This window comes from Erigeron canadensis, chromosome 3 (genome assembly GCF_010389155.1).
Source record: "Erigeron canadensis isolate Cc75 chromosome 3, C_canadensis_v1, whole genome shotgun sequence".
Classification (NCBI taxonomy): domain Eukaryota; kingdom Viridiplantae; phylum Streptophyta; class Magnoliopsida; order Asterales; family Asteraceae; genus Erigeron; species Erigeron canadensis.
In genome coordinates, this window is record NC_057763.1 from 7,385,901 (window position 1) to 7,457,989 (window position 72,089).

At 35.1% G+C, this 72,089-nt stretch overlaps 6 protein-coding genes across 6 annotated transcripts; 3 read left to right on the forward strand and 3 right to left on the reverse strand.

The window, feature by feature from the left end:
* Positions 1–985: 985 nt before the first annotated feature.
* Positions 986–2,749, reverse strand: LOC122592375 (probable xyloglucan endotransglucosylase/hydrolase protein 23). Its single transcript, XM_043764585.1, has 3 exons — positions 2,405–2,749; positions 2,097–2,290; positions 986–1,555 (listed from the first exon to the last, which is right to left on the reverse strand). Exons 1-3 carry the CDS (start codon positions 2,681–2,683, stop codon positions 1,168–1,170), a joined length of 861 nt encoding a protein of 286 aa, XP_043620520.1. The 5' UTR covers positions 2,684–2,749; the 3' UTR covers positions 986–1,167.
* A 19,463-nt stretch (positions 2,750–22,212) lies between these two features.
* Positions 22,213–24,927, forward strand: LOC122591447 (G-type lectin S-receptor-like serine/threonine-protein kinase At2g19130). Its single transcript, XM_043763716.1, has 2 exons — positions 22,213–24,613; positions 24,721–24,927. Exon 1 carries the CDS (start codon positions 22,213–22,215, stop codon positions 24,610–24,612), a length of 2,400 nt encoding a protein of 799 aa, XP_043619651.1. The 3' UTR covers position 24,613; positions 24,721–24,927.
* A 1,406-nt stretch (positions 24,928–26,333) lies between these two features.
* LOC122591367 (probable xyloglucan endotransglucosylase/hydrolase protein 23) lies at positions 26,334–27,534 on the reverse strand. The gene is made up of 3 exons (XM_043763635.1): positions 27,226–27,534; positions 26,936–27,129; positions 26,334–26,839 (listed from the first exon to the last, which is right to left on the reverse strand). The coding sequence occupies exons 1-3, from the start codon at positions 27,481–27,483 to the stop codon at positions 26,440–26,442; spliced, it is 852 nt and encodes a 283-aa protein (XP_043619570.1). The 5' UTR covers positions 27,484–27,534; the 3' UTR covers positions 26,334–26,439.
* A 3,831-nt stretch (positions 27,535–31,365) lies between these two features.
* LOC122591366 (probable xyloglucan endotransglucosylase/hydrolase protein 23) lies at positions 31,366–32,539 on the forward strand. The gene is made up of 3 exons (XM_043763634.1): positions 31,366–31,661; positions 31,768–31,961; positions 32,042–32,539. Exons 1-3 carry the CDS (start codon positions 31,398–31,400, stop codon positions 32,439–32,441), a joined length of 858 nt encoding a protein of 285 aa, XP_043619569.1. The 5' UTR covers positions 31,366–31,397; the 3' UTR covers positions 32,442–32,539.
* Positions 32,540–33,030: 491 nt separating this feature from the next.
* Positions 33,031–36,888, reverse strand: LOC122591364 (WD repeat-containing protein 76-like). The gene is made up of 5 exons (XM_043763633.1): positions 36,700–36,888; positions 35,742–36,279; positions 34,921–35,327; positions 33,844–33,942; positions 33,031–33,483 (listed from the first exon to the last, which is right to left on the reverse strand). Exons 1-5 carry the CDS (start codon positions 36,840–36,842, stop codon positions 33,273–33,275), a joined length of 1,398 nt encoding a protein of 465 aa, XP_043619568.1. The 5' UTR covers positions 36,843–36,888; the 3' UTR covers positions 33,031–33,272.
* Positions 36,889–41,622: 4,734 nt separating this feature from the next.
* On the forward strand, positions 41,623–49,712 carry LOC122591176 (calmodulin-binding protein 60 B-like). Its single transcript, XM_043763396.1, has 9 exons — positions 41,623–41,744; positions 41,989–42,135; positions 44,377–44,452; positions 45,596–45,657; positions 45,809–46,302; positions 46,381–46,541; positions 46,626–46,829; positions 46,918–47,155; positions 48,857–49,712. Exons 2-9 carry the CDS (start codon positions 42,023–42,025, stop codon positions 49,441–49,443), a joined length of 1,935 nt encoding a protein of 644 aa, XP_043619331.1. The 5' UTR covers positions 41,623–41,744; positions 41,989–42,022; the 3' UTR covers positions 49,444–49,712.
* The last annotated feature ends 22,377 nt before the right edge of the window (positions 49,713–72,089 follow it).

The following is a 72,089-nucleotide window of genomic DNA, read 5'->3' on the forward strand; positions in this document are numbered from 1 at the left end:
AATAATTAAAATCGCGATAACTTTGTTGTTTCTTCGAATTAAGACTTGAAACTACTACCAATCGACTCAAAATTTGATACCACACAAACCCGAGCCAAAAGATGTTGAAAACAAAGTTCACCGGAAAAAATGGTGATTCGCCGGAAAAATTAAAATCGTGATAACTTTGTTGTTTCTTCGAATTAAGACTTGAAACCACCACCAATTGACTCAAAAATTCATCCCACACAAACCTAAGCCAAAAGATGTTGAAAATAAAGTTCGCCGAAAAAAATGGTGATTTGCCGGAACTAATGGTGATTTGACGGAAAAAATGGTGATGAATGATGACTTGTTTGTTGTTTGATGTTCATGTTGATGATGACGGCTAGAATATGGAAACAAAGATGGAAGTTTTTTTAATAAAAAAGGAATAAAATTGAAAGTGGTAACCTGCAACTTGTTTCTTAGCCGGTTGCCTACATTGCATAACCCAAAAATAAAGTTGGTTACCCTAGATAGCAAGTCGAGTAGATGGGTATATTACATAGCCTTTTGGTCAAAGTTGTAAAAAATTGACTTTGAAAATCTAAATGTGGACACATTTGGTGGGATGAAGGGAGTATTTTTTTTATTTAAATGAAAAAGCCGATCGACATTTTTTACTCCACTACACCCACTATTTTGGCAACTTTTGGTTAAATTTGGTTTATTTTTTGTTTGGCCACATGTCAAGCTTTGATTGGATGTAACTTTGCCAAAAATTTGGCAAATCGGGACTACACCTTTACCCCTAAGAATATTTATGCGACATAGCAAATGAGGCGTAAAAAAATAAGAATAACCGGACACATATGCCGGTTGTAGGTTAATTACCTGGACCTACAAAAGTTGTTATTGCCAGAGTCGTCACAAAAGACGTGTTTTTTTACGTCCCTGCTTCTGTAAAGGTATATTTTGGACACTTTTCTATCTCTCTCTCTCGAATATTATCATTAACTATATATGCAAGAAAAAAGGATGTAGTACTTTGTATATTGTATTTATTGAACGTTAATAACAACAATCTTATAGTAGTAAAATGATCTGATTCGATCATCTGGTACTTAACATATTAGACTTAGATACACAAAAAGAATATGTAATATTGCTCGTATCTGTATATATAAACGATTTAATAATCACGCATTATGGCATTTTGCACTCGGGTGGAAAACCTTGAGGAAATCTCTTGGAATCCGAGCAATAGTTGTAGATCATGTAATTCTTTTGCGCCCATTTCAACCTCTCCTGTTTTGAATTATCCAACTGTTCCGATAACCACGCAGGAGACGACGCGGAGCCACTGCAAGACGATTTTCCAGAAGACACGACACAAGCATCGGCCTTAAAGTTTCTGTAGGAAGCAGTGAAAGGAGCTTTAGTCCAATCGGTTTTCACAAGCCCACCCCTGGTTGCCCAATCATCAGCATTCCATAAGCTAGAGTGTATCCTCATTGGCTGATCTTTTGGATATGGTACCCCAATTGATTCTGCATTTTTAAACTCTCTAATAGGTGTTCCATCAACTGAAAATCTGTAAAATGATCAATGCTAGAAAATTAGTCAAATGAGATGATTCATTAAGAAATCGACCCTTTTTTTAAACGACAATTTCTACTCCTGCTCTTAAATTATATAAAATAATCGTAAATTCACTCATGCCAATTAAGACAAGAACCTCTACCGTACCAAGTGAGTTAATCATATCCCAAAATGGCAAGGAATCGACCTAGCTATTGAATTGGATTATATATACTACGGATAAGTACCTAGGAATGTAATGAACTATGCACAAATGTTTATGTTGTGTAATGAACTACATAGATGTTTATTGTATGTAATGAACTTTTAAATCTAGGTTATTGGATGTATTCGACCAATCAAAAGCGTACAAGTGGTAGCTTAGATAGTTGTCACATATACCCGGGTACATTCAATAACCGAGATTTGAAAGTTCATTACATACAATAAACATATAGGTAGTTCATTACATAACATAAACATTCGTGCATAGTTTATTACATTACCAGGTACTTATCCTTATATACTAAGCTTAATAGTGTAATAGTACTTACATTATGCTTTTAGGGTTCCAAAGGATGGAATAGGTGTGGAAATCAGCAGTTGGGTCGAACCACAAGTAGAATTGTTGTTCTCTATTGCCTTTGCCTTGGCTAAACACGTTTGTATGTAATATGTACGGATCACCACTCAAGTTACCCAAGAACTCGTAGTCGATCTCATCCCAGTTGTCACCCTTTGAAGACAACTGCAATATAATTAATCATATTTAGCATATACTCCATACCTTTAATTTTTTCCTATTAATCGATCGTAATTACCGAATCTAGCTAAGGTAATATAATTGAAACAATATACTTACATAGTACGCGGTGACGGTGCCAGCAGAGTTTCCAGGTACAAGCTTCAGCTGCATATCGATTTTGCCGTACATGTACTCATTTCTTGATTCAAATCCAGAGCCAGAAGATTTATCAAGAGTGAGCGTCAAGAGGTCTCCATTGATTATTTTACCGCGGCCATCGCCCCAAGTGATATCAAACTCATTGTAGAAATCAGCCGAGACAATTGAGGTACCTACTAAAAATAAGACAACCATGTACAAACTTGGAAACCCATTTGAAAAAAATGAAAACCTCATCTAGAAATGTTATAAGTTGGTTTCTTGTGTATCAATTTATATGTATATGTTTAAGTGTGAAGATACAAGGCATGAAAGGTGGTATATATATAGGATGTGTTGAAGGTAATGAGAAGGTGAAGAGGAAGATGCATGAAATTAGAAATTAAGTACGTAATTAGTCATGTCAAGTTGTTGAGAAGATTTTGGTAGTGAAATACAGCTGTAATATGTGGCAAATTATATATCTAGAAGTAGTAGTGAGATGGTGCACTTTCTTTAGTATGAACTGATCTCAAATAGATGCAGTATATTATTATTTTGTGACAGAATATGTGGGTCTATTCAACCCCAATTTCCCATCAATAATATTAAGGAATGTCATCATGATAACGCGGTTTCGTTTGAAATTTCGGGTGCTTTTGGGCCGGGGAACAATCTTTTTCAATTTGTTTTAAAAAAAATTAAATTATTACCCGCATAATACGCGAGAAATATATATAAGAAATGGCATATTAAAAATTTTATAATTAATGTCAATATATCATAACTTGACAAATATTTAACCATGTAAAAATTAAACCACTAAAAAACATGAAGTTACATTAGTGGTCGTTTAAATTCCGGTTGACACCGACCAGACAGTTGAAAAATGGATAAATCATCTATTAGAGGTCTCGCTAAGTAAGGTTTTCGTTTATTTAGATGTCTTACATTCATCCAGATATATCTGCATTGTTATTGTATATATGTTTTAATGTTTTGTTAGAATAATGTAGCTATACACTAAAATTATTAAGCAACTTAATTATCAATATATATATATATATATATATATCGCATGTTGGGTTAATATGAGTTAATTTTATACATAATATCATTCCAATTTTCATACAATTATTATTCTGATATATAATTGTGATAACTTATTATAGACTCCATATTTATTTTTTAGTCCAAAACATTAATTTAATAAAAATGTTATATGATAAAAATTTTATACAAAAATATAACCAAATTTTATTCGTTATGTGATAAAAATCCTATACAAAAATACAAATTACTAAGCAACTTAATTATCAATCTATATATCGCATGTTATGTTAATCTAAGTTAAATTTATGCATAATATCATTGCAATTTTCATACAATTATTTTTCTGATATATAATTGTGATAGCTTATTATAAACTTTATATTTTTTTTATTAGTCAAAAACATTGATTTAATAAAAATGTTATATGATAAAAATCTTATACAAAAATATAACCAAATTTTATTCGTTATATGATAAAATTCCTATACAAAAATATAAATTACTAAGCAGCTTAATTATCAATCTATATATCGCATGTTATATTAATCTAAGTTAAATTTATGCATAATATCATTGCAATTTTCATACAATTATTTTTTTGATATATAACTGTGATAGCTTATTATAGACTTCATATTTTTTTATTAGTCCAAAACATTGATTTAACAAAAATGTTATATGATAAAAATCTTATACAAAAATATAACCAAATTTTATTCGTTATATGATAAAATTCCTATATAAAAATATAATTTAATAAAAACGTATTACATTAAAAAAGAAATAAGTTTTATTATTAGAAATTAAAGATTAAAAATAATGTAAAATATAAAAATATTAGTTTCCATAATTATATCATTAAAAACATTAATTATTAATATCTACAAACTTAAATAAGGAATAAATAATAATTTGAATTTATTAATAAAATATTAAATCTAAAAAAAGTTAAATAATGTATATAACATTATCATTTGATCTAATGGTTATAATTAAAAGTTGAATATCTAAGGGTTTATATTTTATTAATTATGAATTAAGGTTTCTCTTTTATATATATTTTACTACTTAATTCTTAAAAGATTTGCAAAGTATACGTAACGTGCGCGTATACATACAAGATCAGTATCGAACTTTTTTACGCTACGTACACTCAGTTAATTTGTATATATAAGAGAGAATTGAACTCCCAATGGTGAAATTAATCAATGTGTTCATTCGTGTCTGTCCTCTCTCACCAATGGCATAACCTCACAACACCAACGTTATTGGCAGAGATGAAGCCAAAAATTTATTTCAAAGAAACAAAATTTAGAATGTTAGTCCGATTTGAATTTATTTTGTATATTTATTTTTTTAAAATGAGAAAGTTACAATTATATCTTTAAAATAATTATAAAAAAAAAGCTACATTGTCTTAAAATTGGACTAGGACAGTTGCCCACACTATCATCATAATTTGTCGTCCTTTTTAAAATCAGTTTGCTTCATCAATTAACTGACGAATCAACTACGACCTTATGGGCCTCCTAAGAGGGGAGGGAGTCGAAAACGAGATGAGGAGGGAGATGGGGAGCTTCGGATGTCAGAGTCGCGAGCTCGCAGCGAGATGCGTCGAGCGAGCTATAAGCTCACAGGGAGATGAAGGCGACAGGGATTGGAGATGTAAATTGGGGTGTACCGTTGGGGGACCTGTAGTATAAAGTTAGACGCGTCAGGGGTGTAAAGTGACAAGTCTGCCAAACTGCTCTGTTTTTATTTTTTTTGTTTTGTTTTTTTCTCCAACCTTTTAGCTTCTTAATTTTTCAGCAAAGTGAAATTTTAGCATAAGTTATTTTTTTTCCCAACATTTTTTTTTGGCATAATATGAACTTTTTTTTTAATTATGTAATGTTTTACTTTTAATATGTAATGTGTTTTAAGTATTATGTAATGTGTTTTGTTATTAATAAAACATATAAATATAAAAAAGGGTTAGTTATGTAAAGTTTATAAATGTTAATGATGAAGCATTAAAATGTAAAGAAAAGGTTAGGAGTGATTGTTGCCACTAAGAAAAGGTTGAAAAAAAAGTTAGAGGGTTGAAATAAGGTGGGTAATTTAATTGGATAATTGCAGGGAGATAAGAGGGATGAGAGTGATGACTCCCTCCCCCCTTATATATTTGTGTTATTTATGTCATATTTTTATTATTAGTGTATACAGAAATTAATAAAAGTATCGAGTGTCAACTAGGACCTTATGGGTTCCTTCTTATTTTTTTATTAAAGGTGTATTTCGACTCAGACATGGCTGGAAGCAATTTTAACCAACTATCATTGGACTTCGCGAGATGCTGAGCATAAGCTGCAGTCTCTCAATCCCCCTCCTTGTAGAAAATTCTTAGATGGGAAACCCAAGGATTGTGTCAGCCGAGACTCGAACCCACAACCTTAGAAAAAAACCCACCGGAGCCCCACATAGTAGGAAATGTAAAGGGTCCCCTCTTATATATCTGCGTTATTTATGTCATAATTTTATTATTAGTGTATACAGAAATTAATAAAAGTATCGAGTGATAAAGTATTGTTTACGGTGGTTTGTAATAGCAAATAAAATTAATGTGACAAAATTGATAGTTTTAAGTGTAAATAAACAATTATGCATGCAAGTTTTGTATTGACTTTTAAATGGAAATAAATGCAGGAAACATGGTCATGATCAATATATCCTCACCACATGCATATGCACCACAAAACACAAAATTTATTTGTAAAGACAAGCATTGAAAAGTTCGGAGGGTTCATCGACCACATATACACTAATCGTGTATATTTTTAAATAAGAACGGTCATCCACATAGTCCATGTTGTAAATAATGGATTCGATCTAGAAATGCAAATCTGTTAACCACTCTAATGGTGGGTTAAAAAAATGTCTTAAAAATCTTTAGATATCCTTACATATGAAGTATATTTTTCATGAAAAAAATATGGACTTATAAAGATATATTTATAACGCACCATTCTATATATATATATATATATATTAAAAGAGTCGCTCGGTTTCCGTGCTGCTCTCTTTTTCTGTAATTTTAGTCCCTGCTGTTAAAATTTTTGCAATAACGGTCCCATCAGCTAATGATTGTTAAGTTATATTGCTTTCATTTTCTGCAACTTTAGTCCCTGCCGTTTAAAGTTTGGCAATAACAGTCCCGTTAGCTAATGATCGTTAAGTTCCATTAAGGTGTTTAACAGAAGTTACAAAAAATGTTGCAAATCAAGTCTTTTTTCTAACAGGTTAGCCCTAAAGCTTATATATTTTTTACTAAAATGATTTATTTGGTACTTTCCATTTCTTTTTGTATTTTCATATAATATCATACTTTTAGTATGTTTTCATCACTTTTTTTTCTACGTTTTGTCACATTTTTCGAATCATTAATAATACATAGTTGATACATTATTAACATTCATTTTTCTCCCCTTCAACTATTCAATGACTAATATAACTTATGTTTTTACACAAAAACATATTTTCAAACACACATTAGATACGAAATAAACGAATATATCTTCCACATGTATAGACTTTTTGAAAGCAATGTTATGTCTCTTGGGGCAACGCCCGGGTTACATAACTAGTTAGAGATGGTATGACATCCTTAAGCATCCATATATGTATACTAAGTATTTTATGTTTCTTTGTAAATAACATATGTGTAATGATGTGAGCGATGTGAACATATAACTATGCGTAAATATATTAACATGGTTATAGATAACTTAGGGAGTGAGGGACAAATAAAGATATAATATGGCTGATGATCAAGGATCATGAAGGATGAGATAGATCATGGATGGACTTATGATAATAAATGTTGTACACGTGCATTTATATAATCTACAGTCAGTAAACATCTTGTCTGTGTATTTTCTTGGAAACCTGGGCTTACTCGGCCAAGAAAGTTTGGCCCAATTGGCCATCTTGACAATAGTTCAATATTAATGGGCTTCATTTAAGATTATTTTTTTAACTTCACATTTCAAATGGGTTGTTAATAGATATATGGCTCCATATATCACTGAATTGCACGTCACGGGTCTAATCTTCAAAAAAGATTGAATTAAATGATAAATATCATCCACTAACTTTTTATTTTATTTTATTATTTTCTATACTATCTAATAAAAAAATTACTTTTAATTTTTTAAACTTCCAGCATTTTAAAAAACCATAAGTACTATTCTCTTTTATTCACTAATTTAAACTCTCTACATAATATACTTATAATACCCTTAATAGAATAATTTAGAGTTAATAACATAATTGTCCCTGTCGTGAACCTCCACTAGCAACTTTAGTCCCTAAGTTTAATAAATTACATTTTTAGTCCAAAAAATTTGTTCCGTCAACACTTTTGGTCCTGGCCATAAACATCTGTTAAAAAGGAGGTCATGTGTTTGGCACGTGATGGGTAATCTCGTAATTTGGCTTAGAATTAATTACTGAAATCGTCTCTATCGTGAACCACAACTTTCAACTTTGGTCCCTAGCTTTTCATTAAAAATTAACTTTAAACCAAATTAGTTAAACTAAAACAAAAAAAAAAACAAAATCTTATCAACATATATGAAAGTAAATCTTATATACAAACTTCTTGAAATAATATATACAAACTTTTAATAAATATTACAAACTGCTCATCAGCCACGGCAAATGAAAAGGAAATGAGATGTGACTATGTGAATGCTACTATAAATACATGTGTGCGTTAGGAAACTAGGAAAACATGAAACAAACTGAAGCTCGCATCTCCTAATAACTTTGAAATTGGATTCAAGTGAGTGATGGGGTATTATGGAAGCTTTGATAGATTCCAGTGACTCACAACCACCGCCATATCAGGTAGCTCCAAACACGGTACCTCCCCCATCCCCTTCAAACATGGTAACTCAGATCTTGGCGGTAGTTACCGTCAAGATCAGAGTTACCAGGTCTAAGTTATAGGGTTTGGAGGAGAGGGAGGAGGTACCGGGTTTGAAGTCACCGGAGATGTCGATGGGTGATTCACCGAATTTGCATATAAGATTTACTTTAATATATGTTGATAAGATTTTGGGTTTTTAGATTTAGTTTAATTAATTTGGTTTAAAAATAATTATTAATTAAAAGCTAGGACCAAAACTGAAAGTGATGGTTCATGATAGGGGCGATTTTTGTAATTAACTCTAAGTCCAATTACGAGATTACCCATCACGTGCCAGACACGTAACCTCCTTTTTAATAGACGCTTATGGTCAACACCAAAAGTGTTGACGACGGAAAGTTTTTTGGACTAAAATTATAATTTATTAAACTTAAGGACGAAAGCTACAAATGAAGGTCTACAACAGGGACAATTTCTGTAATAAACTCAATCCTTAAAATAACTACACTACAATCTTTAACATCAATTACTTTTACATTCACCACCATCGCCACCCCGACCACCGTCCCCTCTGTAGCCACACCACCGTCACCACCTGTCGCCTCATCACTATCTCACGCCGCCACATTGCGTGAGCAAGTCAAGTATTTTATCAAGTGTTACGGTTAAGTTTTAAAAGATTATTAGACTAATATTTTATTAAAAGTGTACTGATATTACCCTTTTTAATATGGAAAATGGTAAATCTTCCTAACCAATTCTCCTAAAATACCTCCTAATATATCCACTTGTTAACACATGGAATCCACTAATTCTCTTTCCTAATCTCACCCCTTGATTTTCCACATGTCACAATCCTATTAAGTAGGAGGATTTTTAGGCTAATAATTTAGGGAGATTGATCATTACCCTTTTCATATATATAAACTAGTGGTTAGGCCCGTCCAATGGACGGGTAGTCTCAAAATATATTAATAAAAGCTAAAAAATTGGATTTCAAATATATTAAATAGATATACCGAAATCAACTTGAAAATTTGCTAGCTGAATAGCCACTCCATCGGTCAAAATACTCCAAAAATTATCCGTCCAACGAAGAAACATACGAAAATTAACTTTATATAAATATTGATTTCAGTTTACCCTTTTTTTTAAACTTTAGTTAAATAAAAAATTTACAGTTTCTTATATTCTAAAAGTGTAAACTATATATATAAAAATATAATTAAATATAAATTAGGTTAAAGTGTAACTTTGTAATGGAAAATCAAAAAGTGTAAGTTAATTATTTTAAATTGGGTTAAAGTGTAAATTGTTGATGAAAAACTAAAAGGTGTAAATTAATTGTTTTAGATTGGGGTTAAAGTGTAAATTGGTGATGGAAAACCAAAAAGTGTAAATTACTTTAGATTAATATTTAAAAAATTAGAGGATTAATAAGGAGGGAGGATTAGACTCAAGGAGGTGGATTAGGGGTGACAAGTGTACCCCCAACTCCCTCTTTTAGTTATATTATAGATACCTTTTTGAAACTCCTAACAATTTTTTAAAGGACTTTCTTGTCCTTTTCCTATCACGTGATTGTGCATTATAGATTATATAAATCCTGTATTTATTTAATAGATTAGATAAATCTTATATTTTTAAAGATAAATCTTGTACTTATTTTATGGTTATCAATAGTAGAGAGTCTTTTGTATATGGATATTATGATTAACGAGAGATAGTGTTCGCGCATTGCGACAGTGAGATGGTGGGGGTGATATGTCAAGTCATAAAGTATGATAGCCAAAAGCCTTAGCCGTATGGGCTCCGCCCTCGGATTTAAAAATTCGTTGAAAGTATATCGAGTGACATCTCTAATTAAAGAGCATGAAATTTTTAGAACACACATACAACTTTTATAATTTATCGATATATAGTTTTTGAGATAAAAGATTTTGAATGAAATAGATAAATAAAATGATTTATGGACGAGGGGAAAAAAATGAGTTGTTGAGATTTGAGGAGAGATAAAAAAAATGAGTGGTTGTGATTTAAGGTTATTCTAGGTATATTAGGTAGAGGTGTTTAAATTAGTTAATAAAGAATACGGGTATTTTGGGTAGTTCAAACCATCTTTTCTTAAAAAAAAAAGGGGGGGGAATGTTTTAAAAGAGAGTATTAGATATAAGATGAAAAGGTTGTTGAACCAAATTATTTTTACTTTTAGAGATACATAGATGAATATATACTCGTGTAAATATATATATATATATAGAAACGTGGGTATGAGGCTGTTATGCACCCAACTTAGGTGAAAAACCCCTCACATACAAATAATTTGTTAGGACCAGTTTCGACTGAAACTGGCCAGTCTCCAATCGCATATGAACACCAGAAGATTTGTCCAGAAATATATTGAAGTCCAGTTGCTATGTACAGTTAATGCAACTGAAGACTTCCTCCAGTTGAGATCTGATCAAACCTAAAGACGTTCCAATTGAAGTCGAAGACAACAAATGGAAGATAGAGAATGACAATGGCAGCGAAGCCCAGTTGACATTCTATTCAGATAGAAACTGGAGAGCATCAGTTTAAAGCCTTTACAATGCTTTACACTGGTTACGAGGAAGATCTTTTTGCTTTATGCAGCTTTAAGTAGACAATATCATTTGTCTATGATTAAAGTGCAAAAGTGCATAAAGCAGGTTGGATAAAGTAACATCTTAACTTACCTTATCAAGCATTTCAAAGGAATTCAACTAGTTTCCTAAAATGCTGTCAACCATACTTATACGACAAAGTTGGAATCCCAATACCAACTTTGTTTATAAATAGAGGTCTTTACACAACAAGAATACAACTTTGCATATTCAGACTTTTGCATATTCAGACTTTTGCAATATTCTTGGTGAACTTTTGCAATATTCTTGATGAACTTGCACAACAAGAATACAACTTTGTCATTTACTTATTTTCACCAGTTACGTAATCTAACCAAGGACTTAGTATACATTCACTGTAACTGGTCGTCTCCGGTTCAGTGTTTATATTGCAAAGAAATCTCACCATCGACATAGAGGTGTCTTCAGTTAGTACCATCTCTTGAGTTGGGACTTATAAGTGGTATCAGAGCAGAAGGCTAATATAATTGCCTAGATCTGCTAGGATGTCTACTACTGAAGGTGAGAACGGTTCTGATCATGATGAAAACACTAATGTTAACAATACTGTACCTAATCAAAATGTTAATTAAATTGTTAATACCAATCCTCCTCCTCCACCTCCTCCTAATGCCCCCAACCACGTCCATGTCCATTACTCAAATACTCTTGTTCCCAAGTTTGATGGGAATGGTGAAACGTCTGGGACATGGAAGGCCAGAATGCTGCTGCATTTTGGTGGGATAGAGAGGTATAAGTTAAAAATCCTTAAGTATGGACCATATATACCCATGTCTCTTGGGGTAAGTCCTCTTCTTGATCCAACTGGAAGAAGAGGCTCTAGAGAAAAGTCAGAAGACCACTGGTCAGATGAGGATCGTAGACTGGTAAACTTGGATACCAGACTGAAAAACATGATCCTCGCTGTTGTCCCAGAAGACTTAATTCCAACACTTGTGTTGTTTCCCAGTGCCAAGGCAATGTGGGATAAATTAGTTATTCAGTTTGAAGGAGGTGATGACACCATTGTCACCAGGAAAGTTACCTTAAGCAAGAAGTATGAATCCTTCTTTGCTCTACCAAATGAGAGTTTGACTGGTACTTACCAGATTTACTAGCCTCATTAATCAGTTAAGAGGTTTGGGTATTGAAAAAGACAAGGACATTCTTCTTGAGAAATTCTGTGATATTCTTCCATCTAAATGGGAAAATATGATTCTTTTCTTCAGACAAGATAAAACCCTGCACAGTCACACTCTTGCATCCCTTTATGGAGCTTTTAGATTCACTGAGGATAACAATGCAGCAAGACTTGTGGCTGAGTAGGATGCCATGAACCATCCCAGGGTTCCAAGGTGACCAGTTTCACTGGACAACCTTGTGCTGCTTTAATATCTGCTGAGAATGTCCAGTTACATTCTATGAAGGAGATGTTAAGCAATTTGTTGAACTCTGGTTTGACCACTGAAATTAGTATTGGTTGTGATGAAACTGACGATGATGATCTGGTAGCCATGATTGCTAAAACATTTAATAGGTTCAAGCATAAATCTAATAGATTTAGTGGTTCCAACAATACTTCCAGCTCCAACTCTCTGGACAAGGCTAATCTTACATGCTATAAGTGTGGCAAGAAAGGTCATTTTATGAAGGAATGCAGATCTAGTTAGATGAACAATCAAGCTGGTCCCCCTGTCCCAACTTATAATGTGCCTGATGATAAATATAAAGCTAAATATAAGAAGCTTAAGGCACAAATTGCCCTCATGTCTATTGAGAAAGAAAAGGAAAAGAACAAATACATGATGGCAAATACTGAAGGGAAGTGGGAACTCTCTGATGATTCATCAGATGATGAGGAAGAGATTAGGGATATGTGTTTCATGGCACTAGAAGATCAACAACAACATCTGGTGAAAGATGATGTCATTGCAGTGAGATGGGTAGACATCATTTTGAAAAAGGTATGTGATTATAACAACCAGGATGACCCAGAACTAAAACTGGATATTGCTGAATCACTCAATGGTGATTTATTATTTGTTGAAACTGTTAGAACTGACTGTGAAAGATATCTGGAGACAGTTCTAACTGAATTAAATAATTTGAAACCCCGATTGAATGATTTACAAAGCATCCAGTTGGCTCTTAAGGAGTCTGTTTTGAAAAATGAGGTTTTTGAACTTGAAAACCAAAAATTAAAATCTGATCTTGAAAAGGAACAAATGGTTATCAAGTCGTGGGTAAAAGCATCTGGAAAGAATTATAATGCATTTTCTAGAACTATTGATGCCCAGAAAAATGCATGGACATCTGGAGATGTACAAATGACTGCACTCATACCAGATCTTCATGCATTACCTTCAAGTCTTAGAATTGAAACACCTTATGACCAACCTAAGACTGTCAAATCTGAATCTATTGAGACCACCACTGTTGAGGTCAAAACTGGAGCCAAACAGGCTAAAGCTCCAGCTAATAAGGTTGTTGGTGAAAAGCCTTTACCTCAAAAGTCGAAGGAGCCCAAGAATCCTAAGAAACAAACTGAACCTAAGTCCAAGGTTCAGGTGTCTGTTGAAAATGATATTTTGTTGAAACTGGACAGTCAACTCCAACTTTTGTCTAGGCAGGTTCAGAGTTGTACTGCCAGAATAAAAAATCTAGAAGGAGCCTCGTCTTCTTCAGTTGAAAAACAAAGTGTCAAAACCCCTTCCAAATCAAAACAAAAACAAAAGGTTCCAACTGGAACCAAAACTGAAAATAAAAAGGGGAACAAATATCATGTACCAATTGTCTTTACTCCTGGATCTGAAGCTGTTGAACAGGCTCCAGATTCAGCCTCCAGTTCCACCCCTCATCAATCAAATGAGGCTTCTCAGGTGAAGTCCAGTGAACCCATCAAGAAAAGATGGGTTCACAAAAATAACTAATGATTTTGTGGGTATGCAGGGCGATCAAAAGAAGCATATCTGGTATCTGGACAGCACAACTAGCTGGACCATGACCGGATGTAAGCCCATGCTGGAAAAGTTCACTGTCCAAGATGGACTGACAGTGACATTTGGTAATGATGGTAGTGGAAAAACTGAAGGATATGGTGTGCTTAATAATGAACAAGTCAAATTCACTAAAGTTGCATTTGTAAATGGTTTGAAATATAACCTGATCAGTGTAAGTCAACTGTGTGATGATGGCTTCAGAGTTTTGTTCGATATTGCACAAGGCACCATATTTAACAAGGATTGGCAAGTGGTAATGATTGCACCAAGAAAGAGAAATGTGTACATAATGGACATGGCTATTCAGATATTCGCAAAGCCTTTAGAGTTTATAATTATAGACTCCAAAAGGTTCATGAATCAATTCATGTCACATTTGATGAATCAAATGAATTAATCAATAGAAGGCCAAACCTTGATATTTCTCCAGTTGTTCCAGTTGATTTTGGTGTATCTGGCCCTGTTCATCAGTCAGTTGCTACATCAAAAGATGTTTCCAGTCACAAAGACTTAGAACCAGTTGTTAAGAAGACCACCAGTGATACTCCATTTTGTCATTCTATTAGTTTTAATTTATGACAAAAACTGGTGATTAGATTTGATGTTCGTGCCACTCCAGTATCAGAACCAGTTCAGACTCAAAGTTCTCCAGTTGTTCAAGAAATGCCTTCAACTGAAGAATTCCACGATGCAAATCGTGACCGCATTGACTCTGATGAGGATGTTGAAGAAGTCTGGACTGATCCTTCTCCAGTTGCAACAATTGTGGAGGTTCCTCAGGTTACTTGCACTGATATTGTTGTACATCAACCTAGTCAATACACTAAATGGACACAAGCACATCCAATTGAGCAGATAATTGGAGATCCAAGTAGTGGGGTACAGACTAGAAGAACCACAAGTGAACAATGCTTGAACGTCACCTTCTTATCACTGATTGAACCGAAGAAGATTGACGAGGCTATGGCAGACCCAAGATGGGTAGAAGCAATGCAAGAAGAGCTTATCCAGTTCGAAAGGAACAATGTTTTGGAACTTGTTCCTTCTCCACCAGAGTTGAAGAAAGAACCCATTGATACAAGATGGGTCTACCGAAATAAAATGGATAAAGATGGCAATGTTGTTAGAAACAAAGCCAGATTGGTAGCCAAGGGTTATTGTCAAGCAGAGGGTGTTGACTTTGATGAGACTTTTGCTCCAGTTGCTAGACTTGAAGCCATAAGAATCTTCTTGGCTTATGCAGCCCATCTGTAGTTCAAGGTCTACCAGATGGATGTCAAAAGTGCTTTCCTAAATGGAACATTGGAAGAGGTGCAATAGATAATACCTTATTCATTCTGAAAGAAAAAGGTAATATCTTATTGGTACAAATTTATGTTAATGACATTATATTTGGATCAACTGATGATGTAATGTGTAAAAAGTTTTCAAAAATCATGTCAACTGAGTATGAAATGAGTTTAATGGGTGAATTAACATTTTTCTTGGGTCTTCAAGTTAAACAAACCAAAGATGGTATTTTTATTAACCAAAAAAAATATGTCAGAGATTTGTTAAGAAAATACAAATATGATTCAATCCCTTCGAAAACTACACCAATTGCAGCACCATTGAATTTGGACTCTGACCCAAATGGCAAATCAGTGGACCAAAAAGAATATCGTGGAATGGTTGGTTCACTGATGTATTTAACTGCCAGTCAACCAGATATAATGTTTGCAACATGTTTGTGTGCCAGATTTCAGGCTAACTCAAAAGAATCACATTTGTACGTTGTAAGCGCATCTTCAGATACCTGAAAGGGTGTCATATCCTTGGTCTTTGGTATCCCAAAGGCTCAGGGTTAGATCTAATGGGTTATTCAGATTCAGATCATGCAGGTTGTAAGATTGATCGAAAATCAACAACCGGTGGTTGTCATTTCCTTGGAAGAAAACTGGTGAGTTGGACCAGTAAGAAATAGACTTCAGTCTCTATGTCCACTGCTGAAGCAGAGTACATTTCTGCGGGCAGTTGCTGTGCCCAGATTCTCTAGATCAAGAACCAGTTATTAGATTACGATCTAAAATACAAAAGAACACCAATCTTTTGTGACAACACCAGTGTAATTGCTATTTCTCACAACCCAGTGATGCACTCCAGAACAAAGCATATTGACATTAGGTATCATTTTATTTGTGATCATGTTATAAAAGGAGACATTGAAATTCATTTTATCCCTACTGACAAACAATTAGCTGATGTTTTTACAAAACCTCTCGATGAGAAAATCTTTAAACATCTTATCAGTGAAATGGGAATGCTAAATCCTTGAAACTGGAGAATTTGTTATGAACGCACTAGTGACACTGATGAAGTTCTCCAGCTAAGGAGGACCAAATGATCTTTGCTTACCAGGCTATCGAATACCTTTGTGATACTATCCTGGCACTAATTAACATCTGGGTGATTCTAGGGGAAAAGACTCAAAATATTTTTCTGACTAAAATTGTTTTTGTTTGAAAAATTGCAACTGGAGAGTTCTCCAGTTGAAACTGGCACTGGACTAATCTTCCAATGTATATGTTTGGTCTTGTCTTAGAACTGGAGGTTAACTAGATTTTCATAATGGTAAGAATACTTGGTCAATTTTTGTGACACGTGATGGTACTCGAGTGTTTTAACTCACTTACAACTGTCACATGATGTGTCACCACCATGTTGTAAAAAGATGCACTTTTTTATTGGGATTGTGGTAAGATAGTGGGCGAGTGGGTATATAAGTCGTCGTAGCATTTAATGCTGACACGGAGAATTAAATGTTTTATTTCAAAATTCGAATTCATTTTTAACAAAATATCTTAAAAATTGATTTTTGGCAATAAAATATTTTGGTACTTCATTGGGATTGTGATTACAGCCTATATATACCCCCTATTTACTCCGAAACTCATTTACTTCTTTTCAGATTCCTTCATTCAATTCCAATCATCAACAATTGCTTCATTTCTTTCTCTTTTCAATAAATCAAAAACCCTAATTCCTAAATTCAATTCAGTTTCAATTTTATCTTATAATAAAATGGCTCCTAAATCATCCCGCAACAGAGATATAAATCTGCTTTCTGATCTATATGCTCCAACACCAGATGTTAAACAAGCATCTGGTGCCCCCATCAAACCCTAATTCAATCAAACTAAATCCAAATAATCCTTTGGCAAGTTTGGTGGGAACCCAGGGGAGCAATACACTGATTGGGGGAATCTGAAAATTCTTAAAAGATTCTTCTATTGGCCCATCCTTCTCTGCTAATTCACGCAAGATGTTTCATGATTACTTGTGTGAATTTTGGTACACGGCCAAACTCAATGGAGACTGTTCTGCTAACACTTTCACACTTAAAAGTGGAACAGTTGAGTGTACCATATCCGCGGAAACATTGAGGGACACATTTAATTTGAACTACTTAAGACCTGGAGAATCACCAGTAGTTGTCCCTCAAAATGTCAACTTTAGACAAACCCTCCTTGAAATGGGTCATAAGGAGTGTCTGGAAAATGGTGTCCTTAATACAAAAGGTGCCATGACAATGAAGGGCCTCACACCATCCTGGAGGTACTTCTTTATTCATTTAGTGGCAAGTATGGGCGGGAGTTCTGGTGGACTTGACCAGATAAACTTCACAAGCAGAAATGGCCTACTGCTTCTTGAACGGATTGAGAGTAGACTTTGCTGACATCCTGTTCAGAAGTCTGGTGCAGAAACTGAAGGGCACCAGGGGATTATGCATCCCATTCTCCAGGTATCTCTCTCTTTGCTTCAAACTTATCTTGGGCAGTGACCAATACAAAAACACTACTTCACCCTTCACTGTCCCAGATTTGTTGAGGAATCTTGATTCACTTCAATCTGAAGCCAGTGAGGTCGAGATTCCTAAAAGAATGCGGCTGGCATTCGTTAAAACTGATGCACCAATACCAAGTGAGTCAAAAAGACAACTGGGCGGGCCTCAAAACAATGAGGGACCCACCGGTTTGTCTGCTGGAAATGTGACAATTTCCGAACCTGGGCAACAGTCTAACCCCTCCAGCTCCAGCTTGTCAGTTCCTTCCACTATCACTGGAGACCTCCCAACAGATCTCCAGGTAGCCAAAAAGGCAAAACGTACACAACGTCTTAGGAAAAGGTCAACACTTGCCACTGGCAGTAGAGACCCTGCCAGCCCTCCAGTTTCCTCTCAACAGGAAACTGGAGATAGTCAAATGGGAACACCGCAAGCAACCACCCTCAAAATTTCTGTAGCAGAGGGTGGTGAAGAGATTACTGGGTCAACCCAACCCAGATTAGAGTCCGTGTCAGCACTTCCCTTGCAGTGCCAAATTTCTGACACTTCTATTGCACGAACTGACGACGTCTCTGGCCAGTCACTACTGGAGATTGAGGTTCAAATCTCTTCGGCCAATGTTATTTTGGTTGAGGATAGAGCAACCACTACTGAGGCAACCCCAGTGACCTCAATCCAAGGTGAAGTTGTTTCGACAACTGAACCACAAACTGGTGAAACCTTTCATGAAACTGAAGAAGATCATCAGGAGTCTGGACCACACGTCCAGCCATCTCAGTCATTCATGGATTTGGGCATGAATGTTGATGAATTCCAGTTGGAGTCTTCGGACTCTGAAGGGACTGCCTCTGATCAAAAGATGGTTGATTTCTCTGTACAAGATCAACCCTCTTCATCTCTTGATCTGCCCCTAGAACCACAAGTTTCAGTTTCCTCCACTCAACAAAGAGCTATTGAAATGCCACCGCCACCACCTCGCCAAAGATCATTGATCTCTTCACTTTTCGTGCCTAGAAATAGGCACACTCCTCAACCGCCGCCGTTGTCCACACCTGAGCATTCTCAACATGGACAACAAAATGATCTCTCTATTCCTTCTTTTTTACAACTCCTTCTATTTCAACTTCTGCTATTGCTGGTCAGTCATCTGGGGAGGCTTCTTTTACCTTGCCTCCTCCAGTTGCCCTAGTAGCATTTGTTGCTGGTCCAGTGACCCCCTCTCCTGCATCACTGGATAGTCAATTTGCCACCTTTCAAGCCGACATCCAAAACCTTATCCAAAGGATGGAGGATGTTCACAAGGCAATTGACAAAAACACTAAGTCCTTCTCCAGATACAACAAGGACAAAGTCACAAATTCTAAGGTTGTTGATCTGGGGATCAACAAATTTGCAATCAATGAAGACTTGGTGTTCAAAAAGCTCAATGAGTTGGTCACTGGCTATAACAATCTGGCCATCTCTCTCAAGGAAGCCTTTGACCTTACTCAATCCAAAGTCACAACATCTATCTCCAACTTGCTGGGAAATACTGTCAGATCCTCAGAAGTGGATCTAAAGGAGATAGAGCAGTAGGTCAAGGACTTATTTGATCGACCTGGCCTCAATATGGAAGAGCTTGGACAACAAATGGCGACTTCAGTTAGCCAGAAGATTGAAGATACTTTAGTTAACAGAGAAGATGATTTGATTAAAAAGGTAATGTTTGAGATTGCCAAGATACCCCCTCCTCAGGATGATCTGGCCCCTGTTACTACTGAACTCAGCTAGTTGAGGGGTGCTTTAGATAAATTAGAAACTGAAGTCTCTTCCCACACTACATCCATTGAAAAACTGGTCACTGAAGTGGGGGAATTGAAACAGAAAGACAAGGAACCACCAGTGGCACAGGATAATCTCTCTCCAGATGTTGCTACATTGTTAGAAGAAATCAAAACTGGTCAAGCACAAACTGTTGCTAATGTCTTGACTCAGTCTGGAGAGACCAACCATCGTTGGAGAACATTCAGAATGATGTGTTCAATCTTCAAAGAATGCAAGGACATGCAGTCGTGGTAGCCTCTTGACCGCCTGCCCAGTAACAATTCTGACTGGGAGGCCGTCAGAAAAGGTCTCGATCCTGCCAAGGGGGAAAGAACTGTCCTTGCACCAAGATTGTCTGGTGCTGGTACAAGGCCACTGGTGGAAAGGCATGTTGTTGTTTCTGGTACTGATGCTAGTCAACAAGTGATTGAAGAATTTGAGGATGTTGGAGATAGGGGGAATGTTGACAAGGGAAAAAAGATTGCAACTGTCGAATCTGTCCAGTCGGCCACTAATGTACCTCTACTCGAAACTGGAAATGTTGACATGCTTCCTCCAGTAACTAACAGTGAAAGTAAAAGATTAGCAAGAATTGGTGATGGCATCAAAGAAAGAAAGAAACAAAGAAATGCCAACCAATTAGCTGCTAGGGCACATTTGGAAGGATTGAAGTTACTGGATGTTAGTGATGCCAAACTGTTAGGCATGTCAACTGAACAATACTTGAAGGTAAAAAATGATGTCAGGATAGTGGGCATGTTGAATGAAATGCTTGCAATAGAGTTGGAATTCAACTAGTTTCCTTAAATGCTGTCAACCATACTTATACGACAAAGTTGGAATCCCAATACCAACTTTGTCTATAAATAGAGGTCTTTGCACAACAAGAATACAACTTTGCATATTCAGACTTTTGCAATATTCTTGGTGAACTTGTGTAATATTCTCTCAATCGTAAAAGGGAACATTTCACAACTTTAAGTGTTTCGATTGTGAAAGAGAATTTCCAAGTATAGATCATTTGTATTTCATAGGTTCTTAGGATATTTACATTTATGTATTATATTGGTTCCGCAACAACCTTGTATTTTATTTAACATCAATAAATAAAATACATTTGAAAATTACAACTTGGTCTCACCATATTTACTTTATTGTATTTACTTATTGCATTGTCATTTATTTATTGTCACCAGTTAAGTAATCTAACCAAGGACTTGGTATACATTCACTGTAACTGGTCGTCTCCATTTCAGTATTTATATTGCAAAAAAATCTCACCATTGACATAAAGGTGTCTTCAGTTAGTACCATCTCTTGAGTTGGGACTTATATTTTTTTATGTTTCTACTCTTGATTTTTATTATATGGTTTGATTTTATGCTTGAGAGCATTATTAGGTTGATTAACTTAAGGATCTATCATTTCTCTTTTGATATAAATACGCTTTTAAGCTATTAATTGGCAATGCATGCGGCATGCTTTCAATAGCTGCTATCATGTGAAAATTTGGCATGGAAATTATATCAGGGAGGTAAAATGAAATTTTTTTTCTTTCATAAAAGTTGCTAACATTTCCCTTTATATATTTGTTCACATATTTTTTTTTTCATTCACATATAAAATGACATAAAATTGTATGTTGTAGAAGAAAATTTTTTAAGAAATCTTCAAAGTAGCCTTTTGTGAACTTGTAAATGAATTTATTCACGTTTGTTTGTGCACACGTGACAAACAGCTATATATAAGATTTTGAAAAAAAAATTCTTCTGCAACATATATTTTTATAACGTTTCACATGTGATCCAATATGAAATTTAGAAGTTCTCACGATTCTTACAAAAATACGAGTTCTCAAAATAAGGCTCCCCTAACTTTAATAATCAACGTGTTTATTTTGACTTTTAAGTTGTCGGGTCAAATTCATTACATCTAGAAGCCTTTTGCCCGGGTCGTTTTAAGTCATATGGGATATAGCCTAGCGGGTCAGAGATACTTCCGGTTTTACTTAAGTTTTTGAGTTCGATATTTGGTATGACAAACTTTGGGGTTTTTCCTTCCGAATACTTGTAACGGCCCATAGTTAATATTTCGTTGTTTATGGTACATATAAGGTTTCATCATTATACGGTGAGATTTTCCAGATTTCGTATACCGACTTGATGTTCGGAAAAAAAAAAACTAGACTCGTGAAAATAAATATTATATTATTGAAAAAATCAGCACATGTATATTATTTCAATTCCATTCAACGTTTTAAATTTGAGAAATCTTATAACCAGCCTTATGTATATAAGGTATTTATTTTTCTTTACGTGGATAACGGTGTTACATAATTAACTGTTCAGATTATTATTGTTCACCTATACATGTTTGAATCATTCACTGAGGGAACACAAATTTTCCAAGTCGTCTGCTGACTAGACTTTCTATTAAGTTTGACTAATTGCCAAGCTCTTTATTTGTGGAAATCAGCAAAGTTGAGCATCCGTATTAAGTAGTATAAGCTAGCTAGAAGCTCATCATATAATATCACCAATTATATGAATAAAAACATGATCATAATAATTACTCAGCTTTTAGTAATCTTTTTAATTCTTCCTGTTTCATATGGAGCTGAATATACTTTAACTGTGAATCAATCTCTATCTGGTGACCAAACAATCATCTCGGAAGGTGAAAGATTTGAGTTGGGTTTCTTCAAACCAGGTCAGTCTTCCAAGTATTACATCGGCATTTGGTATAAAAAGGAATCTACTAGCACTTATCGGTATGTAGTTTGGGTTGCAAACAGAGAAACACCCATCTCTAATAGATATAAATCTAACTTAAAAATTATAGGCGGTAACTTGGTGTTACTAAATGAATCAAAGACTCAAATTTGGTCTACAAATTTGAATACAAATGCTACAAGTCCGGCATCACTCGTTCTTCTTGATGAAGGTAATTTAGTTTTGAGATATGGATCAAGTTTAAGCCCACCAGTATGGCAAAGTTTTGATCATCCAACCGATACCTTCTTGCCTGGTAGTAAGTTTGGATACAACAGACGTACTAATACAACGCAGGTCCTTACTTCATGGAGGAGTTGGGAAGATCCTGGAATGGGACTCTATTCTTTAGAGTTTGACCATACTGAGAAGCAGTATGTACTTAAGTGGAATAACTCTGTACAATACTGGACTAGTGGACCTTGGAATGATGAACATAAAGCATTTCCTCAAATGACGCTCGATGGTATGTACTATTTAAGTCGTATTGACAATGAAAACGAGAGCTATTTCACATTTTCCTCATATCCTGGAATTAAATCTAGTTTATGGATAGACGTATCAGGGATGATTAAACTGGAAACTTCCCCTGGTTCGGAATTGTCTTGGTCTCAACCACGTGAACAATGTCAAGTATATCCTCGTTGTGATGTTTTTGGTGTTTGCAATTCAGAAAGTTGGCCGTCTTGTAAGTGCTTAACAGCATTTACGCCTACATCAAAGCGCAATTGGATTCTGAATGATTATTCCGGAGGGTGTATGAGAAAAACTGAGTTGAATTGCAGTGTTAAGGAAAAAAAAGTTGAGTTCATTCTAAGTTATGCCCTGGTTGAACATCTTTCGTTTCTTGAAAATGAAACTCTTGCAATGGATGAATCAGCATGCAGGAGATCTTGCTTGGATGATTGCACTTGTGATGCATTTAGTTTTATTTTCAAAACATGTCAGCTTTGGAGAAATACACTTGTATTCGTCGCAGACGATCCAAATAGAAAGACATTTCTGTTCAATATCAAAGTTGCTTCTAAAGATCTAGTAAGTCCTATGACGAATATTCGTGGAAAGAAAAACAAGAGCAATCTGGGAGTTGTTGTAGGGTCTGTTGTAGGTGTGATTTTTGTCTTGGGATTAATTTTATTTATTTTTCGTATGAAAGAAAAGATATTTGTTGGAAAAACAACAATGATGGGATCTTTAATGGTGTTTGTCTATAGAGATTTACAAATAGCCACCAAAAATTTCTCAGATCGGTTGGGAAACGGTGGTTTTGGTTCAGTTTTCAAGGGTGTACTCCATGACTCATCCATTGTGGCAGTAAAAAGGCTTGAAAGCATTAGCCAGGGAGATAAGGAGTTCAGAAGTGAAATCAGCACAATCGGGAACATCCAACATGTTAATCTTGTACATCTTTGTGGATTCTGCGCAGAAGGTGACCGTAAGTTACTGGTTTATGAGTACATGCCTAATGGTTCTCTACATTCCAATCTTTTTCACCAAAAACAAGATAATGTACTAAACTGGAATGTTAGGTATCAGATTGCGATTGGAACAGCAAAGGGGTTGGTTTATCTTCATGAGAAGTGCAGAGATTGTATAATTCATTGTGACATAAAGCCAGAAAATATACTTTTGGATGCCAATTTCTGCCCAAAAATTGCTGATTTTGGTTTGGCAAAGCTCGTTGGTCGAGACTTCAGCAAGGTTTTGACAACAATGAGAGGGACACGTGGGTATCTAGCTCCCGAATGGTTATCCGGGGTTCCTGTGACAGCCAAAGTAGATGTTTTTAGCTACGGAATGATGCTTTTTGAATTAGTACACGGTAAGAGAAATGCAGAGCTATCTGAAGACATGTGTTTTACGTTCTTTCCAAGTTTGGCTGCAAATATTGTTATATCAGGTGGTGATATCCTTAGCCTACTTGACACAAGGTTAAACAGGGAAGCAAACGTTGAAGAAGTCACAAGAATATGTAAAGTTGCATATTGGTGTATCCAAGATGATGAAGACAGCAGGCCTTCAATGAGTCAAGTGGAACAGATTCTTGAAGGAGTTTCTGATGTGAAGATGCCTCCGATCCCTCAGTCATTCCAGTTTTTGGCAGATGACTCAGAGGACTTTCTTTTCTTTGATGAGTTACCCTCAACTGGGCTCACAAGTGCAGATATAAAGTCCCATTGCTGAGGTAATAGTTAATTGCAAAGAATTGTATCTGGTCTTTTGCTTTTTTTATTTTATACATACTTTCATTTGATCTTATAATTAACTTATTTTTAACTTTTCTTATTACAGGAAAAGTGGATATCAGTACTTTTTTTATACACTTTTTTTGTTTTTCCTTTTGTATTCTGTCAAACTTCCTTTGTTATTTGGGTGTAGAATCGCAGATGCATATCTATTGAGTGCGAGTTATGCTACAAGTCTTTAAGTTTGTCTAATTGTTATGCTCTTTTCTATGGAAATCAGCAAAGTTGAACATGTATTCTAGAATTTGATTTCTATGAATGGTAATTTTCGTAGATAAATGGTATTTGACCAAAATTTGTTTTTTATTCTATGCTTTTATCCGTATAAATAATTAATATTAGTGATATAGGAGGAATATAATGTTATAATATGTTAGTTGCTACTCCATTTTTCTCAACTTTTGATACAATTTTTGCCCACATATTAGATACACCTTCCATTTGGGCCACTACTTTCAACTTCTACCATGTGCTTTTAAAGTAGTTACAGTTCAAAGATAAGTGAGGTATAAAACTACGAAACTGTTTGCAAAATGAACACTTTGCTTTCATTTCTACTTCATGATCCTGTAGTGATTCATTTTCTCATGGCAAAGCAATGTCTTGGTATGCATTAGGGACATCACTTCTCATATGTTAACTGTACCATTAATTCCTTCTCTGTTTTCCCAAAATATGGTGGTTGGTATGATTGTTAAGATCAGGGGTGGGGATTGCTACCACAACAGGGGATTTGATTGGCTTCTTGGTTGTTTCCATGATCAATCACATATCATTTCATAAACAGTACATTCAACATCCATGTCTTACCGTATCTATGCATCTGCTTATTATGTTCATATAGCTACGGTTACCTTACTTCCTTAATCCATTTGATCATTAAAGAACATCCATGCCTTACTTCTTTAATCCTTCTTAAATGCAATATCTCAAAGATGTTTAGTCATTAGTACTTCATTCCATTCGTTTAATGGTTTTAAGTCCTCAACTCCCTTGCAATTTAGTTCTACACTTCTTCTACAAGTATCTTTTAGAACCACTTTTACCATTCTACTAGTCAAGTATTTATGGAACCATAGGAAACCTTTAAGAATTGTGTCTACTTCGTCTGTTACAGGTTATGGTAGCATAAACTTAAAGCCGATTAGACATACGTAGAGGATAACACGACTGCAACTACTTACAGGCTACCAGCATTACTGAAATAGTCAGATAGTTAAATCCAAGCCTTTTATAATTCAATTTTAAATAGGATATAGCCTTATATGCATGTTATTTATTAGCTAAGGCCGTCAACCTGGGTTGAATTACAGTTTGTTAACTTTATTTTGTTCTTTAACGATTTCACTACTTCCCATTTTGGGTCAAATTTTCAGAAATCGCATCCTTCTAAATTTATATTTGTTATCTGGCTTATATATATCGAAAGATTTTAACCCACCAACGGGTTAATAGCCCAGCGGTAAGAACGTCCGGCTTGGATTTGGAAAGACCTAGGTTCAAGTCTAATGGAACAAGGTTTTCCACATATGTGTTATCATGCATTTGGGCGGACTATTAGAGGGTTTTCCTGACCCAATTAAGATAACATAGTATAGGTCTTCAGTTGTAATATTATATCCGCACAATGTAACAAGAAAAAAGGAAAGATTTTAACCCTCGCATCAAGTTCATCTTCAGTTGTAATATTTATTGATCGATTTATAGCTACAAAGAATAGAAAATAATGAATTGAATTTTGAATTATGACCAAATTAACTCTTAATTACGCCATATTGCACTCTGGAGGCAATCCTTGAGGAAATCTTTTGGAATCAGAGCAGTAGTTGTATATCATGTAATTCTTTTGAACCCAACTTAGTCTCTCTTGCTTTGTGTTATCCAATTCCTCTGACAACCACGCCTGATTCGTGTCTGAGGACGATGGAGAAGCACCGCAAGACGATTTCCCAGAAGCCACGACACACGCATCCGCCTTGAAGTTTCTGTAAGAAGCGGTGAAAGGGGCGTTACTCCAGTCGGTTTTCACAAGCCCACCCCTTGTTGCCCAGTCATCAGCATTCCATAAGCTAGAATGTATCCTCATTGATTGGTTTTTTGGAAATGGTACTCCAATTGATTCTGCATTCTTGAACTCCCTAATAGGTGTTTCATCGACCGAAAATCTGGAACAAGAAAAAGTGACAAAAAGTAAAAATCAATGGTACATAAAAATAAGGTGAAAATGGGCATGATGCAGGGGAATTAATATCAAGACTTACATGATGCGTTGAGGGTTCCAAAGGATGGAATATGTGTGAAAATCGGCAGTTGGGTCGAACCACAAATAGAACTGTTGCTCTCTATTGCCTTTGCCTTGACTAAACACATTTGTATGTAAGATGTATGGATCACCACTCAAGTTCCCCAAGAACTCGAAGTCGATTTCATCCCAGTTTGATCCCTTTGAAGACAACTGCAATAACAATAATAACACCACAAATTATAAATCAATTTATATATACATACGGTCTTAGGTAGCTAATGATAAATATATATATTTATAACTTACATAATATGCAGTGACAGTGCCAGCAGAATTTCCAGGTACAAGCTTGAGTTGCATATCGATTTTGCCAAACAAGTACTCGTTTCTTGATTCAAAACCCGAACCAGATGATTTGTCAAGGGAGAGCGTTAATTGGTCCGCGTTAAGTATCTTACCGCGGCCATCGCCCCAAGTGATATCAAACTCATTGTAGAAGTTAGCAGAGACAAGTGAAATAGTCATTAGAGATAGTAACATAAGGAAAAATGTTGTAGAAGCCATTTGGAATGTATTTATGTTTTAAGTTTGTTTGGTAAAGTTTGAAGTGAAGATTTGAAGTGTGAAGAGTGTTGTATTTATAGTGTGTTTAAAATTTGAGGGAAAGCGAGGAGGAAAGTGAGATTATTTGAAGGATTTATTAGAGTTGGTGAAGGGATTTTGGCTGTTTACAACTGGAGGGTGGCTACTAGTTTTGGGAAGTATAAAAAGATGGTTAAGTTTTGCTTTTGTATTCTTAGTTGTCATGAGGTTATTGATATATATTTTTATTGTATGTATTGCTTATAAGTTATTATGATTTTTTTATTAACGAGTCGACATATTTGGGGATTGAATTAAACATTATATTAGTTTTTCCAAGGTAATACCTTAAATAGGGGTAGAGATCCTCTAACTTTACCTCTTAACCCCTTAAGTTACCTCTAACTTGTTAGAATCCTCACTCCTTAAATAGTCCTTAGTACAATATTAACATTAGAATTATCACAATAATAATTGTTAGTTCTATGGTTTTGCTATATGTGACCCTTTTAATTAATATGCATTATACAATTAACATAAAATTCAGATACTGAGATTTTAATATAAGAACTAAAAATTTTAACAGAAGTTAAGTAAATTTACCGTTTTCATTATTACTATTACTCATAATATTGTATAGTAATAAAGTTATGCATGAACTCTTTTGATTACTCAAACTTAGAGCACTAAGAGGGTGTTTAGAATTACGTTTTATAGTAGTTATCTGATTATTATATTTGTAGTGGCTCATTGATAAGGTCTTTGATTTTGGAGGATCCACCTAGGTTCGAGTCTCACTACTTCTCACATTTGTGGGAGTGGATTAATAGGGATTTTTCAAGAGTTCTGTGTTTCATCTCAGGCATGCGTGTAATTTAGAAGTAGGAGTAGAAGTAGATTAAATGGCGTTTACAAAAAACACAAATAATCTAAAATAGTATTTGTATGAAAAACTGATTATTTGCTATGAAAACGCAGTTTTGAAGAAGCAGGTACACATGCTTTTTCAAAACTTGAAAACTCATAATCTATTTTAAAAACGAACAATTTTTTTTGTAATCGAAATACCAAACACCAAATAAATGAGTAATAGCCAATGGGTTGGTGGCCCACAGGTAAGGTCGATCTTGGGAAATCCATCAGGGTTTGAAACCTACTTCCTATATTTGTAGGAGTGAATTATTAGCGAGATTTCGAGAATCTTGGATTTCATCCTAAGCACACATAGTTCGAACTCTGCATACTGCCAATTGAATGTCACTCTGTTGTCTCAAATGTTAACTAGTAATCGCTAACTACCAGCTTGATGTTAGAAAAAATAAATTAAATGGGTAACATACTCTTAACAACTTAATACTACGGAATAATTGATTTATTTTTTTTTAATATTATTGAACATAAGTTTATTTCCTTACATTTAATTACACTTTTTTAATCATCAATTCCTAAGCTATATAGATGTTAAATATTGTTAGCAGCGTAACTTAACTTTTTATTAAAAGTTGATTTTTTGTTAATGTTTGATGATCAAAGTCTGTTTACCTTGTTACGGTATAGGCAAGATGTCACCCCTCTTTAAAAAAAACCCCTGGAATATCTCGTCGGACGATACAGCCGCTAATTGCGGTAGAATTTGTGTCTCCTCATACTCTAACCTGGAGCCTTCATAGAAGGGCTTTAGATGCCATGATTTAATAATAACAATTTTACAAAGAAAAAATTAAATGCTAGTCGATCACTTGAATGTATTACAGGAATAATACATGTGATACATTATAATTTTTCCGACTCTTTTGCGTAAAATTTGACAGCCACTCCATAAAACCATCAAATGTTGGTAAGAAGTTATAAAAATGTTATAAATTATTTTTGTTGTCGTACTATACTAGTAATATGTTATGCTAGCTATAAGTTATAACTAAAAGATGTTCTTTAGAGTTTACTCATTTACATACAAAAATTGTACTCATGTATCTGGTTTTTTCTTTAACTTTTAGAAATAAAAAGTACTTTTTTATCCTTAAACTTCAAAAAATAAGGTGTTGTAAAATGAAGCCCTTTAAGTGTTTTTGATATAGTAAAATATAGTATTTTATGCGCGTTATGTGAAGCCGTAAGTGTTTCATTTAATATTCTCCTAAAATATAAAATAAAATAAAAATTTTTATCTTTATTTTTATATATACTAAAAGACAACTGATCAAATAACTTTTTAACCAATCATAGATTTTAATTAGATCAAATTGGATATTGATGATGTCATTATTAATTTAAATATAAATTAAAAATTTTAATAATCATTATTTAAATATATTAATATATTATATTTATATTAATATTTATAAAAAAAATCTCATTAATTTATACTTTTTTGTTTTCCATCAATAATTTACACTTTTTACTCTCTCTAAATACTTAATTTATAATTATTATAATTTGTAGTTTCAACTTAAAGATCGCCTAGTATGTCACAATCTACAACTTTGATAGACATATTATGATTTTTTTAATATTCAAATATCGTTATGTATGTCACATTAAACAACTTCGATTAACATTTTTTCAAAAGAATTTAACAATAAAACTCAAAGTTTTATAATATAGATTAATTAATTATTACTAAAAATTGTAAACTAAATTTTAAATCGTAATAAACTAACATCTATCTAATATTGATAAAGTTGTAAGCCTGTATATTTGACATATACCTAAAATCTATTATAATACGAAGTACATTTATATCGTGGACAAATGGACATGCTTTAGATCTTCAAGATAGATTCCGTAGTATAGAGAAAATTTGTAACGTGTGTGATTCTCCGCGTACGGGTCTGTTGTGTTGGCCATATTGCGCATTAATTAAGGATGTGATCTTACTCGGCTTTGGTGGAAACTTCATTTTGGCCAAAGACATTGATTAAACCACCTTTTTTTTGCTTTCGGTGAGAATTATATAAAACTATGATATCAACCACATCCTTTTTGGGTGGTTGTTGTATCAATCCATGTTTAATTGTTCAATTTAAAGATATTGAGAGGTTAATTGAGATTCGGTCAAAAAAAATTTAGTATATTTTAAACAAAATTAAGATAAGATAAAATTAACATTAAGGCTAAGATTTTGTAAAAATTGTCACTATTTCAGCTAATGCATCATTTCTAATAGTGTGGTACGCATATAAGGTAGTCATATATTATACTCTCTCCGTCCCATTTTAGTTATCATGTTGACTAACTTTGACCGTAAATAACTTTGTTTGTACTATATAGTAATTGATGAAACTTATATAAACGAAAAGTACATCAAAAACTCAATTTATTCATATATTTTATATCATGTGTTACATGACACAAACAAAGGTATTTACGGTCAAAGTTAATCAACATGACAACTAAAATAGGACGGAAGGAGTAGATTAATAATAATAGTGACCATTACTACTAGTCCACGCCATCACTATCATTCGCCATCATCTTCATCTCATTGTGTGTAGATACCGTGAATACTTTACAACATATTATATTAATAATGACTCAAAACAATTTGACTTGGTGAGGTCATACTCAATGTAATTAGAAAAAGTGGGCATAAATTAAATATTATTTTCTGAAAGACAATAACAACAAAACACGCTTCTTTTCCCATGACCAATAAAATCAGTCATCTAGACCCGAGTCTTTTTCGATACAACTTAAAAAGGACATTGTATTTTGCACACGCTAACACCAGCTGTTACACAACAATCTCCTGCTCACCAACCCAACTTCACTGCATGTAATTTTCATACCCACTTTCCTTCAATCTTCCAAAATCCCACACTATAAATACAACAAACTTCATGTTTTCCATATATCTCCAAATAACTTATTCACACAACATTTTAGCTACACATAAAATGGCATATTTTTCTAAAACACTTTCTATATCCATCCTAGTTATCGTATCTCTTTCACTTGTCTCGGCTAATTTCTATAATGAGTTTGATATCACTTGGGGCGATGGCCGCGGTAAGATACTTAACGCGGACCAATTAACGCTCTCCCTCGACAAATCATCTGGTTCAGGTTTTGAATCAAGAAATGAGTACTTGTTTGGCAAAATCGATATGCAACTCAAGCTTGTACCTGGGAACTCCGCTGGCACTGTCACTGCATATTATGTAAGTTAATCTACACATTATATTACTACTTACGTAACATACAGGATTTATGTATAATCTAAAAATGGTTTGTTAACTAATATTTGTGTTATCATTATTATTGCAGTTGTCTTCAAAGGGATCAAACTGGGATGAAATCGACTTCGAGTTCTTGGGAAACTTGAGTGGCGATCCTTACATTCTACATACAAATGTGTTTAGTCAAGGCAAAGGCAATAGAGAGCAACAATTCTATTTGTGGTTTGACCCAACTGCCGATTTTCACACATATTCCATCCTTTGGAACCCTCAACGTATCATGTAAGTATATTAATACTAATTCCCCTGCATCATGCCGATTTTGGTACCATTTTTACTTATTATCGTTTATTCTTGTTCAGATTTTCGGTCGATGAAACACCCATTAGGGAGTTCAAGAATGCAGAATCAATTGGAGTACCATTTCCAAAAAACCAGCCAATGAGGATACATTCTAGCTTATGGAATGCTGATGACTGGGCAACAAGGGGAGGGCTTGTGAAAACCGACTGGAGTAACGCCCCTTTCACCGCCTCTTACAGAAGCTTCAAGGCGGATGCGTGTGTCGTGGCTTCTGGAAAATCGTCTTGCGGTGCTTCTCCATCGTCTCCAAACACGAATCAGGCGTGGTTATCAGAGGAATTGGATAACACAAAGCAAGAGAGGCTAAGTTGGGTTCAAAAGAATTACATGATATACAACTACTGCTCTGATTCCAAAAGATTTCCTCAAGGTTTTCCTCCCGAGTGCAATATGGCATAATTAGGAGTTTGGTCTTGATTCATAATTCAATTCATTATTTGTATTCATTGTAGCTATATAATCAATCAATCAATAAATATTCAAATCTTATATATTAATTTGCAACAATTTGACGTTATACTTACAGATACTTATCGTCGATCACTGTCAAACATTAATCCATCAAGAACAACTTATTTAGGTAAATGGGATCCTTGGATATATAGATAGTCTTGAACTATCCTTGGCTCCTTGCAAGTTGTATTATCTTTACCAAAGAGAAGAAGAGAATGGTTTAATTGTTAGTTACATATATTATAGAGTTTTGGCCTTGATGTATTGGGTGCGATCAATCAACTAAAAGTTATGAATTCAAGTCTTACGACCTTTTTGGACTATATTCAAATTCACTAAAAAAACATGTATAGCAAAGATTGGACGATTAGATTCAAAAATAGCATTCGCATAATGTTGAAAACTAGCTCAAAATTAACTTCATTTTCAATGGACGAAGCTCGGGACAACTAATACAAACATATTATAGCTTAGGCATATGTAACATCTGAAACCAATAGATTTCCGAGGGATTCTACAAAGTTAGGCAGTGATAGATCAAAAGGACTGTACATTATAGCGTTGATCAAGTCACTACAGAAAACAAGCCATTACATGTCAGTTTAGCGCTATGAGCTCTAGATATAAACCTGGCCCATATGTCATGCCTTCAAGCATTCCAGTCTTCAAGGTATGAGCATCACCAAGCATAATATGTTACAAATAGTCAAAAGGAGTGTCTGTTATAGGGTGCTCAAGTCACTATAGAAAACAAGCCATTACAGGTAGGTTTACTGGTTATGTGCTCCAGATATAAACCTGACCTCCCCATGTCGCCCCTGCAAGCATCCCAGGCTTCAACGGATGAGCATCAAAACGACATGCGATTGCAGTAATGTGAGAGCTATCAAGAGTAGTAACAACTCTCCTCTTTTCTGCGGAAATAATATCAACTCCCCTTTTCATGTTTCCCACATATATATGAGAGTCATCCCAGCCCCATATACCTCTACATTCAAAACAGGGGGAAAAAAGACCACAATTAGATGATGGACAAACAAATACAAAACCACTATCCAATATAGCTTAAATAGGAAGAGAAGACTATTTTACTACCAAAGAATACATTTTGAGACTATAAAAATAAACTAAATAAACTATCTAGCCAGAACATCGTATTTGCCAGCCTAATGAACAGTTTTAGGTCATAGAGTTGAACCATGGCAGCAGCATAATCTCTTCTTATGAACTTTAAAATAATATCGTGAGAAGAATGCATTAAACTTTTAATGTACTAGACGGTCAGAGGTTATTAAAATGTCAACTTCAATGTAAGAGCTTTGCTGACTGCAAACATAGAGAAGCTTACTTGAATGCAGAAATCAACAAGCCTGTCTTATTGTTATGGTATATCATGACTTCATTATCATAATTTGTCCCGCTTAGCACTCCAATCTTGACATCAACGCTAGATGAAAACATTACAAGAGAGAAACAAGTCAGGTACATCAACTTTAAATGTGTAAAATCAGAGAACAAGCTCTTTAAAGCAGTATCATTCAATATGATCCACATGTAAACAATGTAAAGCAATGAAATAAGTTGAGCGTCGACATATTATGATTGACATTTCTTTCTGCTCAGTGTCATGAAATAAGTCCTGCTTCACCTACCGATTTCAACTTTAATTCCAGTTGGCAGCTCAAAGCATGTTTTACAATAAATTATGTCAATAATGTATCAGTTGTAACTTGTAAGATCTTAACTACAAAGTTAAAAAAATTCTTTGGCTGCCAAAACATTATATGTTCCCCTCAACGTCAATGCCCCTGTGGGCTATGTGAGAAGGAAACCTCCAATGTCATTATGATAACTTTATCAAATCAATGTCGACAATAGGCCTTATGTTTGCTTTGAAAACTCCAACTCCAAAGAAACATCAAGATACACATTTAAGAGCACCGCCATCAAGCTATGCAGTTTGACATCAGCTATAGGTCTGGGTATGGTGTCAAATTGGGCTCTGGTCAAAAAGGGTCACATTTAAGCATAGGGGGCACACACCTTTTTGTGTATTTTCTACCTTTATAAAATATAACAATGTGTTATGAAAATTATTATAAAAGCTTACCTGATAAAATTATAGTTTTTTTGATAAAACAGAAGGCTATAGCAGGTAAGCATAAAACTAAACCTGAGGCAAAGCTTGAAACCTTTGCTCTATGTTTAGGATTTTTCATCTGACCCAAATTGACCCTATTTCATAAAAATGCATTAATATTGCCACCATATGAATCAAAACTTAACCAAGGAGAAAGACGGTCTAACATGTTTATTGGGAAACATCCACCACCTTCTTGTAACTTACTACAAATAAAGACATACAAGCATTTAAATGGTTAATTGCCAATACATCCATGTAAACTGCAAAAGGCAGGAATTGTACCTTGTTGTAGCGAGATGGCTTCCTGAAGGAGAGAAGTAGGCAGACTGTACACCCCTCTCACAAGTAATCATCTTAAGAGAGTCAGGCTTGCTCTTACCAAGTTTTCTCAAATCCCAAATGCAGACAGTTCTATCTGTTGAACTTGTAGCCATCATATTAAGATTTTCTGGATTAAAATCTATCGTATTAATTCTACTCTCATGCAGCTCCCATGAAAATGACGTCTTCCCGGACCTCTCATCCCAGCTATGAACTACTCCATGACCCTCACCAATATACAAGGAGTTAACATCGTCAGGTCGTTGAGACATAGATATTATTGCATGTTCAGTGGAATATGCAAGGTCAAACATCTCCTTTTGAACATCTAATGAGCGAACTTGACCATCATAACAGCATGTAAATATCTTCAACAAGTCACACAAATATGCATCAGCATCAAAAATAGAAACAATATATAACCTGAATACAAAAGGTTAGCCCCCTATTGCAAGTATTAGAGAATCTTGTTCCAGTCAATCCTTGATTCCATGTATAAACAGATGATCTTTCTTTTTGAACGGCAAAATTAGTGTGTATATATATATATTAACTATAAAATAACCGACTAGCAATGTGCTAGGGGTTAAAGTTACAATTACAAATACACATTCTAGATAGCCATCAATTTACTTTACCTAGAAAACTCCCGACTGCAAAGAATGCAAAAAGTTTGAAAAAACTTATGCCGATTATGGTTCATAATAATGTTCATTAGTATAAAAAATAACTTCCAGAATTACAATGTAAAGTAAACTTCAGGCACAATGTATCAAATATACCTTGTTCAACGAAAATGGTTGAATAACAATTGCTGAGACAGGTGCCGAATGAGGATGATATATGTAAATCCCATCACCATCCTTATCTTCCGAATCCACATTCCAAAACCCTACATCTCCTAAATTATTCCCCACGGCAACCATACTCATATCTGCGGACGGAAAGAACTTAACACTCACTATCCTTTTTGGCACAACACGAGCAATGTTCTCTGGTACCAACTCCATCGAATCCAAATCAATGGAAGCCATAACCCTAAACTTTTTCTTCCCATAATCACCATTTTCCAATCCAGACTTCTTACAAACACTCAAAATTTTACTGACAAGTGCCTCATCCGATTCGGAGCTAGTAATTGCATCTCTCATACTAATCGGAAACAACTCTCGCGGAGGCTCATTAGGGATAACCTGTGATTTTAGTTTGGGTAATTTCTTAGGTGCTTTTCCTTGGGCTCTTAAAGATCTACGAATTACGATTGGAGTTTCAGATCTCACTTTTTTCTTTGAACTAAGTTTGTATGATTTAGTCCCTGCCCTGTTCAAATTAACACATAGATTCATTAATTCAACACATTCATAACTAAAAGCATGTGCGCGTTTCTCCTATATATATATATATATATATATTGTGTAATAGATACAGAGGTTTGTTAGGGTAAAACAAACTTTTTATTGTAATATACAAATAGAGGACAACATGTGCCACTTTGTGCATCAAATTTTGGGAGCAATGATACGCATTCATACACTGATTATTGAACTAAAAGATATAAAAAAATATGCATACATATAAATATAAATATATACGTATTCTTATATATATATATATGTTTACCACAAGACAGTTCAGGAGCAGTAGAAAGTTGCCACAACCTAGGAGGGGTTTACATTTAATAAAATGATACATAAACATAAATATACATATACAGATGATAAGGAGAGAGAAATGAAAAACCTGTGCTGCCGCAGCTTGAAGGCGGAGGCAGAGAGATCGGAAAGTGTTGATTTGATGTTGAGAGAAACGAGCAGTTCCTCGTTGCGCTTGATGTTTTCGAGTCGTTTCCGTTCATATTCTGCTACTTTCTTATTCCTCGTCATTTTTCTAAATCTACACAGAGAAACTAGAGAGAGACGGACTGAGAGAGGGAACTGATGAAAAAGAAATGAAATGGGGAGAAGGGGGCGGGAAATTAGAGGAAAATAGCGGGAAAAAAGGTATTCGGGTCACAATGGTTGGGTCAAGTTTTTCATTTTTTTAATGTTATATATGTACAAGGGAATTAATTTTATCATAACTTTCATAATTTTATCAAAACGGTACATTATTAGTTTATACAGCAACGGTTAGTATCTTTATTAAAAATCGGGGTACAAATGTCACCTCCTTACGTATAAGGGATGAGTAATTGCTTTTATGACTCATTAATCATCATAACCATTTGGTCTTATACTCATATGTCAAAATAGATTGAAAATATGTGTATGCGATGTAACGATATGACGACAGCCGCAATAAATGGCAATTGCGGTGATGGATGGTGGTGGTAGGTAATGCGTACATATATACTTCTATACTAGTTTACTATGTTATAGTAAAATATCACTTTTTTAAAGAAAATGTTGAAAAATATATAGCAATATTTTTACTTAGCACCCCTTAAAATATTTTCACTTGCCAAAACATTAATGATTAAATTATACCATCAATCATTTATCTTGTTGTTAAACTTCATTCTCCTTTATATGTTTTATATATATATTCTACTAGTCTTTAGGTCCATCCGATGAACAGATAGTCTCAAAATATATAGAGTATATTAAAGGTATATATCAAAATAATAAAGAACAAAAGAGGTGAACATGAAAATAAAAAATTTAAAGATAAAACTTTTTGTATTAGAAGAAGAAACTATAATTAAACTATAATTAACAACAAATTAAATTAAAAAAGATGAAAAATAATAATAAAATAACAATTCAATATCAAATAATAAACAAACATGAACAAAATACTAAAATTAAAATTAAAGTCATATTAAAAAATCGTATGTTTTTGAGTGCGTATGTGTTTGTTTCGGAGGGGGAATCATGACAATATGGCCTTTGGTCACCGCTTTATGGTTTAAGGTTTGAAAGCCAAAACCCTCGACCTTCAAACCCTAAACCTTAGAGCTTGTTATCATTAGGGAGGGACACATTCTAAAACCCTAAAAGGGCATCCTTTCGGAGGAAGGACACATTCTAAAACCTTAAAAAAGGCACCATTTCGGGGGAGGGACGTGCAAATGAAGATTGATTCGGAGGGGGAATCATGACAACTAGGCATTCGGCCACCACTCTAGGGTTTGGGGTTTGAAGGCTAACCCTCGGCCTTCAAACCCCAAACCCTATAGCTTGTTATCGTCGAGGAAGGACGTGCAAAATCAAATTTTATTCAGATGGGGAATCGTGACAACGAGGCCTTCGGGCACCGCTCTAGGGTTTAAGGTTTGAAAGCCGATAGACTAACCCTCAACCTTTAAACCCTAAACCTGAGAGCTTGTTATTGTTAGGGAGGAACGCATTCTAAAACCCCAAAAAGGGCAACCTTTCGGGAAGAAAGACGCATTCTTAAACCCTAAAAAAGGCACCCTTTTGGGGGGAGGGACGTGCAAAATCAACTTTGATTCAGAGGGGGAATCATGACAACGGGGCCTTCGGTCACCGCTCTAGGCTTTAGGGTTGCTAACCGTCGGCCTTCAAACCCTAAACGCTAGAGCTTGTTATCGTTAGAAAGGGGGGTGATTTGATTCGGAGGGTGAATCATGACAACAGGGCCTTCGGCCACCTAAACGTTAGATATTGTTATCGTTGGGGAAGGACACATTCTAAAACCCTAAAAAAGACACCCTTTCAGGGAGAGAGACATATTCTAAAACCCTAAAAAGGGCACCTCTTAGGGGGAGAATGTGCAAAATATAAGTTTGATTCAGAGGGGGAATCATGACAACGGGGCATTCGACCACCGCTCTAGGGTTTAGGGTTTGAAGGCCAAGGGTTAACCATAGGCTAACCCTCGACCTTCAAACCCTAAATCCTAGAGCTTGTTAACATCAGGGAGCGATGTGGAAAATCAAATTTGTTTCGGAGGGGGAATCATGGCAACGGGGCCTTCACATATTTCAAAAAGTTTGATTGTATACATACAGTTTCAAAAAGTAATACAAAATCAAATTTGTTTTTATTCATATACATTTACTAAAACAAATGGAGTTAATATTAACAAACCTATAAAATCAAATTTGATTGTATGCGTACATTTTTCAAAAATTTATACAAAATCAAATTTGATTTTAAACATACATTTACATAAACAAATGAAGTATAAAGAAAAAAAACTACACAATCAAAATTTAATTATACATACATTTTCAAAAAGCTATACAAAATCAAATTTGATTTAATTCATACATTTACATAAACAAATGGAGTTTATATCAACAAACTTATACACAATCAAATTGGATTGTATACGTACAGTTTCAAAAAGTTATACAAAATCAAATTTGATTTTATTCATACGTATACACAAACAAATGGAGTTTATATCAACAAACATATACACAATCAAATTTGATTGTATACGTATAGTTTCAAAAAGCTATACAAAATCAAATTTAGTTTTATTCATACATTTACACAAACAAATGGAGTTTATATCAACAAGTTTATACACACAATTAAATTTGATTGTATATGTACAGTTTCAAAAAGATATACACAATCAAATTTGATTGTATACGTACATTTTCAAAAATATATACAAAATCAAATATGATTTTATTTATACATTTACATAAACAAATAGAGTTTATATCAACAAACCTTTACATAATCAAATTTGATTGTATTCTTCAATCTTTTGTATTTCGTATCATATGTGTTTGTCTTGCCAATCAAGTTTGATTGATTTAGCCAATCAAATTTGATTTTATTCAGAATCAAAGGATGATTAAATCATATTATCAACCTTTGGTTTAGACATTCCATCAAACACTTTGTATTCAATAGTCAAATATATGTAATTTAATTCTAAATCATATACTTTGGTTTAAACATTTCATTAAACAACTTGTAGGCAATGTTGTACCAAAAAACAAAGTCAAGTAAATACCCAATAAAATTTAACAAATTCAAATGTTAGAAAAGATCTATGTACAATCAAGTATGATTGGATGTATAATCAACAATTATGTATATAATCAAATTTGATTTAGTACATACACTTTGGTTTAGACATTTCATCAAACATTTTGTGGACAAAATTCTTTAATAAATTTAAACAACAATAATCAAGAATACAACTTCTTATCATATAAAAAATCAAAAATGATAAAAAAAAAAAAAAGAACTACAAATCATGGATAAAAATGGTTTACATATCTACTTTTTCTGTAAAAAAACATTAACTACATAAAATCTCACTCTAATAATATCTGAAACATCATCATCCATTTGTTGTTGTTGTTAGTGGTGATCCAGACAGGAAGGGGCACGAGATGATGGTGGCAGCGGTGGTGGTGGTTACCGTTGCCGGAGTAGAGGAAAGGGAGAGAGAGGGAGAGTGTGTGTTTGTATGTCTGTGTGTTTCCATCAGGAAGAGGAAAGAGGAAAGTGAAGTTTTTTTTTTGTTTAGCAAATTTACATAAATGCCTTTTTATGTTTTAATCCTAGACATTGATTGAGATAATGAAATTGATATGATTTGGCCCTTGGATCTCAAAAAAATTAAATATTCAAATAAACATTTACCATATTATTATAATATAACTTAAAAATCTTTCTAAAATTATAATATGCTGACATATGGATTTCACAAATTCATTTCCTTAAAAATATCTTATGATTTTACCACTTTAAGCTAATTTTTTATATTTGGATTAATCATTTTTCAATTCCTATAACATATATTAACCTATTATTTTTTTTTTAAAGGTTAATTTCGTCGGAAACTTCGTTATGTGATTTAACAGCGGAAGGTCTAGCATACGTTGTTTTAGCTGAGTTCGCGCTAAAGAGCTCTCTTGAAGAAGAAATGTCTTTTTCAAATACCCGATGGGGGGAAACCCCCTACTAATTCGTCCGAAGGCACGACAATTAATAGGAGTAAACTCTGTCCTTTCAGAATTGAACCTAGTTATACTCAAACCAAGAGATCATAAAGTGAATTAATTCCTATGACCTCCCAAATGCTTAAACACAAGACCTAAGGGGATGGTCATATAACCATTGAGCTATCTAATATCTAATACTATCTTATAAAATATTTTGCCCTTTTTTTAAATCTCAATTAAGTATTGAACTACCTAAATTACCCCTCTTTTTAATTCACTAATATAAAAATCTCTACATAATATACCTATAATACCTTTAAATCTCAACTATTCATTTTTCTCTCTCTCCTCAAATTTCAACCACTCATTTTTCTCTCTTATCTATAAATCATTTTATTCCTCTAATTCATTCAAAAATTTTTATCTCAAAAACCGTATTATCGGCAAATTATAAAAGTTGTATGAATGTTCTTAAAATTTCATGCTATTTCATTAGATATCTCATTTGATATACTTTAGATGAATTTTTAAATTTGAGGGCGAAGCCCATACGAAAAAGTCATTTAGCTATCATACCCTATGACTTAACCTATCACGCTACCATCCATGCGCAGTGTACCTCAATAAATAACCAAAATTTTGGCGGCTAGCTGTGCCGAAAGTCACCCATCTTACGTGGCACTGTACGGCATATCCATCATCCAACGGCTGAAACCACCCCATCCCACACCCACACACACACACCCACCCACACCAATTAAAGAATAAAAGTAAAAAGAAAAAGCAAAAACGATAACAGCTTACGACACTCGCTAGTCGTCACACAAGTCATCTCCAGACCCCCCGTACTTGCTGTGTATTTTTACACACACAAAAAGTAAATAAAATCTACTCCAAATTCTCACAGGTACATATATATACAGTACACTGTATTTTACTTATTTATATTATTATATTCTACTTTTTATATATATATATTGTTGATGATGATTGTTGACGTTAATTTAATTTACTTACGCATCTATTTGATATCCAATTTATAAATTAGTTTAGGGCTATTATGTATTAATTAATATAGTGGATCTTAAATGAATTAAATAAATAGGATTGTTAGGGTTTTAATTGTGAAGCTGATAAATATTGTTTTGTAGGTTTGTGATTTAGGGTTTTGGAAAGGAAAAAAAAATGCAGACAAGGAATATGGAGAGGAAGAATTCAATTAGGGAAAGAGGGAAACGTGGATTGGATGGTGGTGATGAGCAGGAGCAACCCGAACGAAAGCGGCCCGCGTTAGCTAGGTACTTTAATGGAACTTCAGTTTTTTTTGTTTGTTTGAGATCTAGAATTGTTTTTGTGTATGTGAAAGTGAGTGTGTTGAGTTGTAGTGGTTTGGACTTATTGTGGTTTGGGTATAATTGAGTGATTATTTATGAAACCATGATCGCCTATGTCAGACTTAGACTGCCTATGGCCGTCACGTTAGAGGTAGATAAAGGTCACTTTGTGATGGAATAAGAGGGTGTTTGGGATGGAATGATGACCGACAGGATCTTTTTCCGCATAATTGGGCGTGTTTTAGTGTATGTGAAAGTTTACTCTCATCCAGCTTAACTAAGTTAAAAAAAGAAAAAAAGTGTGTTTTTGAAAGTGTTTGGCAGTGACTTACGTTTTATCTTATCTAAAAGGAAAAAAACAGTTTGTAAACCAGAAGTACTTAGAATATGTACTCCTATTTAAATGGAGTAAAGAACAAATGAAAATATACTAACAGTATACTATTATATGTATAAAAAAATGAGATGAAATTACATATAATTACATATGAAAATAAAAAATATTAACATTGTACAATAGGAGTTATAAAGTAGTAACTATAGTTGAAGTCAAACTATATGTTAGGCTATCTCCAATGCTAAGGACGCCCTTAGGCGTCCTTGAGCTGCCACATCATATCCTTACAAATCCTTACACATCCTTATAAATCCTTAAAATCCTATAATTTTATCTCCAACCATACAAACATCCTTACATATCCTTTAACTCCACTAAAAACAAAAAAAATATACGTAAGGGCACCTAAGGGCATGCATCAAAAAATCTTTAGGTTTGGACAAGCTTCAACCGCAAAGGATATCTAAGGGCACCTAAGGGCGCCCAAAAACATCCCCATTGGAGATAGTCTTACACTGTGTTGTAGTAGTAAAGTTACATATGGAAATTGGACTAGGATGTATATTCAAATACCCCCATCTCTAGAAACAATTATGTTACTCTGTGTTGTAGTAGTAAAGTTGGCTGTTAGTTGCACATGTTTGGATTATATGTTGGATGTCTTTTGGAGCTATGTATAGTTAGTTGTTAAGCAGTCCAGTTTCTGTGCTAATTATACTCTGAATAATTAAGTTCATATGTCTTCCCATTTACGGTGGTATACCGGTACTTCATTCTACTAGTATACTTTTTCCCATTTAATGTGTCCATTCTTCTTGTAAATGAATGTGCCTATGTAGACCAGATGCAAAGTCATCAGTATATAGTTTCATTTTTTTTTTTAATTGTTTTCCTTCTGCAGTTTGTTTTTGAGTACATCATTACACTTGCAACTACGGTTAGAGTATCACTAGAATTTAAACGATAACATTTGTTTTTATAGTGTCAGTTTGATTAGTAGATAATCACACCCGCCTAACACAAGCTCAGACATGAAATCTAAGAAGATTATACGTGTTTGTTGTAAGATAGTTATCGGTTGTTATTTATAAATAATATTCATTGGGAATTCAGTTTGGGAGTGTATTCAAATGTCCCGATCTGCAGAAACAAATATGTGATTTTACACTGTCTCGAAGCATTAAAGTTGGATCCTCATTGCAAATGGTTGGATTTTGTGTTGTCTGTAGGTGTAGTAAACTAAGCTGTTAAGGTGTCAAGTATTTCTGCTTTTTTATACACTGCATATTTAATGCATAGAACAGTTTTTGTTTGAAGTGGTCCCTACTGTCGGGATGCAAGCAATCAAGCATATAGGAAGATTCTCTAGTTGCCGAGTAAGTAGGATTGATATATGTATGTCGTTTTTTTTTTAAGTTATATCTTATGGTTTACGAAAACCTAACGAAGTTAATTTCTAGTTCTGTCAAAGTGAATCAGTCATAAAATTTGTTTGTTCATCAATAGATCAGTTATCTTTAAATTAACAGCTCAGATTTCATGTTTTCGTATGGATCATCAATTTCAGCTTAAGTTTGTTTGCTCGGATATAGGTCATTTTCAGCTCTAGCCCATTTGTTTCATCATCTCTTAAGTTTGTTTGCTTGGTTATGTGCATATCATCAAGTGTTATATGTAGTTTTCTTTTTAAATAATTAATTCCATCTCAAGTTAGTTAAACTTTAAGCCATAGTGGATTGTTGTCTTTAAAGTTTGCCTGCTCATATGTTGGTCTGATACATGTAATGCATCAGCAACTCTATTTTAGGCTGTCTTATTGTAGTAATTCTAGTAAATTCCGTTTCTGATAGATATGGTTCTTTGTGCAGTGTAATAGTGGAAGCTTTGAAGGTGGATAGTCTCCAAAGGCTTTGCTCGTCGTTGGAACCTATTCTTCGCAGAGTTGTAAGATGTCGGCTTTTTATTTTCTGTTTAGTTTCACTATTTGTTATCTCTTTTAGTTTTAACCAATCTTTTATCTATGGACTCTCCTTACAAGTCAGCCAAGTATAAATAATAAACCAGTTAATTTATGTGAACCCTAGCATTAACATATACATTCCTGATACCTTAGATATTTCCTAAGTTTATAACCTACCTAATTATGCCTGTGAAACTGTTGTTTTGTAGTGTTGCATTATTTTAACAGTTTTTAAAAAGATTTTCAGTTTCAACCAAAGGTAGTGTAGATGGTTATAGGGTTGGTTTTACTTAATACTAGAGGTGTCGATCTTCTCAGATGGTTAATTTTGGTCGTGTTTATCTCAAACGCATCAAACAGGCCAAACACGTTAAATGTTGCCGGACCCAATTTTTGATGTGTACATGACACAACCTCATACATGATTGTATTCAGATTTAGTTAATATCACATAATTTGTTTTGTAATCACAAATGATGAATTAGTTAGTGTAAAAATGTAAAGGGACCATAGTTGTCAAAAAAGCAAGCGAGGCCCATCTTTAACGCCTGAAACCCTAGGCCCAAGGCCAACAAAATTTCTGAAGCGCAATTTGCAAATTTCAATATAAATAAACCCTTTGTTCCAAAGAAAAAATCACGTATATTATGGGGATATCACAACAGAATCTTTGTTTCTAAAATCACTTGTTATATATTATTGTCATCATTCATCAGACTATTCTTCATTCAACTAAAACTCTATAAGGGCAGATCTCTTCTGTTTTTATATTATTAGGGCTCTTCTGCTATTTTATATACCCTTTTAGCTGAAATTGTTTTCATTATCGTTTGTTAGAGTCACTGAAATTTTATATACTCTTCTGCGCTTTTTTTCCGGGGCCACATTTTTTTGTGCCTCCCACCTAGGCCCCATTTAGGGTCATTGCACTTTTTCGCTTTTGCCTTTGACAACTATGAAAGGGACAAGTGTTTGCAGGAAAACCCCGTGTTGACCCATTATTCAACCTGTGTGAGCTACCCATTTGACCACCTTTACTCAAATTGAATCTTATTACATGTATGATGTTGCTGTTATTATCCCTGCCCCTTCCCTTTGCCCCACTCACAAACCAATTATGTGAACAGGTTAGCGAGGAAGTGGAACGAGCTTTAGCAAAGCTAGGCCCTGCTCGAATAGCTAATGGAAGGTTTGTAATAAAAACTTTTAAACGCGTGTTTCATTTAGAAGTAGTAGTAGTCAGTTATTTTTTTGTAGTTTTCAAATTGCAATGTAATGCTACTTCTCTCTAAATGTGGTTTCCATTAGATATCTAAATTTAACTTTACATCAAACTATAGGTCTTCACCTAAGCGTATTGAAGGACCAGATGGGAGAAACCTGCAGCTTCACTTCAAATCAAGGATGTCTTTACCCCTCTTCACTGGTGGCAAAGTTGAAGGGGAACAGGGTGCTGCTATTCATATTGTCTTAGTTGATGCCAACACTGGTCATGTTATTACATCAGGACCCGAGTCATCAATAAAACTAGATGTTGTTGTACTGGAAGGTGATTTTAATAATGAAGATGATGAAGGCTGGACTCAAGAAGAATTTGAAAGCCATGTTGTAAAAGAGCGTGAAGGAAAGAGACCGTTGTTGACGGGAGAGCTGCAAGTGATGCTCAAAGAAGGTGTGGGGACATTAGGGGAGTTGACCTTTACCGATAACTCAAGCTGGATTCGAAGCAGGAAATTTAGGCTTGGTTTAAAGGTAGCCTCAGGATTCTGTGAAGGGATACGTGTACGTGAAGCGAAGACTGAAGCGTTCACTGTTAAGGATCATAGAGGGGAATGTATGTTTGTTCCTATTGTTAATTTCAAGAAGTTCATTACATAGTTTTATCTAATTATAATACATTGCTCGTTGACAGTGTACAAGAAACACTACCCACCTGCCTTAAATGATGAGGTATGGAGATTGGAGAAAATTGGCAAGGATGGATCATTCCACAAGAGGTTAAATAATGCTGGAATTTTTACAGTTGAAGAATTTCTTCGTCTTGTTGTGAGGGATTCTCCAAAACTGCGTAGTGTAAGTATATAGTATATTAGTTATTGCGTATTGTTGTCTTTTCATTGTTCAGTTCTTGAATCTCTTTCTTAATATTTTCCTTAGATTCTTGGAAGTGGCATGTCTAATAAGATGTGGGAGGCTCTGATAGAGCATGCAAAAACTTGTGTATTGAGTGGGAAACTTTATGTATATTATCCCGAGGATAACAGAAATGTTGGTGTCGTTTTCAACAATATCTATCAGCTAAGTGGTCTTATCGCTGGTGACCAATATCAACCAGCTGATTCTCTTTCTGATGGCCAGAAGGTTTTTGCTTCCCACAATATTATTACATTATTGTTGTATTATTATTATTATTCTAGGATCCATTAATATAGTGTTTTCTTATCTGCAGGTATACGTGGATACATTGGTTAAGAAAGCGTACGATAACTGGAACCAAGTTGTTGAGTATGATGGGAAGTCACTTGTGAGCTTCAAGCAACCTAAAAGGTCAAATGTCTCTCGAAATGATTACTCAAGTGGGTCAATAGAGTATCCAATATCTTCAAATAATCAGCTAATGCCACCACGCCATTCTGGTGTGGGTTCCTCGGACTCTGTAACTGTTGATTCAAACTTGCTTTTAGGAGGTAAACTAAGATCACCATCTTTTATATTTGTTTATCTTTCAACTAGGTGACTGATTAATTATACGAAATCTGCAATAAGTTTACTTTTTACTTGTCGCTGACCTGACCCTGCTACCATCCAAGTTATGATATTATAATGCATATGTCTGCCCTAGTGCCCTCTTTACCTTTCAGTGACTTTTTTGCAAATATGTTGTACGTTGTGGATAGCCAAAAAAAGATTGTGATAACCAGTCTGCTCCAGTTCTGACTAAAGGTCAATCTGATGTATCTTTGTTTGAAAATATTAGTTATGTTAGGCTGAATATAGGCCGGCAGGGGAAGAAAAGAATACAATCAACAATAAGATGTTAAGATTCGAGTTGTTGTCTATGTGTGAAGAAAGTATAGGGTGTTTGGTACTTTGATCAATTTTGGTCATTCAAGCCATTGGCAGTAATTGCTATTATCTGGCGGTCTCTAAGTTCTACAGATACAAGGATCCTACGTCTTTTCTAGGTTGCTAGGTAGCATGATTTTGCATTCGGCTTAATGTAGATTTATTATCTATCAAATTAGAAAGCAAGTGTCTCATTTGTGTGGTAGTTTTGTAATCTGATAAAGTCATTTGAGGGCTATTTCATCAAGTAATAATTCGTTGCCCTTACAATGTGATTCTTTCAAACCTTGACGATATATTGATTGCGATGAGCTTGGTTTAAATGTTAGTTATAATACACTACGGGTCAAATTTAAGTTCTATTTCACAAATGGACCGGAGCCCAAGACTGGTGTCTTTACTCTTTAGTCCCGTTCTATGCTTGCTTAGACCGGCTGCCATCAGCCCATCAGTCCCAACTTTTTACTGGAAAGCTAATTTTGGTCCGGTCCAAAGCTTGGATAAGCCCAAATGTCTGGTCTCACAGGCCCTGATTTTGATACTAGTATGGAAAGGTAATTTCAGTCTTGTCTAAAGCTTGGATAGGCCCAAATGTCTGGTCTTACAGGCCCTGATTTTGATACTAGTATTGTTTTTTCCATGTAATATATGTGTAAAATTGTGTACTATTCAGTCTCTATGTGAGTTATATCTTATGCAATGCAGAAGTACATTTTTATATGCTCTTGTGCTTGATATAGCTAATTTGAGGTATTTCTATCTTTCTTTTGAATTCTTCAATAAGCTAAATGTAAAAACTTACATTTTTCCCAAAACGTAGTTGAAAATGTCTTTTAATTTGGAACAGCTTTATTGTAATTATATTTTCGAAAGTTGATTGTTCGTACTGGTAGTTAAATAAAAGTAGGCTATGTATGACACTCTCCGTATAGGACTTTTAGGTCCAATTGTCCAAACGGTTCCTTTTTCCCAGCTTTAAGACTAGGCTTAAGTTTCATTTCGATGACGGCCCTTTCTTTTTGTTTGTATGTAATCCTCAATCTATGTGGGATGCTGGTAGATTGGTAGGACCGTGTCCGTCAAATGCAAATGAAGTGCTCCTGATGTTAGTTGTAGGTCTGCCATCTTATCATAACCTGAACCCACTGCAGTTTACCCTGGGAAGTTGCTCCCGTAACTCTAGAAATTTGTAAATGGTAGAAGTTATAAAGTCTTGGTTTCTATACGATATTGTGATTGTTGTTTTCTACTATTGTTAAGATTCACTTGTATGCATTGGATATTAACATCTGATTAATTTCTTTTCTATCACTGGAGTTCAGGTTATAATGGCAATCTGGACACCATGTACCAAACCGGCCCGCAAATGGTGAACACCAATCCACACGGTCAGTACGACATGAGTTTTGCTTCAAATGGTCGTAATATCGCCAATTCTCAGCAGATGCAAAATAATGGATACGATAATCGATCTGGTCTTGCCCTCGGTCCACCAGAATCATCGTCATCATTTCAGCCCATAAATACATCTGTTCAACAACCCAATGTGAATCCATTCAATGACTGGTCTCACAACAACGGGGACAAAGGCGTAGGCGACTTTATGTCTGAGGAGGAGATTCGCATGAGAAGTCACGAGATGCTGGAGAACGAAGATATGCAACATCTTCTTCGACTCTTCAGCATGGGCCCTGGACATGGCGGTAATGTGGGAGATGATGGGTTCTCCTTTCCGTCATTTATGCCATCACCGGCTCCAAATTTCGACTTTGATGAAGACCGTAGCCGCTCTGGGAAGGCTGTAGTTGGGTGGCTGAAGATAAAGGCGGCAATGAGGTGGGGATTTTTTGTCAGGAAAAAGGCTGCTGAAAGACGGGCACAAATTGTAGAGTTAGAGGATGATGAATGAAGCTAGCTGGAAAAGCTGCAATAAATTGTGGGTAATGGTAGTCACACTCTACTGATTGGATAGCCGTAAATGTTAGGGGTTTCTAGGAGTGGTATTTTGGCTTTGCATGTACATAAGATGTTCAATATAACGACTATTTTCCTGAAGATATCAACTACTTGGATACATATTCTTCAACTTTTTCTTATTCATGTATAATTACATATGGTTTGTGAGAAATTTAACTCGTCTTGTAACGATAACCTAGAATGAAACAATGTATTTCCATATGAGCTTGCTTCTTTCTGTTTTTACTCGGGTACATAATCTTGGTTCCCATTCTTGGTGAACCTATTGATCTCATAGTATGAAAGCCAAGAATTTAGAATTTTAGATATATCATCACTTTGAAGTTACACAGACGGCAGACCTAAGAGCATAGATGGTCTATTACTCTATTTTTCGCGTAGTACAACCTTTTTGTACAACGATTAATAAAAGTATAACTCGTGCCTTCTTCAGTCTCGAATCTAGGTCTCCTCAGGAACAAGCCTTTATTGAGGGGCTTCCGGTGCCATTGATACTCTAGTTGAATTCTTTTCAATCAATAATGTTCTAATAAAATTTTAACTGTTAAAATAAAAACAAAATTTAGTAAGAATAGTTTCTTTAAAGTATCTAACAGGTTTATTTATTTATGGCATGCCTATTTTCAGCAAAATACGAAACGAATAAAGGCGGCCAATGTTAGCGAAACAATGTAAAGCCAAAAACAAGTTAATTACTGGTACTAAAACTTTACAACTTGAAGTGTTTCATGTCTTCTCTTGATGTAATATTTTAGTTAGCCTCGAAATAGATGAGGCATATGTACAAAAGAATCAAGTCAAACACCCATCGTCGGTTACCATTATATTTCTACTCCTTTATATGGCTCTTGTTACGTGTAACTATATTGGTATTGTTTTCGAATCAAACAATTGTTTCAAATTAAATGAAATTGGTATTGTTTTCGAATCAAACAATTGTTTCAAATTAAATGAAATTATACAGGTCTGCATTTAACCTGTATAAAATATATTATATTTTTTATATAAAAATTTAACCTCTGAAAGTAAATATATAAATATTTAATGTTTCTTAGCAAGAGGCTTTGTTTAGCAGAAGGACCTCAAATTAAATTAAACTACAGATAGACTTTTAAAGTTTTAAGACATCCCCGGGTCATGAAAAATTGATTGCTTCTAAAAGTCCTTGTGGTTGGCTTCTATAATTTCAAGAAATGTCATTGATTGGTCTAACAATAAAAGCTTTGTTTCTATTACCACTCAAATTAAATTAAACTACCAATAAGGAATGTTCTGATTATTAAAAAAACAATATGGATGGATAATTAAGTAAATTCGTTTTATATTGTGAGCATATATCTGTTTGGATGTCAATGGGATTGACTTGCAAGACGAATCCAAAACAGTCAATTTCATGACCTCACAAACTACTCTAAAACCTTCATACCTGCTACACGCGGTTTGACATTTTTTTCATTTATAAGTCAAACCTTTAACTTATACTTACATGTGTCAACAAGGGAAATCAGGTGAAAAAGAAGCTATATATGCTTTTCTCCACTTTTCTAATTTATTATAGTGTAACATGTTTTGTGTGAACTATGTAAACTAGTTAAGTTAAAGATACTAATATTAGTGTTACAAGAAGTGGTAATTAATGTAATATGATCAAATATCAGTTTTTGATGTATTATTGGTAGTTTACAAGGCAACATACTTCTTGTTGTTTATATGAAGGAGCTTTCTATCTTCAAAACACACCAGTTGACTTGAAGATAATAATGAAAAGGGTTAGATTTCGAATTTAATTGTGTAAAGTTGATTATAATAAGCTAGGGCTAGGGTCATACTCGGCCGTTTGTCGGGTATAAATACCACACATAGATTTGAAGGCGGGCCGTGAATTTTGACATGCCAGCTATTGTAATCGAATGAAAAAAAAAAACACTATTAGGCAACACGTCATAAATATTAAAACATACAACTCTGGTGGTGAAAAAAAAATTAAAAATTTTCTTGGAAGATAAATAAAAAGCTAAAAAGTTTGATGATGAAAATAAAAATGACTAAAACTGTAACATTATGAATCCTCAAACTTAAAACTTTAATGGTAAATATAAAATGTCATAAGATTGACTAGTAGTTAAAGTGTAAAACACTTAAACGTTACCACCATAAAAGTAAAGCAATGGGGTGAAATTTAGTGATATCACTATCATGTGATCATATGAACTTACAAAATAAGACTAGAGGTCGTATGTTCAAAACTTGCCATAGGCAAGTGAAGAAACTATATTTTGTATTCCATGTGTAAGGATGATGTTACCTCACATGAGGTCGATGCGGTGTGCATTTCGGATAACAAGACGATACATGAAACTTAAGAGTTCTCACTCCTTTACCTTTGTTACCACCCTAAAAATAATAATATAGTTCAAAATAAGAAATAAAAAATCCAAAAAGACAGATTGACATTTACAAAACATGCTTATTAAAAAAATGAGAAAAAAAGGAAACCAAGGAGCAAGCAGGATGCTAAATCAGCTCCCAACCAGCCTGTTTTACTGTTCATGCGAATTCACTTTATATAATATGGGTATGTTTGACAAAGCTAATTGTAACGGGTAGATGTAACTTTTATCTATAACTTTTAGTTGGAGTTGTAAGATGTGGTTTTTAAGCAAAACTGTTTACTAGAGTTTTTGTTTTTTATAGGTGTTTGTTATGTTAGTTGCAACTTCAAAAGGTATTTGTGTTATTATAAAACTTAAAGGCTTTATCCAAACTAAAAGCACCTGATAAATAACGTTTTATTTTGGAGTTTTTTTACTTAACTAAAAGATAAAACTAGTTGTATCTAAAAAAAACAAACATTATTATTTAAAAATTAAAAAAGCTAAAGCCCACCTACATAACTTTACAGACACTATGAACCAGTTTTACAAATTCTAATATCAATATATCATAACGTATCTACGACTTTAATGCATGTTGGTGTTAGACTGTTATGCGATGGTTTTAAGTGAGGCAAATTCTTAAAGTTCGTTGGTTAATTAAAGCATAAAAAAAAAGATAGAACATGGTAGAGAAGATACACATGAAAAACATATTGTTATTGTAAATTATTACTAATACATTTAACAGGAAATGATATTTATATCACAACTAATATATGGAAAAAGTGAAGGTGGATGTTATTACATGTTTTAATTTTTTAATCCATAAATATATAATGAGTAAATAATGAGCTCCATGTTTTTTATGGATTAAAAAATTAATATGTGAGAGAGATTTTGTCCAACTTAGGTACCTAACAACACCACCTTCACTTCCCCCTTAATGGGGGAAGGGAATATGAGGCTTTTAGGCACTTAAGTTGGGTGAAAAACCCTTCACATATCTTTTTTAAACCATAAAAATCATGGGGGGCCAAACATTTATTCAAAATATTAAGATATTGGTAGGTGGGGGGTTTTTCACCCAAGTTGGGTGCATAACAACCCTATACTCACATTTCTCTCTCTCTCTCTACCCAAAACATAAGGCTAAGAGAAGTCTAAGCATTTAACAAATTATTCTAATCTTCTTTATTACTTCTACCCATCTGACCGAGCTAATCATTTCCTAGCTCAAGCTTGCTTATCTTAAAGGCACAACATTTTTAAACGAACAAGTGTTACCTAATAAATTATCTAAGTATGATAACATGATTTGAAAACATTTTCAATTTCATAATATATTAACAAAAACGTGTCATAAGAGTTAATATCACATACATAGCATTGCATACAATAAACATAAAACAATAGGATCATCATATTCCTAATGTGCCTAACCTTTCTTTCTTATCTTTTTTTTTTTTACTTTATATCTTTGCCTAGACGTAGGCTAAGTAACTTATGCCACTTACACAGGGATGTGGGGTTTGTGTGTAGGCGGTCGTAGACCATACATGGAGTCCTCACACCCGACATGATGGGTAAACCATAAGGTGGTTGTTTGATCAAATGATTGCACTATGACCCAACCGGAGGTGTGGGTAGAGTTGGTGGTGTTTTGTCGGCGATTCCTTTTAGGTCAGAGGGTCGAGGACCACTTTACGCCTACAATTGTTGGTCCTAAGCCGATTCGTTCGACTTAGGGTTTATTCGATGGTCGGATAAACGATGGATGATTGTGGGGTTTTAGTATATTGCGTATTGTGTATCTGATGAATGTGTCGTATGGCTTCTTCCGCTATTTATATAGATGGTAGATAACTTGGAGAGGAGGGTAAGAGAATTAGGGTAAATCTCTTCCTCATTTGAGAATATCTTATTTCTTTCTTTGAGGAGATTTGTGGTAATCTTGTTACCAAGCCGTGTCTGAGTTAATCGAAGCTTAAGTATTTGTTTAATCGGATAATCATGGAGAGGATCTATATCTGACTTTGTATGTCTCCCTAGAGCTGGGTAATTGCTACCTTTGGCTCCGGACTGATTGTACTGGGCGGAGGATGAGCTCCGTTCTGGATATATATACAAGTGATTTTACCTATGCGAAGGTGACTTCGTATTCTGCTTCGGGTACGGAGCTAGAGCTCCGTATAGGTATATCATCAAGCCCCCAGTCTGATGGGAGGTTCTATCTGTAGAAGATCGCATTAGACTTCAAAAAATAAAATATGAAAGATAAAAGTGTACCTTCGTAATCTGGGCTTTGAGAGCCATGGTGCAGATGCTTCGTGAGTTTTCCTGAACTCCTTGTTGGGGTAAATCTGTAATTTCGTTGTGTCGCGTTTTATCCTATCAAGGGATCAATGCACGCTTATCCTGGGGAGACCGATCGACGGTGTAAGTGGGTTATGCGCCGCTTATTCAAACCATCTTTTCTGTCCCCTATTTATTCTTTGACGGCTCCGGAGATTTTCTTAATCTCAATTGTTCCCCCTTCCTTTTACTCTCCTTTTTTTTATCAATCATCACCCTTCTCAATCATCATTTATGGATCGCAATCATTTTTGGATTATTAGTACTACGTATTCAAAGATGACAGAGAATGATGTCTCCTGGTTTCGCCAGTGTTTCTGCCGTTCTGATGATCCAGAAATTAGGTTTCCAGGTCCAACAGAGTCAATCCTTGACGTGCCGCCTGGCTTCGTAGGTATGTATACCGCTCCCTTTTCCGGTGGCAATCTTAGATTTCCCTTATCCCCTTGGTTGTTAAGGTTACTTGATTACCTTGTCCCTTTTCCCTTATCCACTTTGAGGACAGTGGCTTGACGCTCTTTTGATAATGAGTTGATCCTCTAAGCTCATGTCTCTCCTTTTTCGCTGATTGCATATCCCACTATGATCCTATATCTTTCTGGGATTACTTTGTCATGGGAAGGTTCTCCGGATATGCCTGTGTTGATCTGGTGTTGTAAAGGTATTATCCCTTCTTCCTTTCTTCTCTTTTTTGTATTTTTTTTTTGGCTGTGCGTTGTTGTCTGATATTTTCCATATTGCGTTTGTAGAGTTGAATCTTAGGGATGTTGTCATTATGAATCCTCGGGGAATGGTAGTTGGCAAGAGACCCTTGGTTCCCTCTAACGGTGAGGGACCTTCGTTTGGTGGTGTGTAGCTGCCGCCTCCAAAAAGATGAAGGACTGGTGAGGGCCCTTCTGTTGTAGGAGGTTTTGTGGGTAACGAGACTCCTGTGATTATCCTTGATTCGCCTACGAGGAATGAGACTGATGCATCGGTTACTCTTCCAGCTGCTAGTGGTGATCAAGGTTTGTGGTTTCGAATTTGCTTTTGTTTTTATTCATAATGCACCTCTGATTTACATGTATTCTTGTTCTATCTTCAGCTGGAACTTCCGACCCTGGACAGAGGCCTGAGAAGGAACCAGTTGATGAAACTGGAGCCACTACAACTGTTGCTGGAGCTTCTGCTGGTGTTAGGGCTTCCACAGTTAGGCCTACCTCCACTGGAGCTACCACAACTATTTTTCCATAATTTATGAATCTTTGTTGATTGTTTTGACTTGCTTTTTCTCCCTTGGGTTGTTTCTGATTGTGATCTATGTTTAGGGATCTATGTTCTTGGTGATTTGCCTGATCCTCAGCTTTGCCGGCAGAGTTTAAATATGATGGTCCCCAGTCATTTGAGGACCATACTAGAGACCATGCTTGTTCAGAGGCTTGCTGAGATTTCTGATCAAGCTTTGTTTACTGCTAGCATGATTAGTTCTGCTGCTGCTGCTGCTGCCAGGGTGCGCTATCTTAAGGAATGTTTAGAGAGGCATAGGTAATAATTGGTTTCCCTTAGAGCTACTCTGTCTACCTTAGGTGATTCTGCAACAGTTGATTCTTTGTGGAGGGAACTGTCTGACTCACAGGAGGCACTGTGTCATGCTATTCAGAGTCTGGATGCTGCTCATGAGCGCATTGTCTCTCTTATCTCTGATGGGCCTGATGCTATGATCAACAAGTTAGAATCAGAACTCGAGGATGCCAGGAACGCGAACAGGCAACTGATTTCTGGTGTTATTCCTAATGTTTTCCGAATGCTGATGGCGAGCCATGAGTTTGATCAGAGTTTAGATGAGTTGGTTGAGGCTAAACGAGCTGATGCTCGAGCCGTGTTTGCCCTTCGTCTGGAGCGTGATGGAGTGCTCACTCTGGGAGGGAATAGGGAGAGTTTTCTTGGCAGAGAGACAAGGAATAATAATGCTGAGGAGGCAATAAGGAATATTACTTATCTTTATATTCAGCGGATAGCCTCTAATCCCGATGCCTCTATTTCTGATTTGTATGGTATTAGGCCTCAAGGGATGTAAACTGTTTATACTTTCTCTTCTTGTATAGTTCCACCTCCATATCATGCTTTATCGTTGCTTTGCTTGCTGCCTTGCGGGATCCTCCGTTCACAAAAATGTGGCATTCCGTTTTTTTATGGGAGAAAGATGGCCCTTGCATTCTTCAAGAGAATGTCTTTTGGTCTAATTGCTTGTGCACTACAATCATAAGGAGAGTTTTGCTTATGCATTAGACTTCATGGGTTATTACCTCATGATTTGTTTGAAAAGTCTTATGGGCGTCCCCTTAACAATTCAAAGATTAAAGATTTTTATGCACATTTAGAATATTACGATCGTTTTTTTTATTTGGGAGCTTGTAAGTACATGGCAGGAGGATTTTACAAAATAAAATTTATATTTTTCCTAGCTGCTACTTTTATGCTGCCCTATTTGCTTCGTTAATTTGGCTTATCCCGGGGGGGAGATGATACTCCAGCCGGTCTTGATGCCTTCTGAAGTCTTTCGTCCGGTGTCCTATGCATCCTCCGTTTCTACGGAGCTTCCTGCATTTTCATCTTTGGAGGACCCTTCTTCTGCAGCAGGTCCCCATTGTCCCCTGGGTCCCTTCTGAATGATTCTCCGGCCTGTTGCGTTTGTACCATGGCACGAAGCTCTCACCCTTTATTTCTAGAGTAATTAGGGAGGTTATTGTTTGCATTCCTCCGCGAGATTTGTACTGCACGCAACCATGTATTGTGGATACTACCATCTGGAATTTCCTTAAACTTTCCCTGCCCAGGAGCATGTCGTAGGGTGATCTTGCTTTGATCACGACTGCTAAGATTCTCTCGGTTCTTTGCCAGGGGAATCCTCCGATAGTGGCGTCCAGCCATATTTCTCCTAATGGGCGGGTCCGTTCACTAGGCGAATCCTACCACTTCACCTTTCAGTGGTAGGATAGTTTCTCGCAGCTTCTTCTGCAGTCGAAGGAAACTTTTCTCATAAATTATGTCACGTCCACTCCCGGTATCCACTTGTGTATTTTTTAGGCATACACTACCTATGTTTACTTTTATTTGTACCGGGTCCGCCGAGCCTTCACCGTCCAGACCACCAAAGTGATAATGTTGGGGTCCTTCTTTGATCAAGGTATTTGACAGTATCCTTCTTCGGTGCTCCTCTGGCTCTGGTTCATCGAAGCAAGGTCTAATCCTCTTTACCAGGTGTGATAGCTTATTTTCCTTTGCTGCGTCGTCTATTTACCTTAATAGTTCCCTGCAATAGTCTGTGCTATGGCCATATCCGTTGTGGAAATAACAGAACTTATCCAAGTTCCTGGTACCTTTTCCGGATAACGGTGCAGGTCGAACATCTTTGCTATCTCTTCTGATGACATGATTTCTGACGGAGTTTTCCGGAAGTTAGCAATTGTTCTTTTATAACTTTAATTCTGTAAACAGAGGAGGATTCCTCTGTCAAGACGTCTTCCTTTACTTCGGTTCATTTCCCGCTCTTCTTCGTCATAGTTTTCCATTTAGTCATAGCTTTTTCTGCTATTTCTTCTGCACTCTTCCAGTCGTGGAACTTGCCGACCAGATCTCCGTAGCTGGTTGGTTTGCTGAGGCACAGGTACCTCATTAGTTCTTTCGATCTGAGCCCATGTATGGCTTCGGATATTCTTTCTTCTTCAGACAAACGTACTAGGTTTTGTGTGCTATCTCCGTATCGCTTTAGGAAATCTTCTGCTTCTTCGTTTCTCCCCTGTTTTATGTCGTGCGCCCAAAGATGGGAACCAGACTCTTCCTTCAGTTGTGTTTTAAAATCTTCAGCGTCATGTATGCTTTCCTTGGGTAGGCTTTCCAACCAATCCTTAAACTTTCCACGTAGGAGGTGGAGGATGACATTGCAGACCATCGAGCCATTCCATTCTTCGATCTGAGCTATGTTATCGATTTCCCGAAGGAAGGTGTCAGCATCGGAGGTGCCGTCATACCAGGGGAGCATTAACTTGTCTAGCAGCTTCACCGGTGGCGTATGAGGGCGCAACTTCTTTATAAACTGTTCTCATGACCCTCCATGCCTGGTTTCTGGCTCTTTTTGTTCAGTTTTGTCTTTCTTGACTTTAACCATGGGGTCCATCTAAGGGTACTGCGGGGTTACCAGCCCGTATGGGTAATACCATGATGCTTGCATATGCCTCGGATGACCTCCGGCTAAGGGTAGCATCCCCGTCTGTTGAAACTGTGATGCCCCATACGGGTAAAAACACCCTCCGTAATGATACGATGGGTGCTGTGGCTGGTATGTTGCTACTTGCGTGAAACCTGATACTGTACTTGTTGTTGGATTCCCTTGGTAGATTGAGTGTGGCGGGTGGACGGCCACCGAATTTTTTGTCATCTCGAGGTTGGCACTGTGCTTGTTCTTAATCTCCCTTTCCTTATCTGGGCTTTTCACAGGTGATTGCTGGCTATCTTCTCTCATTTTCGCAGGGTTGACTCCTTCACTTTGATCATGGGTTATGGTTTCTTTCGGGTGTTCCCCCGTTGTTGGTGGTGGGATGTCCTGTGTTAGGCATACTGGAGACTATACAACGTCCCCCCTTAGTCCGCCTGGCGTGTTTCTTTTATTATCGTGCCTTTCGCTTTTAGAATCGGGAATGATTGTGCCATTCGTTAGCGATTTCTGACAGACTGGCTGATCTACCACCAGTCGTTAGGGCATGGTTGGTGCGCGCCGTTTCCCCGCACGTCTACAGGATTGATGTTTTTGACGGGGGAAACTTGGTCACCGCCCTCATGCCGGTTGTGCACGATTTCCAATACATACTGCCCTGAAAGGGAATCTTGGTCTGACATAATGCTATTTTTTGATCGTGGCTAGGTTTGAATCTAAGGACAAAGGTCCCACGGATGACGCCAATTTGTTTGATCAAATAATCGCACTATGACCCAATCGGAGGTGTGGGTAGAGTTGGTGGTGTTTTGTCGGCGATTCCCTTCAGGTCAGAGGGTCGAGGACCGCTTTACGCCTACAATTGTTGGTCCTAAGCCGATTCGTTCGACTTAGGGTTTATTCGAAGGTCGGATAAACGATGGATGATTGTGGGGTTTTAGTATATTGCGTATTGTGTATCTGATGAATGTGTCGTATGGGTTCTTCCTCTATTTATTTAGAGGGTAGATAACTTGGAGAGGAGGGTAAGAGAATTAGGGTAAATCTCTTCCTCCTTTGAGAATATCTTATTTCCTTCTTTGAGGAGATTTGTGGTAATCTTGTTACCAAGCCGTGTCCGACTTAATCGGAGCTTAAGTATTTGTCTAATCGGATAATCATGGAGATGATCTATATCCGACCTTGTTTGTCTCCTTGGAGCTGGGTAATTTCTTCCTTGGGCTCCGGACTGATTATGCTGGGCGGAGGATGAGCTCCGTTCTGGATATATATACAAGTGATTTTACCTGTGCGAAGGTGACTTCGTATTTTGCTTCGGGTACGGAGCTAGAGCTCCGTATAGGTATATCATCAGTGGTCCTTCGGCGTCGTTAAAGAAAGACAATGTCAATTCAACTGAATAAGCCGTTTATGCCTTTATGCATTGGTGGTTAGTTACTCCGCCCGGAATACTCAAACGTGACTATGCCACGAGAGGTATCATGATTCCCAAACCATGTGACCATGTACACACTAGCTCCTTGGAACTAGCACGGGTTAAGCTTAACACAAGACTTTTTATATGCTCGAGACTTCTTAATTATAATAGCTTAGGCTAACTTTCACCTAAACTAATCACATATAATCATCTTTACTTTTAGGGCCCTTAATCGTGCACGTGTCATGACAATCCTATTCATATGTCTAGTGACTAGGTTGTTCAAGCCATGCAAACATTCATATAATCATAACATTTCATCATTTCATATCACATGCATATCATCATACCGTTAAAGCATACATAACTTACCATTCACCATTAATGGTAATCATACATGTCCCATGAGAATCTCCCATATGTTTGTTGTACCATCAGGGACGAAAGATGTTATCTTACCTCGAGTAGGATAATATATAACTCAACTCGTTAATCCGCCAGGCACTTACACAACAATATATTTTTATTTTACTTATAATGAAATTTATTTGCGTTTTAGAGATCATTGCCTATACAGATAATCACCTAGAAGGTAGTTCAAAACAAGGCAACCCTTAAGTTTGATGCTTTAAGCAAATGGGTTAGTTAGAAGGACAGAGTTGACATTTGATTTTAGAATTTAGATATCGGCATATTCTAGGCAAGCAATTTTATATATTGTAGAAGAAATAGAGTGAAAAGTAGGGGTCCAATATGACAACATATATAACTGCGTCCGTTTGTTGCGTCCCTACAGATTACTTTCAGTAAAATTTTGTATAAGGTCAAAGTGGTCTGAGATTGATTCATAGACCATCGACGGGTGGGTTAGCTAATTTAGTAGAATTTTTGGCTTTTAGGAAAAAAATATTAAGGTTTAAATCTTGACATTGATGTTTTTTCCTTTAATCACTTGCTTTAAGATGAAGTGGTCAGAATCCTCTTTGGGGGAACTAAAGGAGGAGATATTGGCTTGGAAATCCAGAATCGAATCTTAATTCTCTGTGGTTTCTGGGATGCATTTACTTCTTGAGCGTGTCTACATATATGTTATCACTCCTGTTATGTAGGAACGCGTGAGTTCCAACTTACCTTAGATTTCATTAATGAGGTTCAAACCATTAACATCTAATACTTGTAGTTAAAAAAAAAGAAAAGGATTTAGCTATTTTAAAACACAAACACATGCGTCACACATGTGTCGGTGTGTTCTTTAGTGTTTTTTTTTTCTTTTGTTAATTAAACTCTTATGTGATTAATCATTTATTAGAATGTTATTCGAATATTTGTGTTAAACATGAGTAGTTAATTAAATTGTATATATGTGTAGTTAGATATTATCATTTGTGTTTATGAGCATTCGAAAAAGAATAACTATCGTTGTTTATTCCATCTAAAAGATCCAAATGATTGAAAGTTTGAAACTAATATTACATATTTTAGACTAATAAACTAACATATATTAATTTCTTAATTATTTTGGATCTAGACAATCTTCACAATTTTTTTTTTAAAGATATCACAATATGATTGTAAGTTTGTGACACGTACACCATGTCTATAATAATACTAGTGCTCAGGTATTTACTACACTAAGGCTAGATCCGGAATAATCCTAGGTTATGCTTACGGACGAGTAGTTTCAAAATATTCTATCAATTTGGAAATTTGCTAGCTGAATAGCCATTCCATCGGTCAAAATATTCCCAAAAATTACCGCCCGTTCATCATTGATCGACCCATGTATGGTCGTGCCCTGCAAATAGAAAAAAAATACATGAAAAAATCTGGTAAGTTCTCTTATAAAGTTTCTATGTATTATTAATAATGTACCTATCGTCGAAACAGAGCTTGCTTTTATATTAGACTATATACCAATCAATAAAAATAAACATATATTAATAATTAAAAATAAAGTAGTTGCATTGCGTACGAAGATCAAGTACTAATTCTTGATGGGTAAGTTTATGTTTCACAAATCTCTATATATATTCTTAGTAAATTGATTTTTGATGACAACTTTTGATGTTCTTTTAGTTAAAGCTAATTCAAGAGTGTTTTTCATATGCAACGAAAAGCTAGCGAGCAAACAGTAATTTCTTTTGGTTTCCATCAAATATAGACGAATTAAAAATTTACACAGTAATAGTATGATTCGAGGAACCATCAATATGACCAATATCACAACTTATTCAATACGAAATTTAAAAAAGAAACATATAAAATTAACTCCATATAAATATTGATTCCAATTTACTTTTTTTCCAACTTTAGTTAAATAAAAAGAGAAATAAATAATGTACAGTATATAATTTGAAAAATACATATCAACTCATCAACAAAGATTATCTCGAACGTTTTAATTTTCTTTAGGTTGTTCCACTCTGAAATAATCCATACATGCGCAACATGGAGTCGTAGTTGATGATTAATATGTGTTGGCTTAAGATCTTCAAGATGAACTAATGTGGACTTATTTTTTGTTGTTGAAGAAGAAGCCATAATGAACCTATAATAAACAACAAACTAAATTAAAAGAGATAATAATAACAATAACATAAGAATTCAATGTTAAATAATAATAATAATGATTAAATATGAACAAAGTATATAAGTAAAAAAAACCTTTTTGGTGATTGATCGTAGGGTTTTTTTTTGCCGTAGGTTTTTTTTTTCTTTTGTTGAGAATATGTGAGGTTTTTTCTAGGTGTTATAGATAATAATAATAATAATAATAATAATAATAATAATAATAATAATAATAATAAAGATTTTTTTTATAAGATTTTTTTTAAAGGTTGGCCTTTTATTAAATAAATATTAAAAAAATAGAGGATTAATAAGGAGGGAGTATTAGACTAAAGGAGAAAAATTAGGGATGTCAAGTGTACCCCAACCTCCTCTTTTAGTTATATTATTATTATAGATTTGACGTAGTTTACATTCGCAAATAAATGTTTATTCTATTTGTGTCTATGTTTGTTATAATTTTAAATATTTTTAGTTAATTTGGATAAGCATGACACGAGCATGATGAAGTCATAGAAAATGGAGTTAAATGCAAGAACGGTCCTTTTTGCAACGGCAGTCTCTCTCTAGATTTTTTTAGTGACGGTGGTCCCTGAAGTTAGGTCTCAGTTGCAACGGCAGTCCCTCTCTAACGGATTCGTTAATTAATGCCGTTAAGTTTTCCATGTGAGTAGCACCTGAGGGTTATCAATGTCCTTTTACCTACACAAACACAGGGTGTTCAAAAGTATCCATATCCGACCCTGTAATCTAAAAATCCGATCTAAATTTATTTGAAAAGTTGGATATTCGAACTTCGGATATCCTAAATTTCGGATCCGGATAATGATTTTTGAAAATCTCGGGCATTCGAAAATATGCAAGAATATTCAAAAAGTTTGGATATTGAAATTCACTATGCGAAAGTTTGAATAATTAAAAATCAGATAGTTGAAACTTGGAATCCTACTGACATTTTGGATAAAGGATTTCAATATCTGAACATATTCAAAATTTTGGATATTCGAAGTTTTTGGATATTCGAACTATTCGAATTTTAGAAAAAAAAAATTATCCTAGGTATTTTCATATTCAGACTAAGTTTCAGATATTTTCGTAAAGTTTAGAACATTTTCGGATATTGAAAATAATCTTTTTCGATATTTTTTGACATTTTCAGATATTTTCGGATTTAAGAAAAAAATATTATAGTTCTTAAACTTTTTCAAAAGTCACTATTTGAATTTAAGTCTGAAATATAAGGTATTTGACTTTTCGAAAAAAACAATATCAGATTTTCGGATAACAGGTTCGGATATGCATGGATAATCTTAAACATCCCTACGTTTGTGTAGGTGGAAAACATCCCTACTTATCACTTGCTACTCACATGGGAAATTTAACGACATTATTTAACGGTTCTGTTAGAGAAGGACTTCCATTGCAAATGAAACATGTCTTCAGGGAACCTCGTTGCTAAAAATTCAAGAGAACGACTGCCTTTGTGAAAACTGACAAATCACAGAGACCATTTTTGCATTTAACTCTATAAAATATTATCAACAACATTGTTTAGTGATCTTTAGTAGTAGTTGTATTATTTTAGATATGAAAAAATGATTAGATGCGGTTTGGGACGAGAAGTTAGTTTAAAGTTTGTAATTTTCGTAATTTTTTTCTTTCTTGAATAGTGAGGCTGTTTACCTAATAGAATAATAACGAACAACACTAGTCTTGAGGTTTTATTTTTATTTTTTTTATGTCTACAACAATTTATTAATTAACTAGGAAATTCGAAACCCGCGTTGCGGGGTCTCAATTGTCTTATTGAAACGCTTATATTATTGTGGTGTATTTGTATTGAATCTTCAACCACTTATTAATAAAAAATCATTTTGTCATTAATATGTTTGTTTAAAAGTGTGCAAGAAATCAAAAAATAATTCGTAGTAGAAACCGAACGGGATATGATATAGCAAAAACATCAAGATATTAGTTTAGAGTTCAAGCGAATGCGATGTAATAAAATGTAAATAGTGGTACGATGTGTGACACAAAAAGGTTGGATGACACAAAAAAGTTGGATGACTCAAAAGGAAAATAATATCGAAAAAAATAAAAAAGTAACATGTAGTAGAAAATCCGTAAGGGATGCGATTTAGCAAAGTCGGAATAGTGGTACGAGGTGTGACATAAACAAATAGTAACTCGCCATGTAGGCGGGTTACTATGCAAAAAAATCTATGGAACAAATCAAGAATAACCGAAAGAGAAAAAACTCAAACGAAATCCGATATGACAAAATCTGAATAGCGATACGAGGTGTAAAATCAACCATTGATCAAGTGACACGAGTTGGACGTTAATTGGTGACAAGTGGCAAAATATTAACAGGGATGACACTATTCATAGCCATGCCCTTAATATATATAGTGATAGTAATTGGTGACAAGTGGCAAAATATTAATGGACATGATATGCCTTTTAATATATATAGTAATAGTAATAGTAATAGTCACGTATGTTTAAAATTGTTGTACGGGTAATAACACTAGATGGTTCACTTTTCCGAAGTTAAATAAACACACTTCTATGGCTTGGTTATCCACTTGTCATATGTTAATAGTAGGATCCTGTTTCAATTATTCTTCATCGTTACAATGATAATAAATTAATCACATTATAGAATAGCTAATTAATATGTTGGACACTAATTAGATCAATGAGGTGGTACCCATCAACATCAAGTGATAGACCTTTTGAATTCTTGGACTCATCTCTTTGGTTTTTTCATGTTTATTTATTTTCTACTCACCATAGTCGAAGAAACTTTGAATTAAGAGTTAATTTCACAAATGGCCTATATGGTTGTTAAAATTAGCATTTTGTACCCTGTGGTTTATTTTTGTTACTAAAAGCCATGTAGTTATATTTTGTACCCTGTATTTTGCTCCGTCAAGATCCTCATGTGTAATGCACACGTGGGTATATCCGTCCTTTTATATTTACATAACTCTTCTTGTCACTATGCTCTCCGAGCGTCTAAGTCGTCTACACCCATCTTTTTACTTAATCCAGTTCACTAATTTCATCATTCTCATATTTCAATTATCTTCATCTCAACAAATAATTTACAACAAATCTATCATAAAAAGCAAATAAATTAATTTATCTATAGCAATTTACTATTCATATCTTGAAGCCCATTTCAAGGCCTTCATCTATACAATCAATTTACTATCTTAAAACCCCCACATTTATACGGCCACACTTACTACCTTTATTAGCTCCAATAACAAACAAATTTCAAGGATATGGGCTCCCATCTTATACCTGTTCTTCGATCGAATAACTAACAAATTTTAAGAATCACATGGAAATCGATTGATGGCGATAGTCAGTCAGTTTTTTCGGCAACAGGTGGTTGCAAGGCTGTTTCTTTGGGTTTAGGTAACAGCGCTAAGATTTTTGAGATCTATTTTAGATCTGATCTTTTTTTTTTTGTTAATTCGGATTTTGATTTTTGATAAGATTTGTAATTTTAAAATTAATTAGTGTATGGATTTGTATGTAATGTATATGTAATAAAGAAGTCTTGATGAGCAATAGCAGGGATATAGAAAGAGTTACAATGGATGTATAAAAACAGGAAAATCCGAATTCACAAAAGAAACACTTGTTTTTAGTGTCTTGTGTGTTAAGATGTTGGGTTTTTAAGGGAGGCATTTATGTTATTACTTTCTCTAGATTTTGTAGCTAATGATGTGATGAAAATGACAACTTTAGATATATTTTGTTGGTAAAGAAGATAAGAAAAAGACGAATATATCCTAATATGCACTGCACATAAGGTTCATGACGGAGCAAAACTGATGTCCGTTAAAAGCAGAGGTGAGTGGCGATACAAAATGCAACTACAAGGGCATCTAATGACAAAAAAAAGCACAAGGTGTGAAATACTAATTTTGAAAACCACATGAGCCATTTATGAAATTAACTCATGAATTTAAGTATAATAATAAAAATACAATTACTAATTACTAAAAAAAAGGGTAAGTGGGTAGCAACCTTATGGTCTCATACACAGTCTTGATACCCTGAGTGCACACCAAATAGAATTCATGTTCGGCGGATTACTATCCTCATATATGGACCACAATATATAACTCTTTTTTCTTTTGACAAGTTTTAAACTTATGAAAATGTATGTTCATGTGATTACATAAAGATGATACCATCCCATTGGTAAATATAATTATAAATAAAACATTGAAAATTAAAATAAAAAGTCGTTATAATTCTTGAGTCGCTAAACACACTTTATAAAATCATATCGAAAAGTGATAAGCGCTCTTTATCAAAATAGTAATCATTTGGAAGGCTATTTACCAAAAGACGATCACTCGTGACCCAATTTGTTGGTTTGGACTTTTTGACTTCCAATTTTCTTCTTATTTGGCGGTCATAGGCTCATAGCTGATATTCTCATCAGAATCCATAGAAATTATTTTCAAATATCAAAAATCTTGTAAAAGTTGAAATTTTGTGTTTATTGAAGAAATAGTGTAGTAAGAAAATTGTTATTGATGATTCATGATAGGCTACACCTTGTTAATTGGGCATATAAAAACCATAATAGAAAATAACCATTAAATAGGTTTTTTACTTTTAACGTAATATCTAGCAAATACATTAATAAGAAAAAAGAGAAAAAATATCCACATAAGTATGTAACATGCTAACCCTCATTGCCTACAACGCCACTACCACCGGTCCGCCATGTAGTGGGCACGATGGTTAACATTGGGGGATTGCTTTGGGGGAGGAACATGACCTTAGACTAAGAGAGTGTTTAGGATTATGTTTTAATTAATTAAAATGATTATCTGTTTATTATGTTTATAAAACCCAAATAATTTAAAAAAATGTTTGTATGAAAAGGTGATTATTTGTTATTAAAAACACACTTTTAAAGAAGCATGTACATGCCTACTTTTTCAAATTACAATTTTAAAAATGTAAAATTTATTTTGTAAACCAAAAACCCCCCTAAGGGGTCTGGGGCTTATTGGGGGAGAGATATTGCACCATATGACGTCATGTCATACTCCAACAAACCATCCGAAAAAAAGGAACGAGACATCTTGTTTATATGGCATGTTGTGACAAGTGAAAATGTATAATTGGTTGGGTATATTGTAAGTAAATAGGTGTGTAAATAGGTGTGTGGTGTGTATTAATTAAAAGTAAATGTGTGTATATTGCCGGCGGAATGCAATCGTCTTTCCTCTCATATCTTTTATACTTTTATTTATATAACTTTTATCAACCTTTATTTATTTAATACAAATAAAAATATTTATGATTATAAAAAAATAAAATAAAGAAAAGGTCAAATTTTAAGTGGAACATGAGTAGATAGAAATATGATTTTAACATATATAAATATGTTCTATATCAAAAAGAGTAGAGTGTGAATAGTAACTCGCTTGTGTGTTATTATTCGTCCACAAGTGTAGAATAACAAGTCAAGAAATTACTAGAGATGACTAGTATTAAACGTCAAGTAAGCATTAGATTGGACTAGTATTACGATTAATATAAATGCAAGAATATATATAACGTAATATGTACTTAAGCAATATAAAGATAAGCAAATAAGTAAAAGGTGAGACACAATGTAATTTTCAAGTTTATTTTATTTATTGATGTTAGATAAAATACAAGGTTGTTGCGGAACAAGGTATTACAAAGTAAGTATCTAAACAACCTATGAATTACAAGTGATCTAATCTTTGCTAAATAAACTCTTTGATCGAAATACTTAAAGTTGTGAAGTATGATTGTTTAGATCAAGAGTATTTGAGCAAAGACATCAAATTGCAAAAGTAAGTAATTTGGACGAGGAAGTGACTTGGTATTTATAGGCAAAAAGAATAAATATAATATTCTTTTTGCCGTACAAATATGGTTTCATGCATTTAAGGAAATTACATTAATTCCTTAAAAGCATTGATTAAAGTACAAGAATAAAGTCACATGATAGTGACTTGTCTTCTAATTAACCAACCACCTTTACATGCGTGTAAGGCTTTTAACAAAAGACAAATGGATTGTCCGGTTAAAGGCATGTAAAGGCATAAAGTCAATTCATCGTAATCAGTGTTCAGACTTGTAAGGTCTAGAACACTGACAAGGACTCCAGTCAGGATATCTGGTAAGTCTTCCAGTGAGCTCCGCTATTTGTCAGACTTCTTTCTTCAGACTTCAGTCTTTGACTTCAGTGAGAATGTTCTTCAGTGGAAAGATCTTGACTGGAGTGAAGTCCAGTGAACAAATCTGGTGGAATCCAGATTTCTATACAAGTAAGTTGTTCACTGGTCTTCACATAATTTCTGGACAAATCTTCAGAGGGCTCCAGTATTTACATCTGAAGCGAGTCCAGTAAATCTGGACCTAACAAATTCCCCCTATTTGTTTAGAAATTATGCAAGGATTTTCAAGCTTTTATTTATACAAGTTTGTGCTTGAAAAATCCTTAAAAAAAAAAAAATTGATTAAGTCTAATTTGAATTTCTGGAGAGCCACTTTATAGATCATCAGTGTTCCCAGTTTGTACATTTTAATTTCTAGACTTAATCTGGATAAGTACTTGTAAAAAAAATAAGAATTGCAACTTATATTTACAGATATCAACTGGAGGAAAGTTACAATTTTATCAACATTAAAATAAATACAAGTACAATATCAGATTCAGGCCAATTTCTTTTCAGCATGCCCAGCTGGCTCTTCAGTGGCCTTCCTCTTTACACCTGGAGATGAAGACGAAGTAAGAGAAGTCCTTAAGCCCAGCTCCATCTCCATCAACTCCTTCCTCATCCATTCCTTACCAATCCTCTTCATAAAGTATTTCACATCTTGGGAGACATCTTTACCCCTGAATGAAAGCCCAATCTCTCTTAACTCTGACCACCCAAAAGCCTTGATTGAGGTGTCTTTTCTTTCATCAGTAAAGTTCCCTTCTCTGAAGAGTTTGACATGGAACTTAGAGAAGTTATCAAGATTTTCTGCCAGATGGATCTCAGCACCCAGTATAGTTCGGACATCAGCTCTAAATTGTGACAAATGTTCATACTTTTCTTTTGTCTAAGCCCTTTTCACCATTTTATCCACTTCCCTGGACACCTTTCTCTGTTTAACAACTTGTTGAAATTTTTCTTTATTAATCCTTTCAGTTGTGTTCAAGGGAATGAAGGTACTGAGATCTGCAGCTCTGGCAGCTTCGGTTTTTCTGAATGGTGCCTTGGGCAAACCCTTGACTTTCTTCCTATATTCATGCTCCAGAGCAGTTGCATTACTCCTTACTTGTTGCTGGAGATTTTTCAGTTCTTCTCTTCTCTGGGCAATAAGATCCAGTATGCTCACCCCATAAATTTCAGAATCATATACTTGTTCATCATGAGCATACATGGATCGAATATAGACATCATCCAAGGCATCCAGACACTTCTTCAGCCTGGGATCATCCTTCATCTTCTTGTAAACTTCAATTTCTACGCCCAACCTACCAGCGTTGTAAGAATCCAGAGTCCCATGCCTGGCCATATCCAACTGGTGAGCAATCAAGTCATCTTTTAAGTTTTTCTTGAAGATTTCAATTAAGATGCACTCTTGCTCCAGTCTCTTTGCCTTGGCCTCATCAGCAGACACATACTCTTCTGCTTAATTTGTTGGTTTCCCAAATACCACTTTCTTTCTTTTGAGACTTTTCATTGTTGTAGTGATATCTGGGAACTCTTCAAAAACTGGCTCACTGGCATCAGTACCAGCAGCCTCTTCCTCAACCTGTCCACTGGCTTTAGTACCAGTGACATCTTTCAACATATTTCCTCTGAACTTCCTAACAACTTCATCACTGAGGGTGCTGACCACTGAGTTTTTCTCCAGGGTTGGGCTGCTCTCCAGAGAGCTTATTCTGGTGGTCAAATTCTGAACATCACCAGTCAGACTTGCCAGAGGTTGAGCAACTTCAGTTTGAATGGCAGTCTGAACAATTCTTACCACATCCTCCTTGATACCCTGGACTGCAACTTGTACTGATTCAGAATTTCTATTTGTAGCCATGACAAGTTCATCCAGCTTCTCAAAGACTATCTTCTCATTACCAGCAAAAATGTTCATTTCTGACTTAAGATTATTGGAAATTATAGATTTGAAGTCAGAAATAACCTGAGAAGAGGCTGAAGTGATCTCTTCAGGTCCGCCACCTTATCAAAAAGGCCTTGGACCTTGGTTGAAGAAGAAGAGGAGAGACCACTGGAAGGATTGGTGATTCTGGTGATTGATGATGCTGGCACCACCCTTGTGATATTTTCAGTTGGTTGGGTGACTGCCAGTGGTTCAGAATGTTGATTTTCTGGTGCAAAGGGTGATTCAAGAATTGTTGTTGTTTGTTCTGGAAGGGTTGTTGGTGTATTTTCTGGGGGTGGAGGAGGCATATCAGATAGAATTGACTGGGAGACAGAGTGGATGGTGCGATCAATTTCTTCTTCTCCCAGAAAACTCATATTGACACCAAAATCATTATCCTCAGACAGTGGAGAGTCAACCATATCCCAATCTGGGCCGGTTCCACCTGCCTGGTCCTCTACTTGTATATTCTCCACCCCAACATTCAAATCAATCTGAGCCACCTGCTCTAGATTCTCTCCTTCAACCTGCCTAACTTGTTCCCCCTCAACTTCTTCAACAATCAGGGACCTATCAGCAGCCATGATGTCCCCACTTTCAGCAGTTGCCATTGGAATGACAAGAGGTGATCCAGATCCTCTTTCTTCTTCACCACTTCCTTCTACTTGTACTGGGGAAGTGGTTACTGGGGCAGTTTCCTGACCCATTTCTCCAGAATCTTGATGAGTAGATTCTGGAAGGGCTGATACCAGAACCCCGTCTCTCCTCAGACGACGAGTTCTATTCCTTGGCCTGGTGGGGTTAGGTGGAATTTCAACAATATTCACACCAGGCTGCTGAAGATCTGGGGCGATCTGAGAAATAGGTTGCACCCTTTCAGCAGTACCATCATCAACAATTTCCTCATCATTATGAGGCTCACCAGGAACCTCCTCATCAGGTGATGATGCAATTGCATCTTCTTGAATTTTGAATTGATAAAGCATCACCGATGGAATGTCGACCTCAGTAGGAGATGAGGTCAACTAGTTGAGGTCCCTCAGATATTCACACATTAAAAAATGACTTGTATTTACATTGTACTCATTCTTCAGGGCCCTCCTGAATATGATGGACAGAAATCGAATGCAAGGAATGAAGGCCTTCCTGCTCTTGACCCTCAGTCTGTCCACCAGATCATTGAAGAAGATCTGGGCAAAGTCCACCCTGTATCCATTCCATAGGCAGTAAGCAATTTGGAGCTGTGTCTGGTTAATCTGATCCAGACCTCCAGAACTGCCACCCAAACACTCAACAAGATGAGTGAAGAAATAGCTCCATGAGTCTGTCAGCCTGCTCATATATACAGTGCCCTTCCTGAGCAGCTGACCATTCTCGTCCACTATTTCTGTGTGCCCCATCAACCTGCACACCTCCCTGGTATTGATTCCAGATGGAATCTCAATGGGCATTTCATTTTCATCAAAATAATTCATCCTCAGGCATCTCTAAGGGAATCAACAGTA

Coding starts and splice junctions, on each gene's coding strand:
- LOC122592375 (XM_043764585.1), bottom strand. CDS start 2,683: ATGAGGTTTTCATTTTTTTCAAATGGGTTTCCAAGTTTGTACATGGTT. Junction 2,291..2,404: donor GCACCGTCACCGCGTACTAT/GTAAGTATATTG, acceptor ATTATATTGCAG/TTGTCTTCAAAGGGTGACAA. Junction 1,556..2,096: donor TGGAACCCTAAAAGCATAAT/GTAAGTACTATT, acceptor ATCATTTTACAG/ATTTTCAGTTGATGGAACAC.
- LOC122591447 (XM_043763716.1), top strand. CDS start 22,213: ATGATCATAATAATTACTCAGCTTTTAGTAATCTTTTTAATTCTTCCT.
- LOC122591364 (XM_043763633.1), bottom strand. CDS start 36,842: ATGACGAGGAATAAGAAAGTAGCAGAATATGAACGGAAACGACTCGAA. Junction 36,280..36,699: donor TTCAAGCTGCGGCAGCACAG/GTTTTTCATTTC, acceptor TAATTTGAACAG/GGCAGGGACTAAATCATACA. Junction 35,328..35,741: donor AACCATTTTCGTTGAACAAG/GTATATTTGATA, acceptor GACTTGTTGAAG/ATATTTACATGCTGTTATGA.
- LOC122591366 (XM_043763634.1), top strand. CDS start 31,398: ATGGCATATTTTTCTAAAACACTTTCTATATCCATCCTAGTTATCGTA. Junction 31,662..31,767: donor GCACTGTCACTGCATATTAT/GTAAGTTAATCT, acceptor TTATTATTGCAG/TTGTCTTCAAAGGGATCAAA. Junction 31,962..32,041: donor TGGAACCCTCAACGTATCAT/GTAAGTATATTA, acceptor ATTCTTGTTCAG/ATTTTCGGTCGATGAAACAC.
- LOC122591176 (XM_043763396.1), top strand. CDS start 42,023: ATGCAGACAAGGAATATGGAGAGGAAGAATTCAATTAGGGAAAGAGGG. Junction 44,453..45,595: donor AACCTATTCTTCGCAGAGTT/GTAAGATGTCGG, acceptor TTATGTGAACAG/GTTAGCGAGGAAGTGGAACG. Junction 46,303..46,380: donor TAAGGATCATAGAGGGGAAT/GTATGTTTGTTC, acceptor GCTCGTTGACAG/TGTACAAGAAACACTACCCA.
- LOC122591367 (XM_043763635.1), bottom strand. CDS start 27,483: ATGGCTTCTACAACATTTTTCCTTATGTTACTATCTCTAATGACTATT. Junction 27,130..27,225: donor GCACTGTCACTGCATATTAT/GTAAGTTATAAA, acceptor TTGTTATTGCAG/TTGTCTTCAAAGGGATCAAA. Junction 26,840..26,935: donor TGGAACCCTCAACGCATCAT/GTAAGTCTTGAT, acceptor TTCTTGTTCCAG/ATTTTCGGTCGATGAAACAC.